This window comes from Arachis hypogaea, chromosome 3 (genome assembly GCF_003086295.3).
Source record: "Arachis hypogaea cultivar Tifrunner chromosome 3, arahy.Tifrunner.gnm2.J5K5, whole genome shotgun sequence".
Classification (NCBI taxonomy): Eukaryota; Viridiplantae; Streptophyta; class Magnoliopsida; order Fabales; family Fabaceae; genus Arachis; species Arachis hypogaea.
The window spans coordinates 12980267-13052355 of record NC_092038.1 but is presented as its reverse complement, the minus strand read 5'-3'; the positions used below and the strand labels follow the sequence as shown (position 1 = coordinate 13052355).

At 35.6% G+C, this 72089-nt stretch overlaps 5 protein-coding genes and 1 pseudogene across 10 annotated transcripts; 1 reads left to right on the top strand and 5 right to left on the bottom strand.

Moving 5' to 3' along the window:
• The first annotated feature begins 12355 nt into the window (after nucleotides 1-12355).
• Nucleotides 12356-16609, top strand: LOC112789566 (fasciclin-like arabinogalactan protein 15). The gene is made up of 3 exons (XM_029296055.2): nucleotides 12356-13933; nucleotides 15584-15711; nucleotides 16157-16609. Exons 1-2 carry the CDS (start codon nucleotides 12598-12600, stop codon nucleotides 15655-15657), a joined length of 1410 nt encoding a protein of 469 aa, XP_029151888.1. The 5' UTR covers nucleotides 12356-12597; the 3' UTR covers nucleotides 15658-15711; nucleotides 16157-16609.
• A 1978-nt stretch (nucleotides 16610-18587) lies between these two features.
• Nucleotides 18588-20996, bottom strand: LOC140183165 (uncharacterized; annotated as a pseudogene).
• Nucleotides 20997-23913: 2917 nt separating this feature from the next.
• On the bottom strand, nucleotides 23914-31952 carry LOC112789564 (replication factor C subunit 1). The gene is made up of 22 exons (XM_025831516.2): nucleotides 31820-31952; nucleotides 31567-31662; nucleotides 30614-31090; nucleotides 30465-30532; nucleotides 30163-30238; nucleotides 30025-30086; nucleotides 29775-29926; nucleotides 29493-29623; nucleotides 29198-29386; nucleotides 29000-29121; nucleotides 28711-28918; nucleotides 27907-27960; nucleotides 27613-27782; nucleotides 26856-26946; nucleotides 25997-26178; nucleotides 25859-25898; nucleotides 25386-25510; nucleotides 25050-25122; nucleotides 24851-24943; nucleotides 24522-24768; nucleotides 24382-24438; nucleotides 23914-24291 (listed from the first exon to the last, which is right to left on the bottom strand). The coding sequence occupies exons 1-22, from the start codon at nucleotides 31820-31822 to the stop codon at nucleotides 24167-24169; spliced, it is 2841 nt and encodes a 946-aa protein (XP_025687301.1). The 5' UTR covers nucleotides 31823-31952; the 3' UTR covers nucleotides 23914-24166.
• A 3126-nt stretch (nucleotides 31953-35078) lies between these two features.
• Nucleotides 35079-39680, bottom strand: LOC112789563 (uncharacterized). 3 transcript variants are annotated; one of them, XM_029296040.2, is made up of 3 exons: nucleotides 39225-39643; nucleotides 38065-38310; nucleotides 35079-37344 (listed from the first exon to the last, which is right to left on the bottom strand). In XM_029296040.2, the coding sequence occupies exon 3, from the start codon at nucleotides 37263-37265 to the stop codon at nucleotides 35280-35282; it is 1986 nt and encodes a 661-aa protein (XP_029151873.1). In that variant the 5' UTR covers nucleotides 37266-37344; nucleotides 38065-38310; nucleotides 39225-39643; the 3' UTR covers nucleotides 35079-35279. The 3 variants fall into 3 exon arrangements, with proteins under 3 accessions (XP_029151873.1, XP_025687299.1, XP_025687300.1); XM_025831514.3 differs by lacking the exon at nucleotides 38065-38310 and having other exon boundaries at nucleotides 39225-39680; XM_025831515.3 differs by lacking the exon at nucleotides 38065-38310 and having other exon boundaries at nucleotides 39253-39676.
• Nucleotides 39681-41105: 1425 nt separating this feature from the next.
• LOC112789562 (pentatricopeptide repeat-containing protein At2g41080-like) lies at nucleotides 41106-46709 on the bottom strand. Of its 4 annotated transcripts, none has more exons than XM_072232403.1 (4): nucleotides 44164-46709; nucleotides 43319-43412; nucleotides 42573-43128; nucleotides 41106-42127 (listed from the first exon to the last, which is right to left on the bottom strand). In XM_072232403.1, the coding sequence occupies exons 1-3, from the start codon at nucleotides 46191-46193 to the stop codon at nucleotides 42769-42771; spliced, it is 2484 nt and encodes an 827-aa protein (XP_072088504.1). In that variant the 5' UTR covers nucleotides 46194-46709; the 3' UTR covers nucleotides 41106-42127; nucleotides 42573-42768. The 4 variants fall into 4 exon arrangements, with proteins under 4 accessions (XP_072088504.1, XP_072088505.1, XP_025687297.1 ...); XM_072232404.1 differs by having other exon boundaries at nucleotides 42573-43066; nucleotides 44164-46707; XM_025831512.3 differs by lacking the exon at nucleotides 42573-43128 and having other exon boundaries at nucleotides 44164-46707.
• A 1311-nt stretch (nucleotides 46710-48020) lies between these two features.
• Nucleotides 48021-51702, bottom strand: LOC112789561 (protein STRICTOSIDINE SYNTHASE-LIKE 3). The gene is made up of 4 exons (XM_025831508.3): nucleotides 51208-51702; nucleotides 50038-50319; nucleotides 49183-49350; nucleotides 48021-48580 (listed from the first exon to the last, which is right to left on the bottom strand). Exons 1-4 carry the CDS (start codon nucleotides 51534-51536, stop codon nucleotides 48178-48180), a joined length of 1182 nt encoding a protein of 393 aa, XP_025687293.1. The 5' UTR covers nucleotides 51537-51702; the 3' UTR covers nucleotides 48021-48177.
• Nucleotides 51703-72089: the final 20387 nt, after the last annotated feature.

Here is a 72089-nt window from a genome sequence, read left to right as displayed (position 1 = left end):
GGGCAACCTACCTGAACAACAGAGGAGAGACACAACTCCAACGACAAAAGGAGCACAGTGACAACTCTTCCAACGGTGGTGGAGACAGAAGGAGCAATTCCGTTTGAGGCAACGAAACACGATACAAGCAATTTGACGCAGATTTTGGAGGAGAATGAAGGTGGAGAGCGCTGGAGGAGGGTGGACGGGGGGAGGGAGAAGAGAAAGGAGAATGAGGGAGAGAGAAGAGTGTTCTCGAAAGTAAAAAAAGAGGGCCACACATTTTAAATTTAAATCAGGTTTACCGTGGAATTTATCGGAGGATAAATCCGATGATAATGCATTGCTATGACCAAAATGTAGCGTTCCATTAATTGAGCTTTATCAGCGGATATATCACTTTGGAAGACAATACTTTATATTAACTTTTTCAACACAAAAAATCTTATTAACGATTTTTCAGATGCTAATGATGAGTCAGGATATTTTTTAATGATTTTTTTATAAATCGTTTATTGTTTTATTTTGAATTTATAAATTTGTCAAAATGTAAATTTAATAGAATTTAAACTAAAACACAAAATTTGAATTTCTATTTGTTTTTTTAAATCTAAATGGAGTGTTTTATTATTAACATTTATGTTTTAAAATTAATAACGATTAACTTAAAAATAAAAAATGTCAATAATCTATATTAGTATTAAATGAATCAAGTTGATTCAATTTATTATGTATATACTATACAGTAATAAATCGACTCAAATTTATTGAATTTACACTTAAAAAAATATAAATTAAATTTATTTGATTATATTTATATAAAGTCAAACAAAACAAATATATAACTAAATTTAATTTAAAATATTTTACAATTTTTTATTTAATTTATCTACGTAAATTATTCTAATTCTTACTACGTTCCAATTGTTAACTTTCTTAAATATTAAGCTTGTAACACCCAAATTCATAATTAAGTAATATCGTAAAGATTTTACGAGTAAGCATAAGTTAAATGGACATTAAAGGCAAACCAAGCTTGATGAGGATAATTTAGAGATTTAGAGTTTGTTTGGATGTTATTATAAAAAAAATCGTTTTTTAAATAATTTTATTTAAAATTTTATTTATTTATTAATTATGTTTGAATAAAATAAAATAAAAATAATTTTTATTTTTTTATTACGTAAGAAATATATATATATATTTTTTTTAAAAAAATTATAAAAGAATGTAAATTATAATTTTTAAAAAAAATATTTTTTATTTTTTATTATTTTAATTTTTATTATTAAAAATTAGTTAAATATACTAAAAATTAAAAAATATATTTTTTATTAAAAAAATTTTGAACAAGCACTTAATCGAAAACTTAAATTTTAAGTCATTGATCAAATAAGAGATAGAAAGTTGAGCAACTATTTCTCTTGGCCAAAAGAAAATTAATATATTCTAAAAAATATATGTTCAAATTATAAATTACAAGAGTGTTTATAAAAATATATGAAAATTATAATTTAACATATTTATCGTATATTATTAAAACAAAAAATTAAAAACCTATATGAATAATAATGTTATCTGCTGTAAATAGCAGTTTGGATAGTTCTAGAAGGTTCAAACTTCAAATCTCACAGATTTTGATTAATCCAAATTAATATATATATAGTTAAATATAAAATATCCATTTATAACGAATTTCAAGCTATGTGAGTCATAGAGACTTAGAAAAAACCGCGTGCACCTCTCATTTCTCGTTTCATTCTTTCTCATCTGGAGCGCCATCCATAACCGCTCACTTATCCCCTTTCATCCCCAATTTATAATCATTCAAACTTCAAACCCAAGAATCCTAAAATCTCTCTCATTTTTCAGAATATTCATGATTCCTCACAATCACACTCGCTTCTTTCCGTGAATTGTGATCATAGAGAGAGAAAGAAAGAGACACAATCTCTTTCTTTCTTTCTCTTCTTCTCTCTCAAAATCTTCAAATCTTTAAAATGTCTCGCCAGGTCATCGTCGTCAGTAACCCGCCGTCGCGGCGGCGGCGCGCGTGTGAAGTTGCCGGCGGAAGCGCGGCGGAGTGCGCCGCCGTTGTGTGCTGCTGCCCTTGCGCCGTGATAAACCTCGCAGTTCTCGCCATTTACAGGGTTCCAGCGGGGTTGGTGCGCAAAGCACTGCACAAGAAGAAACGACACCGTATGCTGAGAGATTCCAAAAACGACGTCGTTTTGCTGCGGCACCAGCGGTCTAGCGGCCTCGCCTCGTCGTTTGACTCGCTACCGGTTTCAGTCGAACCCAGGCCGGTTGAGGAAAAAGAAGTGTGGCCTATGGAGAAGGAGATGTGGGCCCGGTTCGCAGAAACTGGGTTTTGGAGGAGCGAGTCCCAGCGCCAACCATGATTAATTTTCCGAACCGAATCAATTGGAGAATATGGGAAATGGTGCAACGGTGATGGATGGAAAATGTGTACATACATGTGCAGAGGGTTTTTTTTTTTTTTTTCACCATCGGTACATATTTTAGAATTTCAGTTAATCTTTGTTTCTTAAAAAGAAGATTGCACATATTTTATGCATTTTTGTTTGTTTGTTTTTTTTATTGTGAAAATTTTAGAGTAATTCTTTCTTTTATCTTACCTTTTTTCTTATATACATAATACTATCTCAAAAAATATTTTATATTATTAATGTATTAAAATTAAATTTAATTTCCATATTTTGTTAAAAAATTTTATATTAATAAAAATAATTAATTTTAAACTCACTCTTTAATTTTTTTTTTAAATTAATGCATCCAAATTAAATTTAAAAGTTTTTTAGTAGGGTGAAAGAAATTGTTTGTTGAAGAAATTATTGATGATAAAAATGATGGTTTGGGCATGATTGTAGTGATATGAAAAGTTTGGATTTACTACTATCTTTAGGGAGATTGTGAAAATGAAGATTATGATGACGTAATCATGATATTATGGGAGTTTGAAATTGCGTTGTTGGAAAATTCGGGAAGGCTGCGTTTGATTGTAGCTGTGTGGTTTGAAAATAAATGACAAAATGATATGAGACAGTGATGGGTGTTATATTCAATTATTCGCGAGTGATCTTATAGTACTGTGCACCTTCACTTTTAGATTCGCATTAAATTTTGGAATGCACACATGCTTAGGAGACAAACATTTTTCTTCTACTTTCTCCTTTTTATTTATTTTTCAAGCCTCCAGTGATTATCCGAAAGAAAAATGAATTCTGTTACGTTCAGAATCTTCATGATTGTTGTTCTGTTCTGTTCGTATGCTACAGAATATGGATGTTGTGAAGAAAAAGAAATGAAAAATAACAGAAAATAAAGAAGTTTGCATTTGGAATCACTCTAATGTTTTTCCCCCTTGCTTTTTCCCTTTTATGGACATGAATGCTTCATTTCAATAGACAAAGATTTTGAAACAACACAACAAATATTACAAATATGCTAATGAACTGCTACATTAGGGAGGGTCTGTAAGTGCAAACCCCATATCCTAACTTTTGTTGTTATACCCAATTTGGGATCCATTGTGGCCTTTAGCTTTAGAAATTCTATTTCGCACCGGAAGAATCACTAATTATGCAACACCCTAACAAACTTGAGAAATGAGAATTCACTATAACTGGTTTCCTACCGTATTTGGCGGGTTAAATCACATGCCTCTTAATATGCTGCTCTCGGGTTCAAATCTTGGTGAGTGCACCAAGCATTGAATATGAAACTTTAAATGTTGTATGGGTGAGTGTGTAGCATGAGTGTGTTGTGATATTTAAGATTGGGGGTTGTCTAATCTACTTGATAAAAATAAATAAATAAATAAAAAGCGGACAAGTGAGTTGATAGATAACCTAAGTTGGTTATAATCCTTGTTTTTTTTTTTTGTCATGCTATGGGCCAGGAAGCCCGACCCACACCCAAACACTAACCCACCCTAACCCAACTACTAACTTGATATTACAGAACCTGACTCTCCCAGTCTCCCTCCATAGAACCTTAACCTAACCCTTGCTTATTATTTACCTACAAGTCTTTCTGTTTTAACAAACCTACAAGTCTGCACCCCAACTGAACATACCTACAACTTGTTAGTGTCTTATTGGACTTTCCATGAACTTGGGCCTAATATTGTATATCAAAATATTTGCATTTTCTCAATGCTATTGAAAGCCCAAGGTAACAATGTATTTTGTCCTTAACACAGATGCTTGAATGTTTTTGGTCTACAAGAGAGCCGAGGGCTCAAGAAAAAACCAGAGTAACTAAGAGGGAAGCCTAATTAGGGTTCAAGTTGGCCAAGCTAGGAGGTCTTGCAACACATGTGACTCTATATATTTTGACCACAAAAAAAGAATAGATTTGTATGTCCCTTAAAAAAAAACATGTGACTCTAATACAGTGCGATCCCATAATAATTGGTGCAAGGAAACTGGAAACATGAACTTATAGTTTTACTCGTTTTTCATTTTTGGGTGACAAAACTTTGATGTGTTAATGACCCTAACTCCTAAGAACTTCCTGACCTAAGAAGAAGAACCCAAAACCTTCCCTTAGTTAAATTACCTTGACAAAAAGAAAAAGAGAAGAAAAGTCACTCTAAAATTAATAATGTCACTTTCATTTGATACGATTTTGTTATGGAAAGATAATAGACTGACTAATTTGAGACATCTTAGTATTATTCAGATTTCAGAGATCAAAATGATACATTGAATTTAAGAAAATATTAGATGATGACTGTAGACTGTAGAGGGTCACTTTATTACAAAATATTGTAGCTTTGGACGGTAGCTCCATTTTCTTAACAAAAAAAAAAAATGATACATTGAATTTTTTCAAGAATTAAATTAATTTGTATGTTATATTTTAAAGACCAATTAATGTATTAACCCTTATATCCTTATTAATTCGACCTTATGTAATTGATGGTCCTCTTTTTTTTATCCGGCTCTAGAACAAAATTAAATTCTTAATTAATTTATTACTTAATGGTAATTATTTAGTACTAAAATTTTAGAGTGAATGTGTATCAAATAGCTAGAACTATAAACGGAAGTGTAAGAGAAAGAATGGTTTTGAAAGTTTTAGTTACTCTAAAGTAACTAACAAGTTCAAAATTGATATGGAAAAGAAAATAGGAGGCTAGGAATTTAATTTTATTGTTTCATTCTTTATCAAAATTGAGTATACTTAATTTATCATAATAATATTAATTATTTTAAGTAAATAGCGTGATATATTGATATTACATTGAAGCAAAAGAGTTGTACTTTCAGTTGCCAAAATAGCATTTTGATAATACATCTATAAAGACACTTCTATTAGATACAGTCATAAAAAGACATTTTTATCAGACACATCACAAAGACACTTCTATTAAACACAGTCATAAATAAGAATTGACAGAAGTTGCCAGAAATACTGTTGGTAACATAGCAAAATTGTATAAATGTTGTTCTCCCACTCTTTTATTTTACATTCGTGCCAAATGAGAATTAATATCTCAATATTCTATCAGTTTGGCTTTCTCATATAAAGGATTCTTTTCCACTTTTCTTTATGTGGAGGACTCAGTCATAAACATGTGATTGTTTTGAATATGAAATAGACTAAGAGCTGTTTATAAGTTAAAGTGGTTTACAAATAAGACTAACAATTATATCCCTGAAATTCTCCTTTTTTATGTTTTCTTTTTCCCTCTTAATGCTTGCTTCAAGAAAAATAAACAAATAAAAATTCAATTTGAAAATATATATGTAAATCATTCTCATATGAGCTAATAATAATGGTTTCCCTTTTTCCTTTTTTGAATAGTGCTCAATGCATTATAGTTATATTTTTCTTTAAAAAAAAAAGAATCATATAATAATTTATCATATATTATATAAACTCGATTTTGGTAGTTAAGCATGGGATATAGCAAAAGTATTATTATATAGAAAAAGAAAATTGTATATCCACGAGACAAAAATACACCTAAACAAGCAAAGCCAATTATATTATAAAACCAGTGAGACGTCCATTTTCCATGTAATAAAGAAAAGAAGAACATGTTTAATTTACGTAAATTATTATTAGTATGGACGAAACAACAAAAGCAAGCACACTCGTTTTGACGAGATGATTTATTCCATAGCAAGTTCCAAGTCCATAAAGTCCACAACACCCTTTATTATACACCAAGATCTTAAGATTTGAACTTGCTTTCCTAAGGGTGTTTTGGTAAATTCGAATTTCTCCCAAAACATACATATTCCATGCCAACTACTCAAAGATATGCTAAAGTCATGAATAATAAATATCAGACATTAAAATAGTTTGTCACTAAATGATTAGTGTAAGGGCCACCGACAATTTTCCAGAGGATGCAACTAGCTAGGAAGTAGGAATACAAAGCAAATGAAGTGAAAAAAAATTGACCCAAAAAAATGAAAATGTACCTTAGACTGTGTTTCTTAAGGACATCTCCACCACCTAACAATTGAGGGATACACAAGACCAAACTCATTTAATATCATCACCAAAATCATTTGTTAATTTCATAATAATGGATATTCCATATCTGCTTCGTTCTATACTCATTGTAGAAAAACCTAATCACCTCCACTTTTGTCCTACATCATATATGTTTGCATTTCAGGCTAAGTTAATTAGTCCTAAAACTTTTTTCCCCACTTAATAAAATTACTTTAAAATTAATGCATTCAAACATAAAAAATAATATTCGAGCAATATATTATATGAAAAGAAATTAATTATATTTTTAAGTAATTATTATTTTTTATTTAAAAAAATATTTTTATTCTTTGTTACTAATCTAACTCTGCCTACATGACACGCTTAAATCCACATAAAAGATGAGAGTTGTGTTAAGTTTTCCACAACCAACATAAATGGAACGTAAGTTCGGCTTGAGAAGTGAAAATCTTAATATAGAGGTAAAAATTGGAGAAAACATCTTACGAAAAGTTAAAAGTTTTAAGTATTTTGGGTGCATCATAGTTCATACAGAATAATGGAAAGATTGATCATGATGTAAATCATAGTATCCAAGCAGGTTGGTCAAAATGGCGGAGTGTATCTGGTTTTATATGAGACAAAAAAATGCCTTTAAAATTTAAAGGTAAATTCTATCGTACTGCTATTAGACTGGCTATGCTTTATGATATGGAGTGTTGGGAGGCTAAAGGGGAGCACGAGCATAAACTGAGTGTGGCAGAGATAAAAATGTTTAGATGGATGAGTAGTCATACGCGATTGGGTAAAATAAGGAATGAAGATATAATGAAGAGAGTTGGAGTAGCACCCATTGTGAAAAAGATGGTAGAATCGCGTCTCAGATGGTTTGTACATGTGAAAAGAAGATCGACAGAACACCCAGTCAGAAGGGTGGATGAGATGGAAGATGGACAAGGGGTGAAAGACAGAGGAAGATCTAAGAAGACCATCCATGAGGTGGTCAAACGAGATCTATATGCAAACAGTTTCTCTGTAAACATGATACATGACAGAGCTCAATAGCGTCGTCTGATTCATGTAGCCGATCCCACCTAGTAGAACAAGGCTTTGTTGTTGTTCTTTATGACATATTGTATTGCTAATCTAAATACATCTGAATATTATATATTATTTTTCACAGAAGAATAATAATAATTAATATTTTTTTTATTAAATAAAAAAATACTTTGAAATTCTATGTTGATACCTTGATGGTTTATTTGATGTACAAGTAGCTAAAGAGACTAACTACGTACGTGGTTAGAAAATAAACAAAAGATTGTGATAAATCGAAAATAACACATACATTGTTATTAATTAGTTAGAATAATTAAACGAAATGACAGTATAAGTAACTTTCATGTTGTTGAGAACTTGACAAGGAAATTAAAACCATGCAAGTTATGCAATGAGTGTTAACATTATTGTATACATTATGGTAATTGATTAACCAAGAATATAATCCAAGACTTTTACTTTCACCATCAATCAAAATATGAATACCTCTACTTGATCGAAGCTTTCACATTTATGAGAAGATAATAGTGAAGATTGAGTAAAGAAAGCTCAAAGAGACAGACATATTAACAGCCCCCTCCGGTTGGGGATATGTCTCTCTCCGCACAAAGAGCACTACTTCACTTGTGTTTGCTAAGTCACCATTAAATGAAACAAAAAAGTATGGTTCCCTGTTTAATTACGATAATATTAAGGAGACAAAAAAAAAAAATCGATCCAAACAATTAAAATTTATCTTATTTATGATTTATTGATTGTAGAATTTATTAAATAAAATCAAAATTAATAAATTTCAACAATTTTTTGTTAATAATTTTTTTTATCAAACATTTCCCTTTAGCTACCTTTCAAAGCTTTTCTACCAAATATATAGATTTCCTTCTAAATCTACTCATTGAGGAGTTCTCTCCTGGCATAAAATATTATCCTTCCATGTGTAAAAGGTGCTGAGCAACAATAACTTTCCTTTAGTCGTCTTATTTGTGGGATCAATTATTTTGTGCCGATTTAATTTCCTTCTTTTTCATGGAATATTAAACGTACATATAACATCTTTTGATTTATATTGTTAATTTCCAATGTCAAGTTTATAAGCGTGATCATTATCAATATTACAAAATACACAATAGTATTAATAAGTATTATGGAGCTCAATATCGCAGAAGGTTAGTATGTACTTATACGAATAGAACAATTGTTGCGTGTTAATGTCGACAAATCAGTATAATTGATGAAAAAAATGATGACTAAGATGGCCAGTAATGCATGTGAAAAAGTTAAGAAAATAGATTTCTTCATTTGCAAAACTCAGAAAGTAAATAACTAAATACATAGCACAAATACATATATTTCACTCCGTTTGAATATTCATCTTTATCCAATTAAACTTAACATAAATTTATAGAAAAGTATTTAAACATTCTAAACATATTAGTGTTCTAATAATTTTAATAATGAATCTTAATTATAATATATAAAATTTAAATTAATAACTAAAATTACTAAAATATCAATATTTTTAGAACACTAAAAATTAACTTAGAAAAAAATTTAATGTATCTAAATTACTAATATTTTAATAATTTTAATTATTAATTTCAATTAATATATATTATATATGTTTTTTATCTTAAAATTATTAAAACATCCGAGGTCCAGATACACTTCAAATTCTCCCTAACTTATGTATACTTAACAAAACCCTGCCGCTCTTGAAGTCAAATAAGCAAGTTTTCTAGAAGTTATTTCCATTTTATTTCTTAATTATTTATTCTTAATGTTGTTTGGGGTGGTTTCTGTACTTACACACTCTGTATGACAAGAACAGCTCAGCTTATACCCCATCAAAATAAGAACCCAAGGTCAAGTGGGAACCACCACTCGTAATTCATAAGTCTATATGGTATCTTATTTTTATTTGCTTCGGTGTCTATTCTATGGTATGGACCTCATATCCGATCTATATTAAATGCACATATTAATGTAAAAAGATTCATATGTAGCAATATGCTAATAAGTAATAACACACTATTAAAGAAGAGTTAGCAGAATTCCAGAGCCATGAAATATATAACAATATAGTTCATTTTATTTTATTTTATAAAAATGAATAAGTATGTTGTCACATTATGATCTATCAAATTAAATAAATTTCGAGAAGAAAATTGTATTTTGATAACCCTGTTTAGAATATTAATCTTGTAGTTCACAACCAATCCTCATTTTTTAACATTCTGTTATGAAGATCAACTAGTTGGAAATAAAGGAAGTTTACCCTAAAGAATGAGTGTCAAATGGCTTTAATAAAAGTGACCTTTAACGTGCACAGAAACTGGAAACAAAATGCACAAGAATCACAAGACACAGTCAACAAACTGAAAAAAAAAATATATTATATATCGAGGGAGAAAGACAAAATATTGAGAGAGAGAGAGAGAGAGAGAGAGAGAGAGAGAGAGAGAGAGAGAGAGAGAGGGGCCCCAATGCCATCGGAAATGTTATTTCAATATATTTAACAGATATTTAATATGAATTTAATTTTAATATATTATTAAGATAAAATACTTTTATATATATTTAATTAAATAATAATATAGCAGCATAAATAATTATTTTTATATTAGTTACATAAATAATAATAAAAAAATAAAATATAATGATTATATAAATTTTATAATATTAGTGTATTAAAATTAAATTTATTTAATATATTGAATTTTTTTAGAAAACTATAAAAATAGTTAAATAAAAAAAATTTAGCTAACTGATGTTTTGAAAATAAATGTTAAGATTATAAATTAAAAAAATTATTAAAAATATAACAAATTTAAGTTTTTAATATATTTATTTTGTATTTATTAAAAAAATATTTAAAAATTTTATCGATAGTAGTTTTATCATGTGTCCTACTAATATACGTTAACTAAATTCAAAAAAAATATTTAGTATCATTGGAAAAGATATTTATATTGAATAAACTATAAAAATATACCCAAAAGTTCATATTGCGGATAAAAAATAATCTCAAAAAATGTTAATGATAAATAAATTTTAAAAAGACTTTAAAAATGTGACAAAAAAATTAGATATTAAATATATGTGCTAAAAACATTTTAAATATCTTATTTTAATATAATTTTTTGTAAATATTATTAAAAAAATAAGACTTTTCATTCTTAAAATCTAGTAAATTTGATGTCTGGTCATTTTTAAAAAAAAGTTTTTGTGAATGACCAAATTCTTTTGAAAAATAAAATGAAAAAGCTAGAGATTGAATTTTGTTTTGAATTTTTTTTTGTATTTTTTAAATATTTATTCAAATGTCACTATAAAAATTTGAATCAATAAAAATGCTATTTGTTTAATACAAAAAAAATTTTCATTTAAAAAAATACAATATTTATTAAGTATTGAGTAATTACTGAAATCAATTTCCAAAAATTTTAAAAGTAGACATTTTAGTCCCAAAAAAATTAATACACGGATCAGTTTTTAAGATTTTATTCTGGCAGAATAATTATCTAAATCAGTCTCTAAAGATTTTAAAAGCAAACATGCCTTCAAAGAAAATTAATACACAGGTCAATCTCCAATGTTTTTATCTATCAAACATAACAGTCTTTCCGTCTATTTTACTTTTACTATATGTCAACTTTTATTATTAGCTTAATTTTGTGCATACGAACGATGAACACTCTTTTCTTTAGAAACAAGCAAAGTTAATAATAATATTTTAAAATCTAAATTAAAATATTTTTTTAATACAAATATATTTTTTAAAATAGAACATCTTTTGATTATATTAAATCCAAAAATATCAAATAATTTTAATCTTAAATTTTTATTAGAATAATTTTTAATAATTTTATTATTATTATTATTATTATTATTATTATTATTAATATTAAGTGAATAATTTTAATAGGATATCTTTTGATTATATTTTTTATATTTTTTATGCAAAATTTATATTATAAATAATATATAAGAATCTAATGAATAAATTTATTATTATTTTTGTTTAACAAATATAAAAAATTATAGTATATTATTATTGTGTAATTAATAATAATAATAATAATAATAATAATAATAATAATAATAATAATAATAATAATAATAATAGGAGATTTAAAAACTTTGAGAAATGATTTGGGCAATTACTTTTTTGAAAAATGAATTGGATGGAATAAAATTTTAAAAATATTTTTATGTATTAATTTTTTTAGATTAAAATGTTTATTTTTAAAATTTTTAAAAACTGATTTAAATAATTATTTTTAATTATTTTATTATATTTTTAATAATTCAAAAATTATTTTATTTTGTCATTATTTAGATCTTTTGAATATCAAATTAACCGTTAATTTTTATATAATTATATTTTTTTTGGGGTCTATATTCATTCATTTAATATAATATATTATAGTAACTCATGATTCATCCGTTTTATCTAAATGATGATAAATGAGGGTAAAGTGGAACAATATCCCAATGACGAATTAGTAGAAAACAATGGCATTATTAGGTAATGAAAGTTGGTTTATTTATACCTCCATTTTACTCACAACCTGTAAGTAGCAGCTGAAGCCAGGTAGCAGTTGGGTACTGGACCCCACCTTTCCACTTCTTTCTTTCTTCACACGAGCCCTCCCTCCCGGTTCAATCATGACCCGCCACGTGGCAAATTCTCAACAGTGCAACCGACACCTCCATTGATTTACCCACTTCTCCTACAATACAAGTAAAACCTATCAACAAGACAACAACATCATCATTAGTTGACTAATCAAGTTACTTAATCACCTTCTAAATTCAACACCAAATTAATCACCACCTTAATGCCTTAATCTCCTTTTCGCACTCACTCTCATTAACACTAACAGCAACCCCATAACATACATGTAACATACATTTTTATAGCACTCACCCACCAAACCAAAAACCAAAACTAGAAAACATAAGACCCCAAAAACCAACATTTCACAGAAAAGCAACCAAGCAATGTACCTGGTACACACAACAAAGCATTATTAGCACAAAACTCACAAGATTTTTTCTTGCATTCCTCTGATTTTCGCCATGGATTGTTACATCCATGGCACCTTCTTCATCATCCTCATTTTCTTCTTCTCCAATACCCCAACTACATTTTCATCACCATCGCCATCATCATCTTCTTCTTCGTCACCAACGGCTCAGATCAATTCAAACTCCATCTTGGTGGCACTACTGGACTCACATTACACAGAGCTGGCAGAATTGATTGAAAAAGCCATGCTTTTGCCGACACTCGAAGAAACCGTGGCAAACCACAACATCACCATTTTTGCCCCAAAGAACGAAGCTTTGGAGCGAAACCTTGACCCCGAATTCAAGCGCTTCCTCTTGGAACCCAGAAACCTCAAATCTCTTCAGACACTCATCATGTCACACATCGTCCCAACCCGAATCAATTCCGAACGCAAAACCGGGTCGACCCGACACAAAACTCTCGCCGCCGACAACCATCACATCCAAATCAGCGCCAATTCCACCGTTGAATTCACCGTCGACGGCGCACGGGTCACCCACCCGGAAACTATAACCCGACCCGACGGAGTGATCCACGGAATCGACTCGCTCCTGATTCCACGCTCAGTCCAATCAGACTTCAGCAACCGCCGGAGCCTGCGCTCGATCGGCGCCGTGAAACCAGAAGGAGCACCGGAGGTCGATCCCCGAACTCACCGCCTGAAAAAACCAGCACCACCGTCAAAACCAGGTTCCCCACCGGCACTCCCGATCTACGACGCAATGGCACCAGGTCCGGCAATTGCTCCGGCGCCTGCACCAGGACCCGGAGGAAAACACCACCACTTCGACGGCGAAGCACAGGTGAAAGATTTCATTCAAACCCTAATCCAGTACGGCGGCTACAACGAAATGGCAGACATATTGGTAAACCTAACTTCTCTGGCAACCGAAATGGGTCGTTTAGTCTCAGAAGGTTACGTTCTAACGGTTTTGGCGCCAAACGACGAAGCGATGGCGAAATTGACTACGGAACAGTTGAGTGAACCAGGTGGACCGGAGCAGATTATGTATTACCATTTGATCCCTGAGTACCAAACGGAGGAATCGATGTACAATGCCGTTAGAAGGTTCGGGAAGGTTCGCTACGATACGCTTAGGGTTCCGCATAAGGTTGTGGCGGAGGAAGGTGATGGTTCTGTCAGGTTTGGCCGTGGCGATGACGCTGCATTTTTGTTTGATCCTGATATCTATACGGACGGGAGGATCTCCGTTCAGGGGATTGATGCCGTGATGTTTCCGCCGGAGACGGCGGAGGAGAAGGCTGAGAAGGAGAATCAGGTTTTTAGGCGGGTCGCGAAAACGGATCAGCCCGGGAAGGTAACGGTCAAGAAGCAGAGGAGAGGTCAGTTTTCTTTTCCTTTTTTCTTTCAATTATTTTAGTTTGTTATGGTTCACTTCAATGGGTGATAATAACATTTTAGGACTTAATTTCTAGGTGATAGTGTAGATTAAATTAAGCTTAGTAACTATTTATGATTATAAGTTCTTTGCTTATCAAATTTCTATATATTTTATATTGTTTGTTGCATATAATTGTTTTTTTTTTTTAACATTGTTAGTGTACAGAAATTATTCTCTAATTTTGTCATGGCAATTTTATAGGACTAATAAAAGGTTGTGAGATTGCTGCTTCATTGTATATAACTATTCACCAGTCACCACTATATATATTATACAGAACTGTATAGTATATTATTTGGTAATTTGGTTGGTTAACAATGTAAAATTAAATGGAAATTAATCTCTTCATATATACTTTTGAATTGTGTTTGTGTTTGTGATTCATGTGATAGTGAAAACTTTATAGTAAACTAGGGAAAACGTAGACGGTGAAATCGTGGTTGTGATTATGATTTGCTAAGACTGAGGCAAGAGTAATTAATATTGCTGCCTCAATTATCATTGTCAAAAGTAATTTAAAACCAATCTTGATCTGAATGTTACTCTTATTTGATGCTAATATGTAACTTTTGGTTAAAATGCATATATTTTAGTTAGTGGGGTAACTCATTCTTTTCATTGGGAAATTAAGGGGTTAGTTAATTGCTGCTAATCATTAAAAATTATTTAATGATTTATAAGGTAAAATATCAACTTTATGTAAAATTTTGTGTGGAATAAATTTTTTTTGCTTGGATGGGTGCTTTTTTAAAGTCAAGATGGAAAGAGATGGTAAAAAGGTGATAATGATGTGCTTGGTTTGATTGGGTGGGTTTTCCTTTTATTCTTTATTTATTTATTTTTCCTCATCTTTGAGTTTTCTTTAAGTGGGGATTTTATTGTGTGGATGGCCGCCTTCTTGTTTTGGTTAAGTTTATTGGCTTACATTGATTGTCTTTAAGCTATTGATTAGGATGGAATTTTAGTGAGGGTTTGAAATTGTAAGCACAAAAGTTAGAAGGTGTTTAATATGACCTTGGCTTCTTATTGCAAAAAAATATAAATAAATAAATAACAATCATGCTATATGTACAATAAAAATCAGTCACCCGAAATAGAACACATATTAAAATACAAAATAACTATATGATAACTGATTTGCGATTTGGTGACTGATTTTTTGTATACACATAGCACTTCTGAAACAAGAGAAGCATTCTAAGAGTAATTTTTTAAGTAATCCATTAAAGTAGCCTTTGTCTTTATTATATTGTGAGGGCTTTAGATGTTAAAGTTGAAGCAATATGTTATTTTGCTGATTTTGATTTGAGCCTGCTAGATTATATCACTAGAAACTATAGAAAATTGATGTGGAAGATAGTTTTCTTAAGTTGTAAGAAAGTAGTTCAAACTTTCAAAATTAAAGGTCCCAAGCTTTTTTCAAAGACACAAAGAAAATATGTGATTTTTCATAGGAAGCCCTTTCAACCAAATGTCAAATTTTAATTGGCATGCCCTCTATATTGAAAATCTGCATCATAGCAACAAGCAAGGATCATTATACATAGTTTCTCTTTGAGCTCATGTTTAAAGAATTTTATGGAATTGGCAGGAAAATTGATGGAAACAGCATGCTGGATGCTTGGAACCTTTGGACAGCACTCTAGATTTGCCTCGTGCCAATAAACATACCTTTGATATGGATACTAGCAACACTCCTTATAACATAATAAAAAAAAAGTGAGACTATATATATAGCTTCGTATCTCATGTTCCCTAATAATTCATTAATGTGATCTTATTTTTGAGTAAATGATTACTAAATAAAAAGAATATTTTCTTTGCTCATGACAAACTTCATCCATGGTCACAAATATGTCTAATGAAATGAATGATTGAATAAAATTCTCAAAGCATAAAGTTCATTTTGCAGTTGAGACAAATTTATTATGACAAATTTCACCTATGATGTAAAGCCAGCCTAATGAGCTTATGTAAAATAAAATAAAATAAAAACATCAACCTAGGGCCTTTGAGACTTTCATGACAATTATTTGTTTATTAAGAAAAAAAATTATGAAAATATTTTTTTCCTAAATTGGCATTGAATTGACCTTGTATGTTTTCATGATTCGTTTAGCATTGTTTATTTACACACTGATCGCATGCACATGCCATGATACAGATGCACAGGTTTGGTGGAAAAATTCCAAAGAAGAAAAAAGTCAACGGAATATGAAGGCCATGTTTCTTGATGGAATAGTAGCAGCTGTTATTATGGGTTTGAATTTTCCCACGTTTTTGTTTACCCTTTTATTTTATTTTATTTTTTTAATTTTACCCCCACTTGATTTTTCTCCTTGTGAATTTGCGTCATAGACAAGAGAACAAACAGCTTCTCAAGTCTCGTAGCAATACAACTATATAGAGTGCATATATGTTATATTTGTATTATTTTATTAAATATTATATATGTGACTTTAGATTCAGCTATGGATGCTGCTACAGATTGTGTTGGTGGGATGAGAAGGTTGTGTAATTAGAAGGCAGGGAACTTGTGTCAATTCAATAAATAATCTTACGCAAGTAATGAAAAATGGAAACACAGTAATGATAATAAAATGATTCTTTACTGTAATATTTTCAATTTTAAATATTATCGCCAGTAGCTTGATAGAATCGAAGATATGTGTATCTATTTTTGTATGCAATAGTGTTCTCTTGGGAGTTAGTATTTTGATGAAGAAAGTTCTTTTGATTAGAGAATTTTTACTTTTTATTATGTTTTGATATATTTGGGTGAAGTGTTTTAGCAAAATCAGACTCGCAAAAATAAGTTTTTATATTTAGCAGTAACAATTTGACATCTAGAAAAATGCCTTTTTATAATTTTAAGAATATTCCAGAATAAAATGTACTTATTTAATATCACACCTATGTATAATGTATAAATTGATTACTAGAAAAAATACATAAACTAATTTAATTTCAAGTACAACACTTTTGACATCAATATTTTTTCTTTTTGAAAAGATTATTTCAAAAACAATATTTAGAAAGAAAGAGATATCCAAAATCATTTAAAAAAAATTCAAAATCTAACAAAACGAATTCAAAACTATTGAAAAAAGAACATTCCAAAAGTTAAGAGGAAGAAAAATCTAAAACATAAAAAAATCCAAAATATATAAAAACAACACATCTCAAACCTAAGAAAAAATAAATCTAGAACTAATAAAAAAATCATCCAAAACCTACAAGAAAAAGAACACCTTGTGTGACGTAATTGTGATAGTTGCTCTCTCGTATGCCGTCGACTGTGGAGGACGGACTACTTTTGCCGATGGATGACAAGTGCGCAATGGGTGGTAATGGGCGGCGTGGCGCTGCGATGCCATTTGGCGTGGCACGGCAGTTGCGTGACGTACAGTGATAAAGAAAAGACAGACCGTGGCGACATCGGGTTCCTGGAGGGATAGGTGGCGCGGAGGAAAAGAAGAAGAGACACAGAGGTAGAGGAGAGAAGAGAGATGGGAGAACACATATTTTTTAAAAGTAAAATTAGTTTTTAAAATTTAAAGATTAGAATTTTTTGAAAAATTGGATATTTGGTTGCATATGGAGTTAGTTCCCTAAACTTTCTCTATCATTTAATCACAAATATACAACAAATATTTAGATAAAAACAAAGATAAAATAAGTTTATTTCAATAGTTGTTATTTATAAATTATAATATATAGATACATAAAAGTTTTGCCAATCAAAATTGCGAGAACTAAACTAACCAGTAAATCAATTGAGTGACTAATTTAGTTTATTATTAGAAATTCACAAATTCAAATATCAAAATTTATCATTAAAAAAAAAAATCATATCACACATAATAATAAATAATAACGTTAATGAGACACATTTATATGTGCAGATTGGGAATACACAGCCTATATAATGCAATGTGCACTCAAGAAGTATTTTGGTGTGTATAAAACCATCAACATGTACAACTTATACACTCCAATGTGTTTCACTAACACCAACAGCTCCACCAGGAGGGATATCCCTATTCCCTAATGTTGCCAAGGACGTTGCCCCTCATACTTTCTCTAAATTTGTTACATCTTAGTTAGGTGCATAGTATTAAATCAGATAACTCCTAACATTTTAGATCATCTCTACTAAAGAATTCATTCCAGTTTCTGTTTATGGCCCACCTATCATAAAAAGTAATTCCACATCAGCTTTTGCGTCATAAACAGTAAATAGAAACTCAAAGTATCTTTCTCTTCTCCATTAGGAAAAACTAACTTTAGTCCCTGTTGTGGTCCCACTTACTTAATTAATTAATTAAAATACTTGAAATTAATGTAATTAATTTTTTTAATAATGTAATTTAAATATTTAAATTTAAAAATAATTCACTATTAAAAGATATTAATATTAAATAAATTCATATATAACAATAATACACAATATATAATTCGGGGTTACACTAATTTGTAAAATTACTTAATACAAAGAAAAACATAATTAAACTCTATAGTTGACGATAAGTATCGTGAAATTGCTATATGTGTTCAATCAAGTCCTCTTTCAATTGTCTATGATGCTGCCTATTTCAAAGTTGGGCATTTCTTTGGAGAAATTGATGGTATGGTGCAAAATCTTCTTCTCCCAACTGAGGTTGTAATAAGCCATTTTCAACATCATCATACTCTAAGTCTTGAGCAAAATTTCCTGCATAAGTGTCTCTTTCATCCTCAACAATCATATTATGCAATATAATACAAGCTCTCATTATGTTGGCAAGTTTCTTCTTTTCCCAAAAACGAGCTGGACCACGTATAATTGCAAAGCGTGCTTGCAATACTCCGAATGCTCGTTTCACATCTTTTTTTTGCCCTTCTTGGTATTGTGCAAATAACTTGCGTTACTCCCCTTGTGGCTTTGAGATTGATTTGACAAATGTGGCCCATTCAGGATAAATATCATTTGCTAAATAGTATCCCATTGTATAATTATTACCATTAATAGTATAATTTACCTCTGGAGCACGGTCGTTTAGAATATCATCAAATACTGGAGAACGATCTAATACGTTGATATCGTTATTTGAACCAAAAACTCCAAAAAACGCATGCCAAATCCAAAGGTTTGAAGATGCTACAACCTCAAGTACTATGGTTGCAACCCCATGATAACCACTCATGTACATACCTTTCCACGCCTTTGGATAATTTCTCCATTGCCAATACATGCAGTCAATGCTACCCAACATGCCAGGAAAGCCACGACCCTCCGCCATTTGTAGCAGGCGTTGTACGTCATTTGGTTTGGGTTTTCGCAAGTATTCATCCTCGAACACCGAAATGACACCTTCAACAAATTTTTTCAAGCATTCAATTGTAGTGCTCTCGCCTATGCGCACATAATCATCAACAGCATCAGCTCCTATGCCATATGCTAACATCCGTATCGCAGCGGTACATTTCTGGAGTGGCGACAAGCCTATTCTTCCAGTTGCATCAACTCTCTGTTGGAAATACGGATAGACGTTTGAGAGAGCATCTGCTATCCGAAGGAACACATGTCTTCTCATTCGAAATCTCCGTCGAAAAATGTCAGCATTATACACCGGTTCATCTGCAAAGTAATCTTGAAAAAGGCGATCATGTCCTGCTTCTCGATCTCTGTTGATCCATCTACGAGTAATTGGGATAGAACTTCTATCGATATCTTCTTCTTCTGAATCTTGGAGTAAACACTCATCGATCCAATTATCTATGATTGTGTTATCTTGCCGTCTTCTTTTGCCATACAAAGCCTCGTTAAACATATTATCAAAATTTCTAGCCATATTTAAAAATGTAATTTTTTGTTTTCTTTCGAGGTGAGAAACAAGAGTTGAAATGGAGTTGCAGAGTCATTGATAGTTGATATTTATAAGTGTGTCTGCAATAATAAGAGCTAGTTTTACAACGGCTAGTTTTGCAACGGCTAGTTTTGCAGCGGCTAGTTTTACAACGGCTAGTTTTGCAACGGCTAGTTAACGGCTTGTTTTGCAACGGTCACTTTCATGAACAATAAGGGCACAATAATATTGACTAATTTAAAAACTTACATCAGAAATAAATAAAACAAACTACATCATAAACCAATAATACGCAATAAAAATAAGAACATACTACATAACTCTACGAATACAAAGAACCATTAAGTAAACCACTTGGCGATTATTTTCTCACATACAATCTCATGAAGAGCTCGTCGTTTTTCACTCATTGTAGACGTATCAGCATTAAGTATTTGCATATCCATCTCCCTTTCCATTTCCTTGGCCATCCTTTCCATTTCCCTTTCTTTTGCTTTTATCTCCATTTCTTTAATATACCAGAGTTTGTAATTATTTTTCTTTCATTGCTACTTGAGCTTGTAATTCTTGTTCTTTCATTACCGCTTGAATTTGTAACTCCTTCTCTTTGATTGCCATAATCATTGCTCTATGTTCCTTCTCCTCTTCTCTTTCTTTTTTCCTATCCATTAGTTCCTTTTCTCTAACATTCTTAATATCTTCCATGAGAGATAATTTTTTTACAACTGATGATTTTCTTTCGCTAAAATCTTCAGACATCTGTGCTTTTTCCTTACCTTTTCGCTTGCTCTTCTTTGATCCTTGTGGGCGAACGGGAGAGTCCACATCGGGTTCGTCAGCCAACGGTATTTCTGGGTTTAATGAGGATGAGTATGCTCCAGTTGCACTGCCCTTTGTTCTCTTTGAGCCGCCACTCTGTGTAGGTAGTTGGCTTCTCCATTTTTGCTCCAATCGAAGCATGTTCCAATGCCTCTCAAAAGTGACTTTTTGACCATAATTTGTGGAATAAAGTTTATAAGACAACTCCTTTATGTCATCAGCGTTCAAACCACTCCTTATGTTTCGACTAGCTTGATCGTAGCAACCAGCAAATTGTGCAACAACCTTGTTGATCTTATACCATCGTTTCTTACATGTAACTACCCCTCTTGTCATGTCGGAACAAAATTCTACATATTAGCTATGAATTCGACTCCAAAATGTTTTCTCTTTTTGATCGGTACCAACTACAGGGTCAGTTGGAACATTTAACCATGCACCGATCAACATCTCATCCTCTTCCCAAAGCCAGTGTTGAATACTATCTTGCCTCCGATCTTCGATATCATCATCGTTGAGGTCGATAGCATCTAATCCACGAGGGCTGGCAAAATCAGAATATTACGAATTTGGACTAGATTGTATAGGAGTCTGAGAGGATGGGTTAGAAGAGCCACCAACACCAGATGAGTTATGTCTTGATGCACTGAATTGAGTTGGAAACGGCAAGAAAGTTGGAGTAACATTTCCGATAAAGGGATTAAATATGGATGAAAATGGAAAATGGGGTGTTTGTGAATTTTGATTTTGCGGTTGGAATATAGGAAATTGATTATTATAAGGAGCTTGAAAATTGAAATTAGAAAGATTTTGTGGATTTGGATTTTGAAATGTATTTGATAGTGTGAAGTTTTGATTTGGAACTTGAGAGTTTGAGGTTTTAGATTGTTGGGTATTTGGAATTTGAGGAAAGTTTTGTAAGTAATTGAAGAAATAGTTGAGTTGGTTTGGATCCATTTTTTCGAACAAAAAATAATAGTAGTAGAACTTTGATTTTGTAAACTTGGAAGAAGATGAGGAAGAGTAGTAGAGAGTGTGAGAATAGAAGTGTATCTAAGTTGTATATATAGAATAACAAAATATTAATTTATTAATAAAAACAGTAACATAGTAACGACTAGTTTCAACGACTAATTTTACAACGGCTAGTTTTGCAACGGCTAATTTAATATAATAATATAATTATTAATTAAATAAAAATTTAATCATTTAATTAATTAATTATTATAACTATTAATAAATTATATATGATTTAATTATTTAATATAATTTAATTATATTAAATAATTAAATCATATATAATTTATTAATAATTATGTAAAGTATACTATATATATAACGTTAATATGTGTTATGTATATGAAGTATACTATATATATAACGGTCAGCTCAATATATATATATATAAAGTATTAATTTTATTAATAAAATATTATTTCTTTGAGAGAGAGAGAGTCCCTCCGAGCAGGGCTTCTATTGCTCTGAACTTTGTGAAGGAACTCGCTTTTAATTTACTCCAATGGTAGATTCTCACCTTTTACTGACACACAGTAAATGAGGTTCAAAATTTCTCTACCGTTAGAGTTGCTCTTAGCTATCCTATATATTATTCCATTAGTATAAAAAAAAGTTAAGTACAATTTTGGCCCTATAGGCAGAAAATTTTTTTCAACTCTAACCTTTTTTTGCATACAAAATCGTCCTAAGGTTCAGTTAAATTTTAAAACCATCATTCAGACTAAAATATCATTCTCTTTCTTCACTAACATACTCAGTTTTTATTCTTCTTTCTCTTCTCCGTCGCAGCAACATATCTTCTTTTTTTTCTTCGTCGTCACAGAATCAGGAACAACAACAATGAAGCAGAAACAAAGAAAGAAAAGAACAACAACAATTCATTTCAACTAACAGCAACAATAGAATCAGAATCAGAAGAAAAAGAAGAAACAAAAGTAGAAAAAACAAAATTAGCATCAGAAGAAACAAAAGCAGAACAACAATGAAATAAAAATAAAATCAGAATCAATAACAATAGAATTAATCAGAATTAATATAATTAATAAAATTAACAAATCAACAATGTAATTAACTAAATAAACAGAAGCAAAATCAACAATGTAATTAACAAAATCAACAAATTAGAAGTAGCATTGGAACCCTAGGGAAGAACAGCGGCGACTGGCGAGGACCAGCGATGACTGGCAAGGAACAGCGGCATCGGCATTTTTCCCAAATTCCATCAACGCCTCTCTCAATGTAACGGCGCGGACGCGAAGCAACGGCGAGGAGCAGAGCAGCAACGACATGCGAGGAGGAGGAGGAGCACGGCGACGCGACGAACTAGCATAGAGGAGGAGCAGAACGGCAATGCAGCGAACGTTCTCCCTCACCGATCTGCTGACATCAACATCCGTCCTCTCCATCACAGGCGGCGTCGTCACCTTCCCTTTCCCCTTCTTCCCTCCCCCCCCCCATTCTTTCTGCGGCGTCGTCACCTTCCCTTTCCCCTTCTTCCCTCCCCCCCCCATTCTTTCTGCTTTCCGTCATTCTCTTTCTATTTTTTTCCTTTTTTATTTTTATTGTATAATTTTTTACTTAGGAGTATTTTGGTCATAAAATATAAAATTTAAGTAAAAAAGACTATTTTAAAGCAAAATTAAACCTTAAGGACGATTTTGTATAAAAAAAAATTGAGCGAAAAATATTTTCGATTTATACCTTAGAGATTAAATTTGTACTTAACTCTATAAAAAATGTTACTTATACTTCTCTATTTCACACTAAATATACAACTTTCATTTTTAGAAATAAAGTGACTAAAAAGGTCACAATCATCTTTTTAATACTAAGAGGTTGATACAAATAATGTTTCTTTCATCATTCTCTAACACTTCAATATTACTCACTCAATTGGTTACGTTAATGTATATTTATGTTTTACTAGTAAATCATCCCTAAAGTAGTTTCTAAAATTGATAGCGTACACTAAAATAATTTTTGAGATCTAATTGTATCAACTTTTGAGATCTAATTATATCAATTATATTCTTGAAATTGACAGAAATGCATCACATTAGTCTATAACAGTGTGATGAATCACTTGATGAAAAAAGACCGAGGAACTAACATGATTTACTTCTACCAATTTTAAGAATGTAATTAGTACAATTAAGATCTTGAAAACTATTTTAGTGCATGCAACCAATCAGCTTAACTCCCCATTGGCCGTTGCAATACATATCCAACCATAGTATCGGGTAATAAACAAGAGACAATTAAATTCAAGAATTCTTCACAATGTGCCATGCAATGTTCTTAAGAAGACATCGTCTGCATTTTTTTAAACAAAAAAGGCCACCCATGTTTCATTCAATCGTCCTAGGAAAATTTACAACTCAAACAGTTTATAAGATCAAACATCAAACACAAGAAGATCATCGACTCATGGACATGGTTCATATACAGATGTTGCTAGTGTCGCCAGAAGAAAAACCTATCTATGTTCTTCACCTCTTTCTTTTCGGAGCAGCCCTTGAAGTTTGGCCACCCTTCTGTGCACCACCTTTGCCACCAGATGCCTTCTTGGAACTCGAATTCGCCACACCCTTCAGCTCTAACTGTACTTGCATGCCTACATGCACAAATATATTATTTATCAGAAATTAAATTATGGTAATGTGTTTAACCATACACTAATTGAAAAATACATATGTTGACCTACCCTTTGAGTTCAAACTTTGAAGTTCTGACTTCAGCTTCTCGCCGGGGTTGCTGCCTTCTAAAAATGAGCAAAAGCAATCAATTAAGATAAGCAGAATAGTTACAAAAACTATACAACAAATCAAAGCACATAGAACTTACCCAACTCCTCTGTGTCGGAATTGTTCTCCTCTTCACTCTCATCCAACGTGTTACCTTCGCCCTGCTCTGCTACTTCTTCAGCTGGTTCTAAAATAGCAGCAATGCGCTTCTTAGGGGCCTTCTTTATTCCAGGAAGATTCACCAGATCCGCAGCTCGAACCATCCTTGATTTGCTTTGCTCTTTGTATGCTTTTGTCAAGGCTGACTTAACGGCAGGCTGTACGCCTTCCAATGGATTAGGGTGACCCTGATACAAAACAAAATAAATAAGTTAAAACCCAGATTTAGCAGCCTGTGGTATTGACACAGCTCAAATATACTTGACGCACCTTGAATTTTGACAACTCTACAATAGTATCGAAGTCTTCCTGACTGATAGAATATGTATTCATAAATTCCACGACTTTCTCAACAGCTTCAGCCTGATAATTTACAACAGATTAGATGTGATTCAGTCCTTCAACTAAAATTCAGCACATAGACTAAATCTTTCACGTTTAAAGATACAAGAACAGATGTGCTTCCAACCTTGGGCAGAGATCGTAGCGGTTCTGTTAATTGTTTAAGGAGAAGGGTAAGGTATTCCAATCGGATAATATCCCTGCAATGTTTAACGAAACATTATTATAACAAGTCTATGGGACACACTCCATAAGTCTGCTTGACATTACTTTGTATGGAAGTGCCTAATATTAATGCTAAGTTCAGTGAATGATTGAAATTCACAGCCAAACAAATCCCCGTAGTCTAACTGCAGATACTCGAGAATTGAAAGAAGCATTCATTTCAACAGAAGAAAACCTCCAAGAGTTATGTGCATAAGGGATAAACTTAACACAAAATAAATACTGAATCGATATCTACCTTCCTGAACTAGATTCACGTGAAGCAAGTATGTGGACATGCAGATCTTCCATAAGCCTAAGGTTTTTGCCTGTCGTTGAGTTCTTTCCAAGCCACCCGCCGAACCTGTTAAAATTATGCTCTCCCTGCATATATTGGCATGTTTTGCAAGGATTGGGGGAAAAATAGATGAGTTTAATGAAAGAGACCAGCATACATAACTAATACTATTAGATATGTAAATCACCAATAACTTTCCACCGAGAAGCTGGTAACAAAATCAAAACACAGGAAACAAGAAACTCTTGCAACTCATGTTGATCATAAGAGGCACAAGAATAAAAATAATATTTGGACAATTGATTAAGAATTGAGAATAAATGCCATTTCCCCAAACATTGAGCCCAATTATTGTGGGGTGATAAAAAAGCACAAAAAGAATAAGGAGATGCAAGACAAATTGCAATAGCTTGAACAAGACAAACTACTTTCACCTGTTCAAGTATTTCTCTCTGCCCATGCAACAATGAAGCACTGAAACAAAGACATGGATAAAGAATGAATAATTTGATGGAGAACATCTGATTTAAGAAAATCTTGTTATTTTCCAGATCAGACACAAGGCTACATACGGAATAATACACGAGGCCACAGAACTAGTTTGAGAGAGCTGCCACTGTCGATATCTTCGAATCTGTACATTCACTAGATCCCCATCAGCAATTGACTCAGCAGCACGGGCAATCAGGTTCATGCGTTTTACCCCCTGGTCATCCTTACCAGCTAAGCTTGGTCTATAATTAATATAATTTTCCTGCCATGTATAACACCAAAAGAGTTATACAATAAATATTTTTATCTTTGGATCTGCAGTAACATAAATGCTTGTTTGAGACTTTGGGAAAGTGCTGTTTAAGAAGCTAGATATTATTTTTAACGTCTCAATAAGCATGGAAATTACTTCTTGAGAAAAAACAACCTAAAAGTAGGACAAAAATAAAAATGTGCTTTTGACTCCTAAAATGTAATTCAAAAGAATTAATATTTTATTTAAAAATGCAGTTACCCAACTGGGCCCTAAATCTCCATCTAGTTTGCAAGATCGCATAGAAGTGGATATGGCTATTCACCAGGAAAGCATCAACTACAGATTACTAAATAAAACAAAAGAAAGGAAGACAATTTTGAATTCCCAGATTGTTACACAAAAGTGCACATTCATCAATATATGATGAAATCAACAAACATGCAGCCCAAATAAAATTATGGTTTTCCTTGAAACAACATCACGGATGAGATTATTCAAAGTTTAAGCAGGTTTTGGGTATATGTTCAACAATAGGGTCATTTTAATACACAGTAGGTACACAATGTGGTATAAATTTTTAATTTCAACTGATCATAAGTTTAATAAACAATTCTATGATTTTAACTAAGCAGTTGTATTTTAAAAAGAACAAAAATAAAGTGAAAGAAAATGGATTAAAGAACCTGGATAAGAAGTGGAACAAGATCCGGATCACTCATGCTAAGACTAATCCTGTCATCCATTCTCATCTTCGTAGCATTAAAACCAAAAAGCCTACAAGATACGAAGATCGGATGTCATCAAATATCCTGATGTAATTTACCACAAAACCTTCGAGACAATTAATGCTTTAGATAAAATGAGAATACTGATCAAATGAGATGACAATGAATCCAGAAATCTAAAACTTATTTAAATCTATAAATGTCATTTGCACTTAGAAACACAAAGCAAACAAGTGAAATAACTCAACAATATTAAAGAACAATCTACAATGAAATAAGAATACAATTTTTTGGGTACTCTAAAACACTGGCTAGTTGAAACATACCATTCCAAGGGTGGGATTCTATATAATGCAAACTGTTGACTGGAATTAAAAAACAGCCAACAGAACCCTATTTTCTCTGTAGAGACGGCATCAAATTACTACTTGGAAGTCCATACTTCCTCCAATTGAGTCCTATACACTTTATTCCTTTGCAAGGTAAGCACGAAATAGATCTAGCCATGAATTTTAAAAATTTGATATTGACCAATGGAGCCATTAAACAAGCACAATAGTTGGAAAGAGAGTAAAACAGAATGTCAAGCAAGCAAGTACAGATTGAGAATTAAAATGCAACTCACAATGATTAAAGCCAAGAAAAGTAATGAGATTTGAAGTATTCAACATAGAACATTGTTTAAGTGTGGCATGGAATAGTCTAGATATCATACTTATCAACAGCTGTGAATGGTGATATGTCTTCATCCTTTGAGCTGGTAAGAAAGCGCTGCCTGATATCGTCGTAATTTATAGACGACATAGAGAGACTCATATATTGTAACTGATTCAGTGCCATACGCATATCTCCATTAACTCTTACTGCTAGTTCCTCCAGAGCAATCTTAAATGATCATGGTGAGGATTAAGTCGGTCAATATTAAGACCAAAGTTATAGTTTTTGTAAGAAACAGGAACCACTAAGGTCCACCCCTTTTAAATACAGCAGGAAAAGCTATAGAACTCACATCATTAACTTGAAGCTTTTCTGCCTTTGCAACATCCATCAACCTCTTGGCCATCTGCCATAAATTAAAAAGTTAAGCTCAAAATTCTCAGGTTTCAGCAAAACTGTTTTAACATTCAGAGCAAAACACTAGATTTCAAAGACTAAAAGGTAATAGCAAGATAGACTCTCGTAAAGCACATATAGACCCAGTGACAGAAAGTCAATTAACCCTCATGGTGGAAAACATTTATTAGAGCAGGCAATAAAAAAATGCATGAGGATCTAAAACAATTCTTTTGTTTTAGATTATACACAATGTGTCCCATCTGATCTTTGAAAAGGGTGAGAAAGGTAAAAGCAAGATAATCTGTGGCAAATCATCCTGTCAAAAAACTAAAACCAACTAACTAGAATATCCAAAATGCTAATCTCCTAGTTTCACTTCACTTCTATAAATGCTAATCTCCCTTTTCTTATAAAGTCCTTAACCATATACTTCTCATAACATCTCCCTGTCCTTTATCCAACTAGCCACATACGGTTTATATGAAGGCAGGCCATGATATTACATTGAAAGTCTAAAACCTAAACTAAATGGGTGACGAACTGTGTACTTTCTTGTATAGTTGATTTAGTACCTTTAATAACCAGGTTCACTTAAAAATAATAATCTGCAATATATATATATACAAGGACTGGAGATGGTGGAGATGGTGGACAAGGCAAAGCTCAGAAAATAAACCAATTTGGTGTGCTTCAATACAAATAACTTAAATTCATATCTGAGCTCAATAATTTTTTGGTAAGTGACAAGCATAAATACCTGTTGCTTTGTAGGTTTCCGGAAGTTAAGAAGCAAACAGTAGTTCACAAGACTTTTCAGTTTCTGGCTGTAACGGTCATTGCAAATGCAGATAATAGGAATTTTTGATATCTTGATGCTAGCAATAAGATCAGCAACACCACCCCTATCACCAGCTGACATCCCATCAACCTCATCCATAATGAGCACAGTTCTAGCAAGCTTTGACCTGAAATTTATGAAATTTGAAGACTTAACAACGTGATCTTATGAACTTGAAAATTAAATATTATAGTAAAGCAAGACTAACCGATCCATATTTGCACCAAGGGCCTCATTGGTTACAAGTTCTTTGATTGAATTTGCATTGCTTCCACTAATCCCTTTTTCAATTTTGCTATCAGCTTTTCCACGGCTGTCACTAGCATTTACCTTCAGTACATATGTAAATCCAGATTAGAGAAGGAAGATGATGAAATAGCATTACCATATATGTAAAAAGTGCCACCTCTATGGCCTGGAAACCAAGCTCCTGACAGACAAGCTTTGCTGAAGTAGTTTTCCCTATACCAGGGGTTCCACTTAACAGCACAGCTTTTTTGGAATTGGGTTCGTTCTGCTTTTTTCCCTTTTTTTTACTGCCAGTGCCAAGAAATTGCTCGTTCCAAGTTTTCAACCAATTTCTGAGCTGTGAAACCTGAACACAAATACATATAAGAAATTATAAAACAGTTATCCAAATTCAGATATATAAGAGCACAACTTATGCACAACAATAAGGCAATCAAGAATGTTGTTTATACAAGTGACTGATTCCCTATCACATCCTTTGGATCTTTAGGTCGATATTTCTCTGTCCACATCAAAGGAGAGTGAACAGTAGATGCTGTCTTTGCCTTAGCTTGGGTAGAAGGCAGCCGTGAAGATAGAGAGGCTGCATTTATTGATCAGGAGTTCAAATTAGAACTAGAAATCAAATGACACCTTTTGATTGGAACAACTTTAAGCACTGCCGCTTAAAAAAAAAAAAAAAAAAACTGAAACCCTGGCAGCCATAAATAGAAGCACATCTTGTGATGGCTTACGCTTAGGTTCTGCTTTTGCGGGACTTTTTGACTGTGATGCATTAGTAGCAGGCTTATTATTGACAGACTTTTTGGGCTCTTGTGAAGGAGCTTTTGCCGGTTTTGATGCCCGAATCATATCAAACAATCCATCCTCCGTGAGAAATTTAGTTCTACAGAAATAAAGAGACTGGGAAATATAAGTGACAGTAAAATGAGGAAATCTTATGTTTAAAATATGTTATAAAGGTATAAATATATGAATGCTAACCCAAGCTCTTTGGCTTTTTCAGACTTTCGTCCACCAATATCTTCATCACATAGTAGATAATTCTGCAAACAGAGAATGTTCATCAGATTATGGTTATGCAAATTCAATCAATTACCATTAACAAAAGCATTATATAACCGTTTTCTTGCTGACTGATCCCGTGACACGACCACCATGGCGCTTAATCAAATCTTCTGCTTCTTCTCGTTCCAAACTGTCAGTATGCAAACAGTAAAATACAAAGGACAATTACACTAAAATTTGGAATGTAGTAATAAGTTTACAACTTGTACATTGTAAATAGAAATAAACCTAAACAATAACCATAAAGAAAACGGACAAGTGGAGGGAACAATAGATGAAGAAGCAATAAACTTTAGATTGATTTCTGTCTCAAGTAAGAAAAATGGGAAATCTAGGTAAAATTTAGAAAGAAATACCTATCCAGCGTTCCGCTGATCACAAAAGTTAGGCCAGCTAAACAGTCAGGAGCATCTTCAGGGACTTCCTGCCATGCAAAAGAAGTTTCAGTGAAATAGATAGACAATATTTTCAATAGGTAAGATCCAGATTCATTATAACTATGAACCTTTTCTCCTTTATGTGGAGGATCTTTTCTTTCTCCAAAATTCATGAACCCACCCCTACCACCACCACCTCTACCCCTCCCACCAGATGGTTGTGCCGATGCTCCTCTACCACCACGACCTCTTCCGGCAGATTTAACTGATGCCACAGCTTCTTTCTCGTCATCTTCATCATTTTCTTCTAACTCTACAGATTTCTGCGGGATCCCCCTACCAGATCCACTCTTCAGTTTCTTTGTTGGAGTGGCATGAGCTGAACTTTTTTTAGTTTTTGGCAAAGCATAGTCATCTTCGTCATCTTCTTCAGCTTCATGAATCTTCTTCGAAGTACGGGCCTCTGGTAGTTCTCCACTGTCCTTTATATTCTTTCGTTTAGCAGGGAGCTCCAGTGTTTCTTTTTCATCTTTTGCCTTTTGTTTGTCTGTAGAAAAATATTTGCTAGTTTTCCTCCTCCCCGAACTTTCTTGACCTCCAGACGCCTGCACAAGGGAAAAACATCTTCCTTTCACTCAACACATTTTCATATATATTCAAGAACCAAAGTATCGCTAAACTCTTAACCAAACCAATAATGCAAATCATTTAACCACACCCATTTGATTATGACCAACCTCCCCCGCCACGGGGAAAAACCATCAAGTTAATGGGAAGCAAAGCCCCAACAAAAGTAATTTTCCTGAATCAACACATGCCTCCAGAAAATAATAATCATAATAATAGAGGAATCACAACCTCGCATCCTTCAGCATTTATTTGCTTCTTTTTTCTTTTATTTTTTATTTTTTTTGGCCATTCTACACCCCTAGTTCTATTAAAATCATTGAAACTAATCCTACACACTCTAAATTGACCTGTACACTTCATTTTGTTATATGTAAAAAAAAAAGAGCCTTTAACGCGAATTACCAAACAAAACAAATTAATAGTAACAAATAAAAGTCGAAACAAGACTAACCGGTTTGTCATTCTGGGGTTTATCGGTGGCGGGCTTGGAGGAGGCATTGGCATTGCCCTTGTCGTGCGATTTCATGAACCACTTCCTTATATCAGTCTGAAAATTTCAACAGAATAAAAAAAAATCCCGAAACGGAAATATTAGATAAGGGACTTTCAAAGTGTGAAAATGAAGAGGAGAAGCAAATGGAGAGATGAAAGAGTTGATGAAAGGCGAAGAAGAGGAAGAAGAAGAAGGAAGAACCCTAAGTTACCATGTTTTAGCGGAGAGCGCGGGAGAACAAGGTCAAGTGCGTTAGTGTTACCAGTACCAGCTATTCAGCTGCGTGGCCTTCGTAAATTAAAGCGGAATATTTTGGGCTTCTTTGGGAAGGAATAAAGTATCGCAAAAAAAATATATATATATATATATATATATACACAAAAATTATTTTAGCATTAATATTGAATTATTTTCAAAAGCAAATTTTACTAATTTATGTATATAAATTCTGATAAATATAAATATAAATTATATTAATTTATGTATATAAATATAGGTATACATTAGTATTGGCCAACTATTGACAAAAAATAATAATATTTACTAACTGTATAATATTGCTGATAAATAAATAAATAAGAAATACAATTGCTCTTTTAAAATTGCATTTAAATAGATTTTAATTTTGAGTTTTATCTTAACAAATAATTTATTTTAATATTATTTTGAATCTAATTTTAATACGTTAAAAATATAAAATATTTTATACAATTATTTAATCACATTTGATATTTTGGATGATTATTTTTGTTAATATAATAAGATGTACATGTAAAACTATTTTATACTAATATTACAGCAAAATTAATTTTTTTATTTTATTAAGTAAAACTAAATGTATTCTTCATTTAACTCAAATAACCATCCATCATTCTACCATCTCTTATTTTAGTTACTTAACATGTTTATAAGAAAGCATAGTTGCTAAAGTGAAAATAACAAAGGTTTTGTCTGCTCAACAACAACACGGTTGGGGATTCAAAAAATAATGGTTAATTTCACCAAATTAACTTATATGCATTATGGCTTGTTCACTTCTATTCTATCCCTTTTTATTTTTGTTAATTCACCAAATTAACATAATCTTTTCAAAACACCTTGGAAATTACAAAGTATTTCTGCAACATGCAGTCATGGTACAAATAGGTCACACGGAAAATATTCAACATTAAACATAAAACCATCAAGATGACAAACTTATGAGATGTGTTGACAAATTTAATATTACAATGGTTATTTAACTTTCTCCAAATATAATGGTAATTTGGGTGCTTGACATAATTTACAGCATCACTATCTGCATCAGAGACACTCAAATAGGCAATGATACTATCTTACTACATTTCCGCTGTCCATTCCATCAGCCACCACAAAAACTTCAGCGCATGCTATTAAAAAGTATAAGTTTCAATTCTCTAGATCTGTTTTTCAAACTATAAGTTTAAGCTACTTAAGAGATGAAATATTCATAGATAAAGACACATTTAAGTTCTTCAATCACTGTGACAATAGGAAGAAGTTTTAGCAAGCTGAAATGAAAATTTAGATAAGTGACTTATTTGCAATAAACATTAATATATATTATTTGTTTAAACATCCTTTTCTCCAAACCGCAGTGTCTCCCTTCACCGTCTGCCGCTACTGGTCTCTAATGGGGAGGGGCTGAGGACCTTGGCTAGAGAGTTAAAGAATGTGAAAGCAAATTACATGACATAATTTTGTACCATAATCCAAAAAAAAAAAAAACAATTTAGCATGGGCGTGTTCACATTCATCAAAAGAAAACATTCACGGATACAAACAATGCATGATTAGCTCTCTCCCAAATTTCACATTCTCTCTTACTATTCTCTTGTTTCATTAAGTTCTATCACTCTAACTATATCTTCTCTCTTTCCAGGTTTACATTGAATTCGTTTTTTGGAAAGGTGAAGTTAAGAATAATGAACTGGACACAAGAAAACCTACACCGGCATATACATCATTATAACTCATTGCATTTCACTACTTGTGAGAATAACACAGATATAACTAAGCATTTCATATAATTCAAGTTTTGCCATTTCCAGAACAAGGAAAAAGTTATTTAAATATATATCCACAATATGTTTCTAACAATAAACACCTGAAGCATCAATAGGTAAAAATCAAACCTTCGCTCCATGCAAATTTGTATGAACGAAAATTACATTGACTCATTAGTAATATCTTGGATAATTGAAATAAACTTACACAACCACTTATTTCATTTATTCAATCCATTATTTAGACATCCCAACTCTGTTTTTTTTTTACATTCAAGACAATTCTTTATCAAGATATAGTTCCATTTGATAAAAGACTAATCTCAGATTAGCAACAAGAACAAAGCATACTAAATGAAATTGACATGATCATAAAAAAATGTCTTATTAATTATTATTGTCATTAACGTTTTTTCAAAGAAACAACTGAAAAGGATTTGTAAGGCATGGAATACCAATGAAGAATGTTTGTAAAGCATTTGTAATATGAGCATCCTTACCAGTTGGTTGAAACAACCTTGGCTACCATATATAGAAGTAAAGACAAGTTAGATTTGTCCCGTCATGACAGCAAGCAAAGCTAAACCATACTTCAAGTTGTAGAAATTATTTTATCTGCATTGGTAAAGAAAGTTGACATACTTGATATTTTTTGCTTTGTTGTAGGTTCCATGAACACACTAGCATCCCACCAAACACAGCACCTTGATTTCTCAAACAATCAAACAATTAAGCAAAAACAATAATTAATAAATCCATCGTCAAGAATAGGAAAAAAGGAACTTATACACTGATGCAATCATGGGGAAAACTCTGGTATTTTACTTGCTAGCTGATGGTTTGAAAGTACATACTTCAGCACACATGAAACAACCATTTGAAGGTTCTTCATTAAACCAACATACGAAGTGAATAACTGCTGTTATACACAAAGTACAGATATATCAATATTCAAAACCAGAATGAACTATATATATAAATAAATCTACAACCATTCAGCTTCAATCTAGTACCTCCATGAACTTTACCTTCATCATATTATAGCAGTACCAAATCAAGGGGGTGAAGAAGTGATCCATTAGGGGATGCTAGAAAATAAAATATCATAAAACAAATATATGTTGCAGCAAAGTGAGGTCAAATGGGAGAGAAAAGGAGGAGAATATGTTCAACTATATCCGAACAAAGTTAACGAAAGAATAAATTTTACCATGAGTTGAAAATAATTCTCCATGTCACTTTCCATATTTCTTTCACCCATAACTTCAATCTGGAGCTTAGGATTTCCAATTAAACCACACCTAAACTACTAGATCAGCACCAAATTAATTAAAATTGATTGACAGTTGCTACAGGTGGAGCACACAAAATATTTTCAGTTATACCAGGAAAACAATCAAACTACCAGAAAAGCTCAAAAATTGACTTGAAACTGGCTCAACAATCTGCAATGAAGAAGCACTGCTCCATTTATATGCATATATAAAAAAATTATTGCACCAAAACATAATAATATATCATATCTACATGATACACCTCATTATAGAGAGATTTTCCGATTACAGTTTTTATGCATGGTCAAGGGCAAAAGAATGTTCATCACTATACAAGTTACATAGGGATTAGGGAAAGCAGATGCAAACTTCTCTAAGTATTGTCATGATTTCTTACGATTTTTTTATTCAACCTGTTCATGATTCGAGAAGCATCATTAAGTCTATCTGCTCTTTCATAAATGCTGGAAACAACAAGATGCAACTCCTTTTTGTTGATGTTGGGATTGGAATCCAACTTCTCAAACAATGACTCTACTGTTGTGAAATCCTTTCTTGCTCCATATAGACTGAGCATCTGGAAATGAACTTCATCAGGAAAAACACACCCTTCTTCATGCATCTCTCTATATAAAGCATCTGCTTTCTCAAATTCACGTAGCTTCCCAAAAGCATTCAGCACAAGAGCAATAACATTAGAATCAGGAAAGTATCCCACCTCTCTCATCTTCTCAAACACTTCAACAACATTTGCATGCCTTTTGTTCCTTGAGAAAAGATCAATCATACACCCAAACAAAGATATATCCTTCACCTCTCCAGCATCAAAAGCCTGTCGGAAAACCCATGTAGCCTCTTCAATTCTACCAGCCCTCGCAAGGATTGCGATTGCAGTCTCCCTAGGAATGTTCTCTGGATGCCTAAGCTCTTGAAGCAGACGCTTGGCATGAGCAACTAAACCTGCTTTCTCGTAAGCAACAATCATTGTTTGGTAAAGAACTTGATCAATTTCAACTCCTGAGCTCCTTAACTTCTGAAATAACATGGCTGCCCTATCCAACTTCCCTGCCTTTCCCCAGATAGATATTATCGTGGAATAAGTGATGGCATTTGGCTCAATACCTCTGCTCTGCATCTCTTGAATGAGATTCGTTGCCTTCTCATGCTCGAGAGACTTGCCATAGATCTTAATCATGGTGTTGTATGTGACAACATTCTGTTCCACACCCTTCCTCTGCATCAAACGAAATAGATGGATGGCTTCCCCAAACAGCTCAGCTTCTCCATAGACCCTCAAGAGTGTATTGTAACTGACCACATTGGGTTCGATTGCCATCTTCCTCATGCTCCAGAACAGGCGATCAGCTTCCTTGGCCATGTCAAGCTGGCCATAAACATCAATCATAATATTGCATGTCGTCAGATCAAGCGGGCACTTCTCTTCATTCATCTCCGAGAACACCGAGAGTGCCTCAACAAACTTCTGGTTCTCAACATACATCACGAGCAATGTCGAGTAACTCACAGTATCCGGGCGGACACCATTACCCTTCATCTCCTGAAGGAGGAGGCGAGCCTCACGGAACAACTTAGCCTTTCCAAACACATTAATCATGGTGTTATAAGCAACCAGGTCAGGCGTAATGTTAGCATTCTTCAACCTCATGAATATCGAAATCGCCTTGGTGTAATCACGCAATTTCCGAGAAAGCTCAATCAAGTTGCTATACAAGACAAGGTCACCAGACACATTGTCCTGCTCCATTTGCTGGAGCCAGAACAAGGCCGAATCAAACATGCCATTCTTACCAAACTGAGTAATCAGAGTTGAATAGGTGTACCTGTCTGGGGTAAGGCCTCTCTGGCGCATTTCGTCGAACAGGCCGTGTGCAACTTGCCACTGCTTGGCACGTAGAACATTGCGAATAACGACATTGTAGGCGAAGACTGAAGGAGAATAGAGAGCCGTGTCATTGATCCAATCAAGCAAGGCAAGGGAGCGTTGCCAGTCTGGCTCCCGAGAAAGGAGAGAAACCATGAAACGCATAGAGAGCTGCCTGCCATTGTAAGGAGACATGAGAGCGTAAAGCTCCTCCGCATTTTGGGTCTGTCTGATCGAAGATATCAGCTCATCCATGTCCACAATGTGGTCCAAGAACGTTTGGTCTTTGTACCGGGTTCTGTCACGTGGATGGCGTTGGACTGTTCTTGTCCATATGTGTTTGGATGTTGCTGCTGCTGACTTGGAGACTAAGGTGGTAGTGGTAGAGTTGATTGAAATGGTGGCTTTGGAAGAAGGGAAGGGAATTGAGAATACAGTAGTTGGGAGAATTGAACAACTCATAGCGGACAGAGACATCTTCTTTCTTCTTAACAGGAGATTACTACATGCTTCAATGCTTCACAAGTGTCAAGAGTCTTTACTTGAAAAGAGGTATCTGATAAAAGTAATAGAAATTTAATTGAAATTTAAAAATGTTAGTAAACACAAAATTTAGAAATAGTCAAGCATGTGCAGAGAATGCAAAAACATAAAATCAACTTGATAGCACATTAGAGAATGTGATTAAAAATTAATCACTTCTTATATTTATACAACATACAAAACAAAATATCTACACAACATACAAACAACTTGATAACACATAGGATAAATGAATATGACGAAACTAAAAGTAATCTTCTTTTCCATATAACATAACAAGCAAAACAAGATATTTACCAAGGTTGTGAGAATTGGACAGGTTCAGTGAATCACTTTCTTTAATATCTAAATTCAATGAATCAATGACAATAAAATTCGAAATTTCACTACTCATATAATAATTTGTCATCATTAAAATTTTACAATTTACATTCAAAGTTCAACAGATCAGAGTTCAAAACTAAAATAAAATTAAAATGACATTTTGTAGGTTCTTGGTCAACTATTTTGTTAAAGGAAAGTTAAACAGCAACTCAGAAAAAAGAAAATTAAAAGGCAAAGGCAAGATTGTTAAAAGAAGGTTAAACAAAACAACTAGCCATAGCAAACTTAATATTAATTAGGATAAATAAATCACATTAACAAAAACTTCTTATTCATTAGGATAAACACAAATCCATAAATCATGAAGCAAATCCAATGCAGAAATTGAGAGAGCAGAGTAAGTCTTAACCAGGGAAGGCAGCAACCACGGCAGAGAAGGTGGGCAGAGACGGGAAAAGATGCAAGCAGAGATGTGGTCGGAGAGGAGACAAGAGAGGTGAGTAGAGACGCTAGCGGCAGCGTGGGCGGGTACAGACGCTGGCGGGAAGAGACGCTTGCAGCAGCCAGAGGTGGCAGAGTTGCGGGAGGCGATGCAAGAGTTGGATGGAGCAGAAATATGGAGAACAGAGCAACAATACCGGTGGCGGCGGCGGCTCTGCCGGAGTTGGAAGACAGAAAAGGGGAAAGAAGGGGAGAAGAGGAAGGTAGTAGCAAGGTTTTAAAAACCGAACCGATCACCAAACCACTCTAATTACTTATTCATTGGTTTACTGGTTCAATTAGTTCAATCTTAATTTAATCAAAATAATAAATAAGAATAAAATAATAAATAAGAAAAAGTACGGAGAAACACACTTAGCAAATTAACAAAAACAAACCCTGAATAAAAAATCCAACGATCCAATAACAAATAACAAGAGCAATCCCAATCTCAATCCAGCAAATGAATAATCCAATAACCCAATAACAACAGAAAAATCACAGTAACAACCTGAGTAGAAAATCACAGTTAAAAAATTGAAAAAGAAAAATAACAAGGACATGAATCAACATAACAGAATCACAATAATAACAAGTTAACTACAATAATTAAAAAAATCAAGTAATAAAACATAAATTAACTTGCACAAAGCATAAGAATGCAAAAACAGCAGCAAAGCAAACAGACAGCACTTTATGAAAAAAAACACCAATCAAGAACCATAAGAACAAAGTCAACAAACAATAGTGAACAAACATCAACAATTAGAACCATCAAGAACCATTAGCAGTAATCAGCAACAACAATAAACACAAGAAACCTAAGAAAACTCAATACAGAGATAAGCAAGAAATTAAAGAACAAGAATACAGCAACCCAATAATCTCAACGACACCAAATACTTGAAGAAATTAACAACAGCATATGAGAATCAAAGAAAATCACCGTAAAAACCAAAAAAGAAATTAAAGACAACAGAATCAAGAACATCATCAACAACCCCAGTAATGACAACAACACTTGAAGAAGAAAAATCACAGATTAACAATCCTAAACCAATTAAAACAACAATTACAGTAAAAAAATACCTTCTAGAGCACAGAGGTGAGGGAGTACCAGGGAAGGCTGGACGCGGCAGAACTGGAGAAGAGATGGCCTGGACCGCCGCGGAACTGGAGCCGAGGAGGGTGGTGTGCCACGGTACTGGAGCAGAGGAGGGTGAAGCGCAGCGGAACTGGAGCAGAGGAGGGTGGTGTGCGCGGTACTGGAGCAGAGGAGGTGGAGCGTGGCGGAACTGGAGCAGAGAAGGGCTGGAGCGCGGTGGAACAGAGCCGGCGAAGCAGAACAGCGGATTCGCGACGGAGGAACGATGCGGCACAAGTTGCAGTGCGGACGGCGGCTTCGAGCAGTGGCGGAGACGACCGTAATGGGGACGGCGGTGGCTGGACGGAGGAAGTGATGCGATTCTGAGGGAGCGAGGGAGGACCGGAGCAGCTCTGAGAGTGGCAGTGGCCGAGTGCTTTGGGGTAATTTTTTAATTGAGCGAAACGACGCCGTTTCTTGCTAAAAGCAAAAACCAACCAGATCTCGTTCGGTTCGACCGGGAGATTTCCAACCGGTTCAACGATCCAAAAGCGATTTTTGAAACGGGCAATTATGCCTGTTAGTCGAGCCAACTAACAAGAGCCAAACGTAGGGGGGAGCTAGAGTGAGTTCAAATGATTTAGATTTTTTTTTGTCAAATATATTTTCTCTTAATATTTTTAATTTTTTAAATTGTTTTTAATTTTTTATTTAATTCAATTTTATGCTTAATATTTAAATAAAAATTAAAATTATTCCTTAACATTTTAATGATCAATAATTAGTTAATTTATTTTTGAAAGAATAGACAAAAATAAATATAAATTTTTTTTACGGTGAACAAATAAACATAAATTTATTCTTATATTTTAATGATCATGTGTATATATTAATATCACACTCAATTAATCATTCGACCTTTTTATCATCTCATTAACGTTTTTGTTAGTAGTGGCTAATAGGTGGAATAATATTTGCCATCGTGCCTCTATGCATTGTGTGATATGGATTTAGCAAATAAAAATAAATAAAAAATTAAATAATAAAGTAAAATCTTCAACATCTTCTTTGTGTAAATTTATATTGGGATTTATAAACCTTAAGGTACAAAAATGTTATAATCTCAACAAAGGAAGAATATATCCAATCTTGTGTGAGTATTTGTGGTGGCTCCTCTTATGCATCGAAAAATAGGAAGAAAAAAAAGTTCAACTACAACAATGGCAAGTGTTTGCATAGACTTGATGCAATGGTATTAAGTCTACAACAGAGTGGAATTCATGGAAATTGTTTTTTCGTGGTCCATTATGAGAAGTATGTGATTTCTTATTCTATTTATGATGATAAATACTATGCAACTTATGTGAAATGATTCAAATTGTTCTGAATGAATAAATGTAACAGGTTGATTTGAGATGCGATTATTTTATTTAGACCGATGAAATTGGTGATGTTAAAAAAAGTTAGAAAATTTAAGATAAGAAAAAAAGCAAATGGAAGAAAGGAGGTGAAAATAAGGTAGAGAAATTTGCTTTGGGTTCAAAGGCTAAAGATGAGGTGAAAAAGATGTTGAAAATAATTGATGAGATTAATGAAAAATTGAAGAACATTAGAAAATGAGTGTACTATGTTTGCTTAGGAATGGAAATCTATATTTTGTGGTTGTTTATTTACACTTTTCATAAGTAATTCAGTAATTGTAATGCTCTATAAACAGAAGAAATGAAAATATGTACTAGGGTTGTTTTGTAACTTTCATTTGCATGAATATGGATTATGGAATACAAATCTATGTTTAAAGTGTTAGTTCCAAAACAAGTCCAGTGCAATCAACAATTGATTGCAAATTCACAATAATCAACACTTCGATCAACATGGGCAATAAGGAACGCATAATTAGAAATTATCATTAAAAACCTGCTGAAAAAGAAATCATCAAGACAGAGACCTAAATACCAAATTACAATTTACATTACAAAATATCAAACAACAAATCTACCATTGCCATCAAAACAGAGGCCTAAATCAAAACACCAAAGTCACATATGAAATCCAAAAAACCAACCACACAAGTCTATACTTGTCATGAAAATAAAGGCCTAAACATAACACCAAAGTCACATTTTAGTACAAACAACGGTCTGAATACTATAGATGCCACTATTTCTGAGGTGCAACTCTTGATCCACCTCCATTTGCTAATTTTGATCCTCCTCTATTTTTGCACTTGATACACTTTTTGCACTCGGATCACTTCCAGTTGGGCCAATCATATTTGGTGCTAGTGGCGATGGTCTTGGGCCATTGATGAGTTGTTGAGTCAGACTTGCGGTGGACATAAATTGAAGGGTTTGCAATATTCATTGTCTTCACCGTAGTTCTGAAAACCGGATCGGATTGGTCAGTCCCATCAGTCCCACCGCAAACTGAACAGTAATACGGTTCGGTTTACCATTAAAATCGACAATTCCAAACCGTTTGCAAAACTGCTGAACCGGCTAAAAACTGGCTGATCGGACCAAATCAGGACCCGCCGGTTTTAATGAAACGACTTCGTTTTGTGTTGTTTAAAAAAAATGAGAGAAAGAGATGGGGTCTTCCTCGAGCTCTCCCTCTCATCCTCAAACGAAGTTTCTCCTCCCCCAAAAGCCAAAACATCTCATCTATATAAATGTGTAGGAGTCATCTCTTGCAAAACATCTTTCCCCATATAAGCCTACAAGGCTATACAACCTATAACCTTGCAGAAATTGTTACCTCTACCACCACTTGTCACCTACTGCACTACAACAAGTCAACAACACATTTCTATATGCCAGAGCCATGGCCCTAACTTTTACTACCAGCAGAAACTGATCCAATATCAACGTTGTCCATTTTATGGATGAATATCCCATGAGGCCCTTCTCTGTCAATATCAAAGATGCTAATAAATATTTTAGTCAAAAGCCAAATACTTTCATGCTCAGCTTCCATAATAGTTAATGAAGACATCATTTTTAGGTTTATAAATAAAAAAAAAAAGTTATTAACTCATTTCAATGTGGCACAACCGCAGCTAGCAGAGACTTCTACTCGCCCAATTGTAGCCAGATTACATTATTTAAATGCCACAGTAATTTAGAATGAAAATGCATGAGGTTTGAATTTGAAAATGGATAAAAATGTAAGACAGCAGAGTCACCATAACCAAATTTTAATTACTATGTTCCTTTAATCATGCGGGCCAGCAAAAGCTATATCTCATGAGTAAAAGATAGGAAGTGGGATCTTCATTGTTATTCATTGATAACACAAGTTGAAAATTCACTTTGACAAAATTCATAAAAGATATAAAAATAAGAACTACTCACGTTCTCTTTGCTGCTTTGTATGTATGGCTAGATGCTACAGCGATAAGTTGCCCTCGTGATTGTATGATAAGGACACAACACTACTTGGGCACCTCAACACTAGGCAATTCCTGATTTTGAACGGGTTTGAATTGGATGAGTGTTGAGTGAAAGAGTAGTTTTTCCAAATTGGATTTCAATCCCTTGCATTGGAATACTAAGGGTGAATAATTTGATGAGGTTGAGTGGGGTTACTTGGTGTAGAAGTAGATGGTGTACATGGTGTAAAAGGAGGAGGGGTAGGATCAGAGATGGGCACATCAGAAGAAGGATTAGAATCAGTTTGAGTAGGACTATGGGAAGAAAATTGTGATGAAGTGTGAGGTGATATGTCAACAGAAGGTGATGGAGGAATAGATGGGGTAGGATGAAGTGGTAAAACAAGGTGTGTATGAGGGAATTGTTGCTGAGGCTTAGATGGGGTGGAATTAGGAAAAAGAGCGGAGTAAGGGAACCTGGTTACATCAAATAAAATGTGTCGAGTAATAAGGATTTCGCCTTGCCGAATTAAGCACCCCTTGTGATTTGGTGCATAACCAAGAAAGACAGAAAGATGAGATTTATAGTCAAATTTGGTTGAAGAATAAGGATTAAGGCAAGAGAAACATGTGCATCCAAACACCCTCAAGAAAAAGCTATGAATTGATTACAATGCTCTAATATTAATATTAATTAGATACAAATGCAAAACATAATTAGGTAAATACCTCAACTAAAATTTTTCTATTTATAGCATCCCATATGGTAACGTAACCTTCATTATCACCTTCATTATCACCGGTGACGAAAGCACCTGTCATCCTAAAACAGAAGTTAAATTAACCAAAGTTAGTTTCCTAATCCAAAATAGCAACTTATAAACAAGAAGTCACATACATTGGACTGAATGCAATATCATTCACTAATGCTAAGTGATGCTTTTCTTGTTTTGATTTTTGATGACAGTGGAAACATCTGTGAGAGTTTGATATAGCATTGTGTTAGAACCTGAAACAAGAACCTACCAGCCATGAAATTCAAATAAACCATAAATAATATTCAGACCAACCTACTCTCTGCTTCACATACATATAAGCCTTTAGCCATGTGTAACATGCAACTCTTCCATTGGTGGTGGAATGCAATTATAGCTTTTTATAGAAAAAAACCACTTTATGTACCAATGCCTTTTTCCTTGCAAACTACCTTTGAGAGAGAGAGAGAGAGAGAGAGAGAGAGAGAGAAAGAAAGAGGCAGATTCAAACCAGTCATGGACCATTTTTCTGTCAAAATTCAAAAAATTAAAAACCTTACCCATAGAGATATATAAGGCCTCCTGACAGACCAATCCAAGTGAGAGTTTCAGCCAATGATCTTGTGGCACGTGGCATGAGATTATAGTATCATACTACCAGAATTGAAATATGAATCATGGGTCATTGGCCCAATTAGCAATGACACACAAATAGATCATGGAAGTGGGAAACTACAAATAATAATAAACAGGAGGGCATAGTATATACAAGTACTGAAGTACACTTGAAATGGTGATCAATGAAAAACTGTACATTACCAATAATCTCCACAAGAACATGTACCATCTTTGAAATGGTGAAACCTGCTAGCATCTCGCACAACAATTTCTAAATTTTTTATCTCTGATATGTACTTGATGGCAACATGGCAATCACTACAAACGCGCAAGTTCTTCATCACCCTTATTGGCATTCCCTCTGGGCAATTCATCAATGCAAAAGCAATTGCCATCTTCTCACTGTGGTGTGCCAAGTTGTATTCTTTCTCCTCATTGTCCATGTCATGCGTTACAGAGCTAGTATCCGGGACATAACCGCGCATCTTCATGTCTGAAGTTAGTTCATCCAGATACCGATTGATCTCTGCAGATTGTGGGTGGGATTTGTCATCCAAACAGAACTGGTGAACCTGATTCTTTATTTCTACCCAACTTATGCCTGGTTCTTTCTTCAACATCTTGCCTCTCATGGCCTTCCTCACCTCAGAAACATCCTGCCACTTATTAGCAGAAGCATGAATATTGGCAAGAAGAATATATGATGCTGAGTCTTGAGGATCGATCCTAAGAACTTCTTTGGCAACCCGTTTTGCCATTTCTGCATTCTTGTGGATCTTACATGCAGATAACAGTGTTTTCCATATAATGGCATCTGGTTCCATAGGCATGGAACGTATCATAGCTTCTGCGTCTTCCAAACAGCCAGACCTACCTAGTAGGTCAACGACACAATTATAGTGTTCTAGTCTAGCCTTGAGTCCATACTTTTGTACCATCAACTCGAAGAAATCAAGTCCTTTGTCCTTCAATCCACAATGACTACATGCATATAACAAGCTCAAAAATGTAACTTCATTTCCTGGCAAATTTTCTTGTTCCATCCCATTAAAGAGCTTTATAGCTTCTTCCCCTTGACCATGAAACCCATAAGCAGAAATCATTGAGCTCCACAATACAATATCTCGCTGTTTGCCTTCCGAAAAAGCTTTCATAGAGTCTTGCAAGGATCCACATCTAGAGTACATACTAACTAATGAGCTAACTACGTCAACTATAGAACTAGCTCCTGCTTTGATTGATTCGGCATGTATTTGCTTCCCTTGACCAAGTGTGGCTAACTCCGAACATGAACTGATCACAGTCACAAAAGTAATCTTATCCGGTCTAAAACCTGCCTTTTTCATCAAACAGTATTGATCCAAAACTCCCTCAAAACACCCATTTTGAGCTTTTCCAGACATAAGTGTATTCCAAGCAACCACATTACAATTTGGCATCAATCTGATCAATCTCTCTCCATCACTTAAGCTTCCAGCTTTAATGTACATGTGAGCTAAAGAGCATGTGACAACCAAATTAAACTCAAACCCACTTTTCATAACATAAGCATGAACCTGTTGGCCTGCAAACAAAGCTGTCAAGTGTGCACATCCCCTAAGCACACTGCCCAGTGAGTACTCATCCGGCATGAAACCCAACTCATTCATCTGTGAAAACAAGAACAAAGACTCCTCATTCATTTCAAACTTGGCCAACCCAGTGACCATTGCATTCCAAGTAGCAACGTTCCTCTCAGGCATTTCATCAAACATTTTCTTGGCACTCTCAAAACTACCCATTTCAAGATGGGCCTTGATCATGATGTTACACGACATGGTGTTCCTAGTAGGCATTCTATCAAACAGTAAGACTGCAGCTCGAAACTCCCCAAATTTCGAATACAGGTTGAGGAGATGGTTGGAGACGAACTTGTCCGAGGAACAGCCAGAAGTAATAATCAAAGAATGAAGCTGCTTCCCCAAAGAAACAGACTTTGTGCGAATGCATGCTTGTATGAGATTTGAGAACAAACGGGGTTCAGACCATATATAAGAAACAAAGTTGTGAAACGCTTCTCTGATACGCCCATTGGAACACAAGGTTGCAAATTGTTCTTTGGCATATGAAAAGTTTCCATCTTCCAAGTGGGTTTTGAAGGTAACGGTGGACAAGTGAAAGACAGGATTTTGAAAAACGGTAGACACAGAAACAAAGGAGAAGCACGTACGAGGAACACGAAACCTGCCCATGCATGCTACGGGGGTTGTTTGGGTGGGGACCTCAAACTGGGTTTCAGCCACACAACACTGCTGAATTATCCACCGCTGGCGTGTCGGAGGCGAGCACCAAATCAGCAGCGGCAACTACGAGTATAGAGAGTTGCTGGCGAATGCAGCACCGGTCCATAAGGGTGGCTTGTCGTTTCATTCTCCTTTCTTGTTTCTGTTTCAGCCTGCAGCAGTTTACTTTCCTTCATTTTCTAATTTGGGCCTTTATTTGTAAGAGCTTTTCTTTTTAGGAAAGAAAATAATTATGAGCAATTAGGAGGTAGCAACATTTGTGATTGACTGATTGGTACCCATCAACTAGCCATCAATGATGATTTGATGGTGTAAAATTGGTGTGAGATTTTATCCAATGGCTTACATTTCTCTGCTAGTTACATACTGGCCAAAATGCAATAAAATTACTGGCCCCTAGACTTTTTCAATAATTATTTACTTAAGGTAGATGAATTTTGTAAGCTGATAGCAAATAATTACAACGCTCTGGTCATTGATCAAATCAATCCAAGTTTTGGAATTTGGAGAGAGTATCATAGCTTTTATTCATGACATAATGAACTTATTTGACCTAAATTATAATTATGTTTTGGAGAGTTTAGACTTACATAAGAATATAAGATTATAACTCTTCAACTGATGTAATAATTTTAATTTAGAAGATATTTTAAAGTTTATGTTAAAATGATCTTTGAAAAATTAGATAAGTATCAATTTAATTTTCAAACGATTATATTCATCAAATTGGTCCTCTAAAAAATATAATTGTAAATTAAATTAGTCGTTTTATTAGTTAGATGATGGATTTGTTTAAGTAAATTTTTTTTAAAATATCTTTTGTAAATTATTTTTTTTAAATATTTTATAAAAAAATAAAAATAATTTTATATTTGAATACCTCATACAAAAAAAATTCTTTTATTTAGGGTAAACTATATTTTTTATCTTTCAAGTTTAACAAAAGTTTCAAAAATACTCCTAAGTTTTATTTTCTTGACGACTAATTTTTCAAAAAATTTAAGGCCGATTCAACAACAATTTCATAAGAACAACCTTCAACACAAGCAAATCAAGTATAATTTTCATGCATTATTGGTAGATTGGTCTTAAATTTTTTAAAAATTTATCCGTTGAGGGTATATTTGATACAAATCGAAAATTTTTAGGACAAAATTAAAACAAAATAAAATTTAGGAATATTTTAAAAACTTTTGCCAAACTTCAAGTATAAAAAATATACTTTATCTTTTTATTTATTAATTATGTTTGGATAGGTGAAAACTCAGCTGCAGTGATAACTGAGAGCGTGAAATCGACTGCACTTAAGTTTTCACCGTTTGGATATAATCATATAAAAATATTTTTTTGTTTATTTATTATATAAAGAACATCTTTTTTTAAAAAAAAAGATCTTACAAAAAAGTATGTAAATTATAACTTCTCAAAAAAAATTTTTAATTTTTCTAGCACTTTTACTTTTATTACTAAAAATTTACCAAACACCCTAAAAAATGAAAAAAGATCTTTTTTCATTGAAAAAATATTTTTTTTTTTATAAACTTAGTATCGCCCAAATAAACACAATAACATAACAAATTAATATTATATATCAATTATCATAAAATAATTATTATAAATATTATCTGATATGTTACAAATTTATGCAGGTGAAATTAGACCTTGAAAATTTAAGCCTTTTTGCCAAACATAATATTATCTGGTTGTTATGGAATGATCAAATTCGTTTCTGATTCAAATGGCAGTTTTATCTACTGAGATGTGCACAACTATAACTATCCATGGCAACATGGAAGCAATTTTGAATTCATTTAAGGACTTCCTCAACTGTGAATTCATTGTCCATCAATGAAAACTTGTAATTAAGCAAAACATCAAACTCAGGATTTTTTTCAACGTAGTGTATAGCTCAGACAGAGTATTGTTATCTATTTCATTTCAAGTTGTAAACTCCAATAAAAGGCATAAGAACACTTCCCATCCATAGTTTACCATCTCTCTCCTCCACTTCACTCACTGCTCTAACAACTTTTCCCTCGCTATCCTCCAATATCTGCAGAAGTTTGCCTTCGGAGCTGTACTTAACAGCCAACGCATGTTGCCGGCCACCAATTTGAAGCAGGTAGTGAATCTTTGTTGGTATAGGGAGCTTGAGTATGAGTTTCCGAATATTTGGATAGAGGGCATTAAGGTACGCATACATATACCTTCGGCAATGAAGTGCAATCCAAAAATCGCCATCTTCATTGACTCTCACATTGTCAGGGATTCCAGGCAGGATGGCTATGATCTCTGAAGTCCCAGCCTTTTTGCCTTTCAGCCAGTATTTGCGTAGCCTATATAGAACAAGAAATGGTATAAAGAAAAGAACTCTAATAATCAATATGAATTCAGATATAGGACTTCCATCATTAGGTTCTTTCAGAAAAATGGCAAAAGATTTTCTAGCTAACATTGCTTAGTTTTTCTTTCAGCACAGGTAATAACTAGTGAATGGAATTTGCATTATCACCAACTTAGAAATATCCTCTTATTTGGTTTTTGTTTTGATTTCCTGTTGTTATTTTCAATGTTGTTTGTTTTAGGATTTTATGAAGATAAAAACGAAAGCATGAAATGAGAATAAAAAATTTTGATTGTACTGTTTTCTCTGTCTTCCTTTATAGAATCTAGAAAATAGAAAATCACTGAGGATGAACCCAAAGAGACACTAATCCTACTTATGTTTGCAGTCTCTAGCATATCAGAAGGTTCACATATAGATATGTTCTCTTAGAATCTCTTGCTATGAACCACTGATTGAGTACCACGTTGTTGGGGTGGTAAACATTTAACAGTAGATACCAAGATATATAAGTTTCTTTGCGAGCAAGTAAAAGTTTCTAACACAAGGGGTCGTGCTTATTTAAAGTGTTAAAAGCTGTTATTTTAGGTTCACCTGCCAACAACACCTTCACAGACGTAAAAGAAGGAACGATCTTTGCTTAAGGAAATGCCATTTGGAAATTGAATGTTTCTCACAAGAACTGTGGTTTCCTTAGTGTCAGGGTTGTATTTCAAAACTCTGCCGCTATCGTCTCCAGCAAATACCAGTTGAATAAAGTTCCTGCACACAAAATTATTTTAGAACCAACAAAGCATGACAGATGTAACAATAATGACAATATTTCAGAATTCTATGAATTAAATATTTAAGGAAATCACTCTAAATAGGCCTAACACCTTAGTAACTGCTTCATATAGGGAGGGATGCCTAATAGGCCTAACCATTTGACAATGTGTTTACATTGGTTGTTGACGCCTTAGCATAACCTTCCTCATTTATTTGCGTTTGGGATAGGTTATTATAAGACAACGCACTTCACTCTTACTATATGATGCATGAAAAACTAAGTTCATAAAATTCTAAAGCATGGAAAACCACCAGATTTCAGTAGTGGTGCATCCATCATATTTATAACCAAGGATTTCTAACTTAGTTTGGATGCTTCTCTTGTATCCGAATATTGGATACAAAATGATAAAGGATTTACTTACTCTGAAGGTCCTATAAATCATTCAATTTTCAATCAAATTTCTACAGTTCAAAATTTGTTATCATGTCCATATATTGTACAAGAAAAAAAAATCAATCAGATTCCAAAGTTTAAACATTTCCATTTAAGTCGCTATACAAATAATTTTCTAACAGATTCCTCTGATTTAAAATAATATCTTGTGATTATATCCCTATTCAGTACAAAGTTTTTCAAAAGAAAATAGCGATTGCTAAAAGTTTTAAAGAGGATCCTACCTGCGCTGATATTTCGCACTGCTATCCGTAAAATAAACATTCCCTTCTTCGTCAACATCAACATCATTGGTAAACCTGAATGGCACCCCTTCAGCCTCAGTTGTAAGAGGTGTTGCTAAACCACCCTCAGGCCCCACCTTCAGAAGCCCAAAATATGCGTCCGCAATGTATAAATCGCCAGTTTTCTTGTTGAACCTGAGTCCCAAAGGCCTTCCGCAGATGTGCTCGGTCGTCACATAGCTAAGTGGTGATGCAGAAACTTTAGGATCACACAATTCTGACCTGTGTTTGAAATGGACATAGAAAGATCATTAACATTTAATCACATGATATTGCAAACATATACACTCTACTGATCCAAAAACTTAAATTCAGTATCCAAACAAGAACAAGCTTTAAAGATTCAAGCTCAAACTTTGAAAAGGATGACCTTGTGTACAATAATTTAAGGTTCGTCAGCAATGCTGCAAGGAAACAGCATGTTGCAGAAGTAGCAGAACTTGATCTGAAGTGAAAAACTCAGAAATTGGGAGAAAATGGTTCTACAACTAGAACTTGCTGGGTGAAAATGTATAAGGCATAGTGGGTTGATGTATGTGTAAAGATTGCTCTGCTCTAGAACTAGAACAGCTCAAAAACAAATATTTTTCAACCATGTTAGGTAAACATAAAAAATCCACCACCAAATCAGCCACTCGTATAAAATATATATTGAAATTCAAAAATAAACATTGAAAGCAGATTAAATAAGAGTTTAATTTTAAGGCATTAACAATATAAAATGTTTTGCACAGTCCTGCAATCTCATCCGTTCTTGTAAATGAACATTTATGCAAACGATATAAAAGATAGTTATTTTTGCTGACGTGGTAAAACTTCGGACAGTACCTACCTACAACTAAAACTAACAAGTACAAGTATCCAATTAGTGCCCATACCCCATATGATACAACATGGAAAGTGGGTCCCATTTAAAGTTTGAAATCAAACTAAATTCTGTCATACAGTGAGAATCATGAAATAAGTAAAATAAACTAAAATCAAGATAAGAGTAATTAAATTAAGGAATGATAATTTATGCGAACTAATTGTAGATTTGCAGGACTCACCACTTGAAAAGTAGAAAACACTCTCAAAGTGGAAATTTAGGGTTTTTCAAGATTGTTATACCTGTTGGGAGAGGTATAAGCAAAGGGAAGCCAAGAGTGTCCATTCCAGAAGAGAATCCTTCCATCAGCGACACCAGTGTAAGGACCGCGACCTTGAGGGTCGAAAGCAACGCTCTCTGGTCCCTGAACCTCGTTCAAGAACTTCACCTCCGATTTCTGCAACAAATTCTCCGAGTCTTTCTCCGGCGGCACCTCGGACCACGGCGGCATTTGAATCAGTTTGGCCTCGAATTCCGGGAAGCTGGCTATGGGGCTGTGACGAAACGGATCGAGACCGCAGTACACGGCGAGCAGAAGGAACAGAATCGCAAGCCATCGAAGCAGAGTCATTGTTTGAGTTTGATTACTGAAAGTTAATGTATTCTTATGTGAAGTTATGTGTGTAGGGATGTTGAGTCATGAGTAGAGTTTCTTTATTATGCGTTTATGGTGGGTAGTTGAGTCACACATGTGGGGAATTGGTAGCTGTATCATTCAAACTTAAAAGTTCAAAGTCAACATTCATTGTTAATGTTATGCAATTGCTGATTTAGGAAAGAAGACCATTTTCAGTAGGGAACTCATTCTAATTTTTATTTATGGTCTATTTGTCATAAAAAATAACTCCACATCAGTTTTTGCGTTATATTGTGGTCCCACTTAATTAATTAATTAAAATACTTAAAATTAATATAATTGATTTTTTAATAATATTATTTAAATTTATAAATTTAAAAATAATTCACTATTAAAAGATATTAATATTAAATTGTTACAGCCTGGCCCAAAGGGAATCTGGGCCGACTCGACCCACTAACCACCCGACTTGAACGGTCGGATGTGAGGCACTCATATTCGACCCGAACACGCGTCCGGGACAGCTGGCCGCCACAGCTGTACAAGGAAACTTCGAGGAAGGTGAGTTCTACCCTCGTGGGACCCACTTCTGATATAGTATATAAGGGGAGAGTCCTACCCCTCCCCCAAGGTACGTCACACATTCCACCTGTCTATTTCTCGCCTACACACTAACTGACTAGAGCATCGGATTGTCTTTGCAGGTGACACCCTCCTCTCCACAACAAGAGCTCGGCAGCCCGGTTAGCCCGATCCGGTCACAACCGATCAGAACAAGGCGTCCCCACCATCTCAAACCTCCACCCGAATCGTCCGGTAACCAACCAACCGAACATTGGCGCCGTCTGTGGGGACCTGCCTAAATGGACGTCGTGCCGGGCACCGGAGACCAAGGCCGAACAGCCAGCGCAGAGGGGGCAGCCTCTGTCGCCTCACCGGGAGGGAGATGAAGGTCCCCCCGGCAGCGCAATGAACCGCACACAAGGACGCGAGAGACACGCCCCTTCGGAGGAACTGGCGGCGACAGCGCCAGGATAATGCAGGAGCTACGCCATAGGGTCCAGAACCTGGAACGACAACTAGCCGATTAGGAGTATAACCGACGAACAACTGACCCTAGCTACTCCCCCTCTCCTGAAAGCCGAGAGAGAGATTCCCACCGGAGTCGCTCCCGGCACGCCTCCGCCGCCAGAACGGAAGCGGAAAGCACCCGAGAAGATTCGCCTATCCCTAGAAGGCGAAACGACACAATCATCTACTCCCGAGGCAAGGAAACGCGCCTCACGGGACAATACCGTGAGGACGGGGAAGAGAGGCATGTGAAGACACGGCGACCCATGATAATGGGCGCCACCCCATTCCACCGATCCATCCTCGAAGTCCGGTTGACGAAGCGCTTCGACAAACCAACGGACATGAAGTATGATGGAACCCAAGACCCTCTGGAACACCTCACGGCCTTCGAGGCCAGAATGAATCTGGAGGGAGTAGGAGACGAGGTGAGGTGCCGGGCCTTCCCGGTCACCCTGGCAGGGCCCGCGATCCGGTGGTTTAACGGCCTCCCGCAGGGATCCATCTACGAGTTTTCGGACATTAGTCGTGCCTTCTTAGCCCAATTCACAACACGAATAGCAAAGGCTAAGCACCCGATCAACCTACTTGGGATAACCCAAAGGCCCGGGGAGCCGACCAGAAAATACCTGGACCGGTTCAACGACGAATGCCTAGAAATTGACGGCTTAACCGACTCGGTGGCCAGCCTCTGTCTGACGAACGGCCTCCTCAACGAGGACTTCCGAAAACACCTTACCACGAAACCGGTTTGGACGATGCACGAGATCCAAACTGTAGCTAAGGAATACATAAATGATGAGGAAGTCAGCCAAGTCGTGGCTGCCAATAAATGGCACTCCTCCTACAATCCACCTAGGCAACAAGGTAACGGAGAGAGATAGAAGGAGCAAGCCAGAGATGAAGGGCCGAGCAAGGCACCTAGACCGTTTCCCCGGATCGGAAAATTCACCAACTACACTCCACTCACTCTTCCCATCATGGAAGTTTATCAGCAAATAGCCGAGAAAGGAATCTTGTCGAAGCCCCGACCACTCAAGGATCGTACTGGAGGAAACAAGAGCCTCTACTGTGACTACCACAAGGGCTATGGGCACCAAACACAAGACTGCTTTGACCTGAAGGATGCACTAGAACAGGCGATAAGGGAAGGTAAACTAGCAGAATTCTCCAATCTTATAAGGGAGCCGAGGAGACGACATCGCGACCAAGACGAGGAGGGCAAGACCCGGTCCGTGAAGCGGCGACAAGAGCCAGAAGACAAAGACCATGGCCTCACCGTGATAAACGTGGTAACCACCAAAAACACCGCGCCAAGGTCGAGATCGGCGCACAAGAAAGACACCAAGGTCCTGGCGGTCTCCTCCCCGCTGGTGCGAAGCTCCAAGAAGCCCCCATCCATCTCTTTCGGCCCGGAAGACCAATGGTTCGACGAGGCCCCTGAAAACCCACCCATGGTCATCACGGCCAGAGTGGGAACCGGCCTCGTCAAACGAATCCTTGTCGACACGGGGGCAGACTCGAACATTATGTTCCGCAATGTGTTCGATGCAATGGGGTTAAGGGACGCCGACCTATCGACTCACCAACACGGGGTCATCGGGTTAGGTGACCACTTCATCAAGCCAGACGGAGTGATATCTCTACCGATTTTCGTGGGACAGGCCCAAGGCCGAAGATCGGCAATGGCTGAGTTCGTGGTTCTCCGAGACTCCACAGCCTACAACATCATATTGGGAAGAAAGACGATTAACGATGTTGAGGCAATAATCAACACAAAGCTACTAGTCATGAAGTTTGTTACCGATGACGGATCTATAGGGTCCATAAGAGGAGATCTAGAAACGGCGGTCGCTTGCGACAATGCCAGCCTCTCCCTAAGGAAGAAATCTAAGGAGGCTTCGAGGGTGTTCCTGGCCGACCTAGATGCCAGAGTTGACGACAAGCCCAGACCGGAACCAGAGGGGGACCTGGAGAAGTTCAGGGTCAGTGACACGGAGGAAAAGTTCACGTTTGTCAATAGAAACCTTCCACATGAATTGAAGGAGCCTCTGGTAGAAATGATCAGGGCCAATGGGGATTTGTTCGCCTGGACACCGGCCGACATGTCGGGCATAGACCCCAAAGTTATGTCGCACCACCTAGCCGTCAAATCGGAAGCCTGCCCGGTAGCCCAAAGGAGGAGAAAGATGTCGCGAGAGAGGGCAGAGGAGGTGGCCAAACAGACGGCCAGCCTCCTAGAAGCGGGCTTCATACGGGAACTAGACTACTCGACCTGGCTTTCGAATGTAGTTCTAGTAAAAAAGCACAGCGGCAAATGGAGAATGTGCGTAGACTACTCCGACCTCAACAAGGCATGCCCTAAAGATTGTTTCCCCCTCCCCAACATAGATGCACTCGTTGACGCGGCGGCAGGTTACCGGTATCTGAGCTTCATGGATGCCTACTCCGGCTACAATCAGATTCCGATGCACCCACCTGACGAAGACAAGACAGCATTTATAACGCCAGGGGAGACCTACTGCTATAGGATGATGCCATTCAGCCTAAAAGACGCAGGGGCAACATACCAAAGGCTGATGAATAAAATATTTGGCGATCTCATAGGCAAGACAGTGGAAGTCTATGTAGACGACATCCTCGCAAAGACTACGCGACCCGACGACCTCCTGAATGACCTGGGAAATGTATTCGCATTTCTCCGACAACATGGTATGAGGCTGGCGAAAGTTCCTAGGATTCATGATAACCCAAAGGGGGGTAGAAGCCAACCCTGAGAAATGCCAAGCGATACTCCAGATGAAGAGTTCGGGTTGTGTAAAGGACGTCCAGAGATTGGCAGGTCGACTAACCTCGTTGTCCTGTTTCCTCGAAGCTTCGGCAACAAAAGCCCTACCTTTCTTTAACCTCATGAGGAAAGGGATAGCATTTGAATGGACGCCTGCGTGCGAGGAAGCTTTCAGACACTTCAAGGAAATCCTAGCAACACCCCCTATACTCGGGAAGCCAAAGGCCGGAGAGCCGTTATACTTATACCTCGCCATAACAGGAGAAGCCCTGGCCACGGTTTTGATACGAAAAAAAGGAAGGGTTCAACAACCAGTCTATTTCGTGAGCAGAGCCCTACAAGGGGTGGACTAAGATACAGCAAACTGGAAAAGCTAGCTCTGGCACTCTTGACCTCTTCTCGAAGGTTAAAACAATACTTTCAAGGTCACCAAATTGTCGTAAGGACGGACCAAGGAATCTGACAAGTACTCCAAAAATCCGATTTGGCAGGAAGGATGATGACTTGGTCCATTGAACTCTCCCAATATGACATACGATACGAACCCTGGCAAGCAATCAAGGCGCAAGCAATGGCAGACTTCCTGGTAGAAGTGACGGGAGATCCAACCGAGGAGACGGGCACACGGTGGAGGCTCCACATGGATGGGGCCTCCAATCAGACGTCGGGGGGCACCGGGATCATCCTAGAGAGCCCAGCCGGGGTCGTATACGAGCAGTCGATCAAGTTCGAGTTCCCCGTCTCGAACAACCAAGCAGAGTACGAAGTCCTCATAGGGGGCTTAGCCCTAGCAAAGGAAGTTGGAGTGACGAGGTTGGAAATATGCAGCAATTCACAAGTTGTCACCTCCCAAGTAAACGGGAGCTACCAAGCCAGAGACTCGCTACTACAAAAGTACTTGGAAAAAGTCAAGGATTTGAGCCAGAAATTTGAGGAGGTTACGATCCACCACGTTCCAAGAGAGAGGAACACACGGGCAGATCTTCTATCAAAACTGGCCAGCACAAAACCGGGAGAAGGCAACCGATCTCTCATCCAAGGTATGATGAGGGAGCTGGCAGTCACTCTGCACCTGTCAAGGCTAAGCCCCTCATGGTTAGATCCCATCACCAGCTTCTTAGAAAACGGCAAACTCCCCGACGACGAAAAAGATGCTAAGAAACTGAGAAGGGAAGCAGCCAAGTACGCGATCATCCAAGGACAGTTGTTCAGAAAAGGATTCAACCAACCCCTATTGAAATGCCTACACCCCGGCCAAACGGACTACGTTCTCAGGAAAGTCCATGAAGGGTGTTGCGGCCATCACATAGGGGGCAAAGCTCTAGCAAGAAAATTAATCCGAGCTGGATACTATTGGCCATCAATGATGGCAGACTCTAAAGAATTCATTAGAAAGTGCGTCAAGTGTCAAGAGAACGCCAATTTTCACAGAGCACCAGCTTCTGAGCTAAGCTTGTTAACGTCTTCCCGACAATTCTCACAATGGGGAGTCGATCTCTTGGGGCCCTTCCCGGTTGGTCCAGGACAAGTCAAGTACCTCATAGTCGCCATTGACTACTACACCAAATGGATAGAGGCCGAGCCGTTGGCCAGCATATCCTCATCCAATTGCAGGAAGTTCATGAGGAGGCAGGTGATAACACGGTTCGGTATCCCAGAGGTCGTCATCTCGGACAACGGGACACAATTTACCGACAAGAAGTTTACAGAGTTTCTCACCGGCCTGGGCATAAGACAGAAGTTCTCCTCAGTAGAACACCCCCAAACAAACGGACAGGTCAAGTCCGCAAACAAGATCATCCTGTTAGGACTTAAGAAACGATTGGACAATAAAAAAGGTGCTTGGGCCGACGAGCTCACCTCGGTCCTTTGGTCCTACCGTACAACCGAGCAGTCGTCCACCGGAGAGACCCCCTTCCGACTAACATACGGGCTAGATGCGGTCATACCCGTGGAAATTGGGGAACCAAGCCCACGACTACTTTTGAAGGGAGTGGGGGAAGCTGTGGAGAAGGACCTAATAGATGAAGCTAGAGAGATAGCCCACTTGACGGAAACAGCGCTAAAGCAAAGAATGGCCCTGTACTACAACACCAAAGTACTCAAAAGAGAGTTTGAACCAAACGACCTCGTCCTAAGGCGCAACGATATCGGTCTACCAACCCCGGGAGAGGGAAAACTGGCGGCGAACTGGGAAGGTCCCTACAGAGTCAAAGAGGTGATTGGAAAAGGCGCCTTCAAGTTGGAAAGGCTCGATGGCAAAGAAATCCCAAGAACGTGGAATGCGAGCAACTTGAGAAGGTTTTACTCCTAGCACGCGCGCGGTGATTTAGTGACCAAACGAGCTAAGTAGTCAATTCATGGGATTGTACTTTCTAATATGGCTTACAAACCTTTTGTGTAATTACCGACTAAAATATACCTGTCAAAAGTTTTGTTTCTTTTGTTTACTTTTCTTGGACAACCCATTGCGCAAATGAATCCCTCGCAACGCGCGCCGAACAACACAATAATACGCGGCCCCGGGATTGATCACCCCGGGAGACCTCCAGCTACCACGATGGCAAATGGCTACATTAAAAAGCCACGACCTGGCCTAGCCAGAATACCATCAGTTCAGTAGAACGAGTGCGAACAACAAACCAATAACGGTGAATATAGCGAGAACACAACCAGACAAACGGGAAAGTATTAACTACAGTAAACCGGGCAGACGGCCCAAAAAACCATTGTTCACAAGAGCTAAGCAAAACTACTCACAGATTTCATAAAATTATACAAGACATAAGAAGTTATTTCCTGGGCATGTCGACAATCTTGCCATCCTTGATCATCTTGAAGACACCAATAGCCGACGTGTCGAACTCAGGGGCAACAATTTTGACCTGAGCCTTAAGGGCCTCCTCAGTCGCCAATATTGCACCTTTCCCCTGCTTAACGACTTCCTTGTACTTTGTTTTCCACCCCGCGAGCTCAGTCTCGATAGCCTCCTTCGCCAAAACAGCCTCGTCGCATTCTTTCTCTAGCGCAGTCACCCGCCCCTGAGCCACGCCGACTTGACCCTCCAAAGTCATTTCCCGCTCGACAAGTCATGAAACGGTGGCATCAGACTCCTCCAGTTTTTTCTTGACAGCGGAGGCCTTATCCTCGGCAGCCTGGAGCTTCTCATTAGATTGGGCAAGTTGCTCCCGAAGAGTTTCAACTTCACGTTTAAAAGCATTATTAGCTTTCCCAGCAGATTCCAACCTCTTACGGAGATATTCCATCCCGGACAGCTCAAACTCGGCCTTCCGAGCTATCACTGCGCCGCGCAGGAGGGTACGATACATCCACCTCGCTTGCCCAGCCAGAGATGACTCGTGGAAGTGATCTTCAGTACCAGGAATTAACTGAGCGTCTATGAAATTCCCAGCATCAAAATTTTTCTCCATCACGGTGAGGACCCCCTCAAGACTACTGGACGTTTTCCTCCTTTTGAGAGTGGGCACCTCTTCCACGTCGTCGTCGGTCACCGGATTAGACGTCGAACCCCCAGTACCGACCACTTCGGGAAGAGGAGAAACACGCACCTCTTTGTCCCCTTGGGCTAAAGCACCCTGAACCGAAGTGCCAACCTCGTCAGCCACAACTCCCACCTCGGAAGAAGCCTTACTCTTATCCTCTGGGGGGCAGTCGACTTCTCGTTGGCCGCTTCGTCATCACTCGCACATAGAAAAGTCTGGAACAAGTCATGGAGTCCCGTCACCTCGGCAGACATCCCCACTGTTGCAGGAAAAGGAGATTGTTAGTCGCAATGGAATACTAAAAAAAAAGAGGGACAAGGGGCAAGAAACAAAAAGGAAAGTTCAAGTTAAAACTACTCACAAATATAGTTCCGACCGACTTCCTGATCACCCATGAGGAGGTGAGGATTCACATGATACCTCCCGAAGACTGCCCATAACACGTCAGCAATCTTCTTGTCCACAGTGGACATACCCTTATAGGTTACCTTAATAAAGGCATTAGACCCTGCCCCGAAGCTCCAATACGTTGTGATGAGGCGTTGCCCTTTTAACGACAGCCAAAAAGGATGATGACCTTTGACGGGGTACACCTTGAAATTCTTATGTTTGAACCCGTGGTAGGAGTCCTCAAACAAACCAAAAATCCTCCGACCTTAGACAGATCGGAAAGACATGAATCCCTTCCTTGCTTTCCTTTCCTTCGAAGGGTTTGTAAGGCTGAAAAAGAAAAGGAAGACATCCACGGACACCGACAGCTCGAGATATTCACAAACCATCTCGAAACAACGGATTGAAGCCCAACTGTTCGGATGCAGCTGCGACGGCGCCATGAAAATCTGGCCAAGGAGCGCCATTTAGAAGGCAGAGAAAGGAATACGAACCCCCACTTGCTTAAACATGGATTTATAAAACCAAATCCAGTCAGCAACTCGAGGAGCACTGAAGTTGATCTCGTACAATCGCTCATGGGGAGCCAGGACAAAGACGTCATAGTTAGACTCCTCGTCGGTTCCGCCGCACAAGTGCCCATTTTGACGGAACTCGGTGAGCTCCTCCTCGCCCATTTGGTTGGGGGAGTCCTTCAGATCGGAAATCACCCAGGTAGGGGTGGCAAGCGGGGAAGCCCGCCCCGCCCCGCCCCGCCTAGTGAGGCGGTCCTAGAATCCTAGCCCGCCCCGCCTAACTGCGGGCTGGCGGGCTAAGCCCGCCAACGCTCCTCTTTTTTTTTTACTATTAACTACTAAGTAATATATATAATTTCACAACTATATTAATAAATTTATAATTTCTAATGGCATAAAAAATTATATTTTTTATATTCACAAACATTAAAGTCTTTGTAATTATAAATATCTAATAAATATAATTATAAACCAAATTTTCATTCAAAATATAAGTATAAATATTCTCTCCAAAGCAAAATAAATATAATCCAAAACATAATTATAAATATTGTCTCCAAAATAACATAAACATAATTCAAAACACTCAATTTTTATCTTCACACTCTTGTAAGTTAGGTTCGGGGAAGTTAGGTTTTGGGAAAAAAATTGCAAAAATACCCCCTCACTAATAAAAACCTTAGCCCGGCGGGAAAGCCCGCCCCGCCCCGCCAAAGCCTGCCAAAACCCGCGGTTTAAGCGGTGCGGGTTAGGCGTGCTTTTGCTATTTGGCGGTCCCGATTTTCCAGCCCAACCCGCCTTTTTTGGCGGGTTACGCGGGCCGGCCCGGCGGGTTTAGGCCCGTTTGCCATCCCTACACCCAGGCGTAGGGGTCGTACGCCGCGGGAGAAGGGGAAGCTCGGGAGGCGATGCGAGCCATACCTACATGGGGGTACCACCCAGTTAGTCTAAGAGGTCAGGTGCTCGGAGTGAAGCAGAAACTAAACTCAACCTATTCTGCAGCTAAAACTAAACACGGCTAAAAGGTAAAACCCAAACAAAATCCACCCTAGAATGGTAACCTCCCTCTAACGCACCTACTTGAGGCCAAGGATCGACCATCATGCAAAATTAAACAAACAGCATGCATGAAAAGGAAGCAACAGCAGAAGCAAAAGAACAACAAAAAGAGGGTAAAAAGGATGCATAATTACCTGTATTGATTACAAAAATCTGAAAGGAAGAACAAGAGCAACACCCTGAACTGCTGAGGGAGAAGAAGATGGAGATAGCTAAATTGGAAACGAAAAGATAAACGCCAAATGAACACCAAAGGCATCACAAAACTGTTTTAAAACTACCACCAAAAGGAGCGCAAAAGCCGAGGGGTATATTGGTCTTTGCACGAAGGGTTTTAAACCCATTATGAGCATTTAATGCTCGGCATGAGGAACGAGGCGATGAATGATCGCCCCAGCAAAAAACAGGCACGCGCGCAAGAGGCACATCCCCTCCACGGACGGCCGACCTGGCAACAACGCATGAGATCAGATATAACACACCACCAACAGCTCACGCGACTATTGCTGACGCGTTGGGGGCACTGTTACGGCCTGGCCCAATGGGAACATGGGCCGACCCGACCCACTAACCACCCGACCTGAACGTTCGGATGTGAGGCACTCATATCCGACCCGAACACGCGTCCGGGACAGCTGGCCGCCACAGTTGTACAGGGAAACTTTGAGGAAGGTGGGTTCTACCCTCGTGGGACCCACTTCTGACATAGTATATAAAGGGAGGGTCATACTCCTCCCCAAGGTACGTCACACATTCCACCTGTCTATTCCTCGCCTGCACACTAACTGACTAGAGCGTCGAAGTGTCTTTGCAGGTGACACCCCCTCTCTACAACAAGAGCTCGGCAGCCCGGTTAGCCCGATCCGGTCACAACCGATCAGAACAAGGCGTCCCCACCATCTTAAACCTCCACCCGAATCGTCCGGTAACCAACCAACCGAACATAAATAAATTCATATATAACAATAATACACAATATATAATTCAAAATTACATTAATTTATAAAATTACTTAATATAAAAAAAACATAATTAAGTTTTACAAACATTGTAAAATTACCATATGTATTTAATTAAACTTTAATTAATTATTAAAATTATTAATAAATTAATTATAATTTAATTATTTAAATAATTAATATAAATTATTAATTAAATAAAAATATAATTATTTATTATAATTATTATTAATTTAATTATTATTTAATTATTTAATATAATTATTTAATTATTTGAGATTTTATATAATTATTTATTTTTATAATAATTTGCCAAATGATAAATTATTATTGGTTAATTTGAGTCCCTACTTAAAAGAACTCTCTCACCTTGAGACCCGTGCAGGGACTCGCTTCTTCTTCTCTCCAATGCTCCCCATCCCTCTTTTGTCAGAAACATGGCCTCACCATCAGCCTATTGGAGTTGCTCTTAAAGAGTAGATAAATTAACGGGATTTTTTAATAAATAAATAAATATTTTTATTTATCAAAATATACAATTTATAATATTTTTATGAAAATATAACGTATCTCCTATTTCGTTTGCATGATAAACGAGGTAAGAGTGGACGAAATATATATATATATATATATATATATATATATATATATATATATGTATTTGTTTAGCAGTGCAACAGAGAGTACGTTATTGCGTATTTTAAAAAGGTCTCCTTGTTGGCGACTGCAGACGACGGTGAAAAGAGGGGATGTGAGGAGTTCACGAAGGGATTGATGCCATGGTGAACAACACTAATAAGGTGGATTTGAAAGTAGCACAAAGCCAGCTGCTGATGGCGAAGGTGATAATGTCCGCGTTAAGTTTGATGGCGTGGAGGGCAGGGAGGAGCGTGAAGCCCCTGATGCACCTGACGAGCAAAATCAAGCCGAGAAGGAGATTGCTGAAGGTGCGGAGAATTACTCGAACAGTACAACGGAGGGAAATATTGGACGGGAGTGGTAAGCAGCATGTTGGCATATGTCTAATGAGGGATGATGCAGTGCTGATTTAGATTTAGAGGATGAGAATACAGTGCTGGAGAAATTGGGTTGGAGGATGAAGGGGCTGTAAGAAACTTGAAAGATTTGGGAGACTCAGAGTAGGATGCAGACGGTGAAACTAATCAAGATGAGAACGGAGGAAGTTAGGATAAAGATACGGCTGAAAACAGGGCTGCTTGGGATTTGGCAATCGGATAAAGAGCTGTTGACTATTCTCCAAACTCAGAATGAAGTATTGATACAAAAAAGAAGGCAAGCAAAATAGAAAGAGAAAGCAAGAAGGAGCCACTCCGAAAATCAGAATAAGATGTGTACTAAAATTTTTAAATGATTTTAGTTTATGAAGTATGAAGGGTTTAGGGGGTGGTGGAAAGTAGGAAATGGTAAAACCTTTAAACGTAAAAATAATGTGAATATGTTAGGATTGATAGAGACAGAGAAGGAGGTGATTACTAAGTTTGGTGTAGTGCAATTTTGGGGTAATGATGCAGTGGGTTAGGAATTTGTGGGATCGGAAGGTGCTTCTGGAGGTTTATTATAATGTGAGATGATATGATGTTTAGGTTGAGTAATTGTTACAAAGGAGAGAGATAGTTGTATATAGAAGGAAAATTGACAAATAATAATTTTCATTGTGTGGTTCGCTTGGTGTATAGTGCACATACAAGGGAGAAGAAGCTTGTTGTGTGGAAAGAGTTGAGTTTTTTATCGAGAATATGTCAAGTTCCTCTTTGCTACATAGGTGACTTCAATGAGGTTGTGCAGTTGGAAGAAAGGAAAGGCGCTAGTGTGTTAGCAGCAACAGCAGAAGACTTTAAAACATGGATACATGAAATGGAACTGGTGGATATAGAACTGAATGACCATAAGTTTACATGGTTCATGAGTCAATCGTGCAGTCAAATTGATAGAATGTTGGTGAGTTTAGTTTTATCGTTATTATTTGGAACAATTGGTTGAAAAAGAATGACAGAATTTTCAGGAATCAAGAAACAGGTATTGCGGAAGTAGTCAACAGGTCGATTAGGAGTTATAAAGGGTAGAATGATATTTGATCTTTTAGGTTGTTGATGGCATTGTCGAAGATGATTAAGAATTAGTTTATTTTATCTGTCTAGTACTTTTCTTTTAATATTCCACCTCATTGTGTTAAACTTTTTGTTTCAAAAAAAAAATGTATTTCGTTCACAGCGCCGTTTGAGTCCTTATTACATCTATTTCTTTAACTTTTCTCTCAATTCTATCCTTTTCTAATCACGTTATCGAATTACAAGGTGTTTATGGCGCGTGTCGATGCATATGATGCAGATATCAACCGATCGAAGGCAACATGGCACATTGATGTGGTATCCAACTTTAAAGTTGGTATTATTTTTCTTATGTTTATGTTAAAGCATATATGTGTAGATACTCTTATAGAATTAGTATACAGTATATGTTAGGCGAATGAATATATTATTAGCAATAATTTAAATGATAGATATGATTTTAGATATTAGTAAAATAAAATTGTTACTAAATATTTATTTAGGTTTATTTTCTTTAAACTAAGTTATTAAGCATATGTTTATTAATTTAGTTATTAATTAATTAACTAAATATTTTTAGTTAACTTAATTAAGTAACAAGATATTTATGTTTTTAGTTATTATTTATTTAAGTAAATAATTTTATTTAAATTTGTTACTTAAATTAAGTTATTAAGTTGATGGTTTACTTATTAATTATTTAAGTAAATATTTTTAGTTAATGTAAGTTATGAAGAAGATGATTTATTAATGTTGTTATTAATTATAAAGGAGATAGTTTATTAATGTTGTTATTAATTATTTAAATAAATATTTTTATATAAATTAAATTATATAGAAGTTTATTAATTTAGTTATTAATTATTTAAGTAAATATTTTTATTTAAATTAATTTATAAGGTAAATATTTGTAGTTATTTGTTAAATTAGTTTACTTATAATTTAAATTAATTTGTGATGTAAATGTTTAGTGGAAAGATTTTTTACATTAACATTTTTATAGCTTTATAGGTTTATATATTTCTCATTCGAGTTTTTTTATTGTTTATCAAAAGTCTCACCTACTTCTTTTTAAATGAGTCAATCACATACTCCAATCACTGGACGCTATTGTCCCCTACTTAAGGGAGGCTGGCTTTGGCGATGCGGTGCCACTTAGAAATTTCATGTTTAACAACTCTTTGATTACGGTATTCGTGGAGCGTTAGCGTTCTGAGACGGTAAAACCCACACTTTCCTCTTGTCATGGGGTGAGTGCGCGATCACCATGCAGGGTGTCGCATACCACCTCGGGTTACGTGCACATGGAGAGCTCGTGGATGGGTGCTTCCGTAATTTTTACACATAGTATGTGATCGAGACTTGGGCGCTGGTGGAGCGGCTACTTAGTGGGATGAGAATGAGTTGGGTTGGTTCGGATTTATGGTAAAATTAGAACTGAACCAATTGAATTGTAATTTGTTCGGTTTGGTTTAGATTTACATTTTTTTGTATATGTATCCGAACCAAACCAAACCGATTAGGAACGGATTGGTTTGGTTCGGATAATTGGATACCCGATGAAACAGAAATTTATAAAAAAAATGAAATTTTTATCTTAAAAATTCTGTAAGTACAATAAACATATAAAATCAATAGAAATAATCCAAATATGTTAAACACCAAATACATTAAAAACTAAACACATTACTAAAGAGAGCTTTTGGTTTGGTTACATTACTAAAGAGAGCCTTTGGTTTGGTTCGGGTCGGACTCGATTATCCGTTATGGTTCGGTTCGGGTTCAAACAGTAATCGGGTACCTGCTACCCGTACTCACCTCTAGGTGCCAGGCCTACTGCAGTCCAGTAGCAGGATGTGCAAAGGAATGAGTCTTTTTCCCTCAACAGGGTGCAGCCTTGACCGCCTAGGATCTGTCAGAAATAATCAACAGATTGTCTTGTGGGGTCACATGTCATCTCAAATTGGTAAGGAAGAAAGACCAAGACTCGGTGAACTCAAATTCAACAATTATAAAAGCAACAGGAAAAATATTGTTGTTACCGTCTTGTGCCACTGCAATAAGCAAAACACCACCATATTTGCAATACAAGTGCGTGCCATCAACTGAGACGAAAGGCTTACAATGCTTGAATGCCTCCACACAGACAGGAAAGGCCCAAAAATATCTTATGAAACATGCAAAAGTCGCGCACCATAAGGTGTCCGTCCATCATAGTACGGTATGACCTTGAACTCACATATTGTTCTGGAACAAATAACTCTGCAGTGCTTGCAGCAACCTAAGCACCTTATTGTATGACTCATCTCAATCTCTGTATATCTGTGTAATTGTCTTTTGTTTCACCATCCAAATCTTTCTATACGAGAGTTTGAAGTGATAGTTTTTCCTAACTGTACCTTATAGTACAGGGATGCTGACGGATAGGTTGGATTGTATCAATGGCAGGTTGACACGGCAAATAAGGCTGCCGTCCAACTGTCGATGGTCCTGAAACATGGTTGGCGCTAAACACGTGTGCGCTCCTCCAACCCTATGCACCTCCCTAACGAAATAACACATACATGGTTGACATTTACACAAAATATAACAGTGATAAATGATATTAATTAAACCATAATTAAACCAGGCCTCACCAATATCCAAAATTCTGTCGGAGGACAACACGAATGCTCCATGAACATCCAGCTGCATATTGCCGGCAATGAACATGGTATTTTAATTAGTCCGACTCCACTGCTCGGTACTCAGTACTTCTGCGAATGCTATAATTCTTCACCCGTGTTGGAAAACAGAATTTTTTCATGCATCGCGTCCACATCCAATGTCTAATAGTGACTGGGTACAACTGATAAGGCCGGAATTGGGTGCGGGACAAGAAGAAGATACCGAACTGATGCCTCCACTGGCGTCTTGGGTACAATCTGCTCCTTGTCATCATCTTCAGAAGAACCACTATCGTTGCTTTCCGCAACATACTCCTCGTCGGATTCCTCACCATCTATGTCCATGTCTTCCACTGGAGTCGCAACGTGTATCAGTGGTGGTGCGAGAGGTAGATCGTCCTGCACAGAATTCGAATGGTCAGATCTACCGCTACCAACATCATTGACCTCTGTATAAAGTTCTATAACTTGTTCCACCATGATTCTCCCATAGATGTCAAACATGATGCGCACATGCTCGTCGCTATGGAGCCAAAATAGACGAAACCGGAAAACTTCATTTTCCATCGGTATTAGCTACCTATACCCCACCCTTCCGAAATGAAATGTTTGTGAAGAATACAAAGCGTTGCACATCCTTTTATAATTACTAAAAATTTATCATAATGTATCTCGTTATACATTATACGGTAAACGTCATAATTTTTCACGTATTTTATTTACAGTGTAAATAAAATAAAATTATATGTATCTCATTTACACTGTAAATAAAATAAAACGTCTAGTATTTCGTGCCTTATCTCACTGTAAATGAGATACATACATTCTTATTTCTTTCGCATTATAAATGAAATAAGAAATACAGTGTATATTTATAAATTATATATTTTAATAAATAAAATATTTATTTTAAAAAAATCCTAAATTAACGAGTATCCACACAAAAGTAGTTTAGTTGGAAAAAGCTAAATATTAGAGTAAACAAATAAAGAAAAGGACACTTCGATTTTTATCTTTATTATTTTAACACCTGTTAAAATTTCATACACATTACAAATAAAATTTTCAAAAATCAAATTTCATTATTACTAACGTACTTTCTAACAAAAAAAAAATTCTCATTGTTTCAAAATAATAAAAATAGTAAAAGTATTTTTTAAGAAATCGCGTTATCTATAACGTTATCTTTTGTGAAAATAGAGAGAAGTCATATTGAATCTGTATATTATATTTTGAATCTATATATTTATAGGAATATATCTTAAATTGTAATTTGAGACTAAATATAAAATTTATTATTTTAATATTTAAATTCAAGATAATAAGACCAATTTCATTTTATCTATTAATATCAATATAAATTTTAATTTTAAATTATTTCACTTCTCATAAGTATTAAAAGTTATACTTTGTACAATTTATTGGATTTGCTCTAAATGTTAAATACATCTCAAAAAATTAATTTTTTTTATGGACAAAAATATTATACTCTTAGTAAGAATTTGATATTTATTTATTTTTTGTGTGTATTCTTATTCATTTAAAAAAATCTTTAAAATGTATTTTAATATTTACGAATATTAGTATGTTTTGGTCCATCTTAATTATATTTTTTTATGTATACTTTTGTTTATTTATTATAAATTAAAGAAATTTTGTATAAATTGGTCTATCTTTGCATGTTTTTAATTCATAAAATAATTATATATTTAATTAAATTAACACATAATTAAAATTTGAATAAAAGTAATTTTTAAAAATATATATTAAATATATTTGACATTATACATATATTTTTAAATTCTATAATCTTATAAAATTAATGTCATAAATTAATTATTTAATATTTAATTAATTAAAATATAATATTTTATAATTAAATAAAAGATATATAAAAATTTATTTTTATATATTCAATATGTATATAATTAAATTTATTATACAATAATATATAAAAAATGATGATACTACACCGTCTACAGTATAAGTATTTTTGTAATTAAGTCTAATTAAATTCGCACAAGTCAAATAAAAAAAATTGTGTATGCGTCACTGTTTTTTATTTTTTCATATTTCTTTGACACAAAAATTTTTGTTAAAAAATAAAAAAATTTATCGATATAATGACATGAATACAATCAATGAATGAATTTATTGATAACAAGTGTGGATCGGTATAAATAAGGATAGATAGAGTTCATGACTAGTAAATCTAGTAAGTGTAGGTATGAACATGATGTATACTGAAGTGAGAAAAATGAAAAGAGAGGTATAATGCACTCTCACGAGCTTAAGGAGTGTACGGATTACAAAATCGGCGGTTTTTAACGACAAGACAGTCGATGTGGTGATGGAAGAATTGAGGAAAGATGGAGAAGATAATGGCAGGTTGGTAATTCTTGAAATTATTTTAAATGAGTGGATTAATTATCATTCAAAATAAAATCATGTAAAAATGGTAACATATCAACCAATTTATGAAGGAATTAAAGGGAGAACAAATTGTGTGGGATGTGATCATATTAATTATGAAGCTGATTCTAAACATACAATAACATGGATTTATGAAGATAACTTTAATGGATTAAAAATGAGGGGCAAAAGGAATAAGAAAAAGAAGGTTCTTTATAGGCTTGGTGCTAGGCCCAATAATTTAAAGATGTCCAAAAAAGATAGAGAAGGATCTTTGAATCTGGCTTCCTCAATCAACCAGTTTGGCAATGTTGGGTTGGGTCTAGAATCTGAGTCAAACTTGATGGAAATAGAGCACGATTTTCACGATAGGGATAGGCACGCTAGAGAAAGGTATACGACAAGTGTGCAGGAAGCTCATCTGCAAAACTTGCACTGGAAACTGGTGCAGAGAAGATCGAGGGAGACCGAATGGGTGCTGAAGGAGGAAAGCTAAAGACTGGCCACGGCAAAGGAGATTCAACGTGGCAAGAAAAATGCAACCCTGACGCCACCTATGTTAGATCGTGAGATCAAGGAAGAGTTGGTGGCAGAGAACCAAGCCACTACTCTCCCGGCGGTGACATTAAATGGAAGGACTTATAGGTTGGGTATGTATGTTGATGATGATGGACTGATGGTGCAGAAGACGTTGATGAAAGAACACGTGATAGGGATGACATTGTGAATAATAGTGGCATGGATTTCGGCACAAAGGGAACAACATTGACAAAGAGATAGGGGGAGCTATCGGAACACGATGAAGAAGTAGTTGGGAAGAGGGTGGTTGATGATGGTGGATCGGACAATAATGAAGGAAGTAAAGGAAACAAAAATAATATTTTGGAGGAGCAGATGCTTGAAAATAGAAAAACTTGGGACTTCGCATTGAAATCAGTTGCAATTTTATACAATGAAGATGATGATATTATGACTATTCTCCAAGTACAAAAGGAAGAAATTGCTCAGAAAAGAAGATTGGCAAAACAGAAAGAAAAAATAAGATGCTGCAGGCCTAAAAATAAAAAAAGTGTGTAATAATTTATTAAAATAATTTGTTCTTAGAATGTTATGGGTTAATGGGTGATGGAAAATTGAGCATGGTTAAAAACCTCAAGAAAAAATTTAAGTTGAATACATTGGGCTTGTTTGAGATTAAGTGGCGGGTAGTGACGAAGTTTGCTGTAATAAGAATTCGAGAGAGTGATGCTGCGAGATGAGAATATATTGGGTCGGAGGGTGCCTCAAGTGGTTTACGGTTAATTTGGGATGAAATAATTTTTAAAATGAGTCGTTGTCATAAAGGGGAGTTTTGGTTATGTGTCAAGGGATCTTACTACTATGCAATGAGGTTGATGGTTGGTATCGATGTTATGATGATGCACAACGATGATGGGAATGAATGATAATCACTAACAGAAAAGGCACCAAAAGAAGAGAAAAGAACAATATTACCCAAAATTTTGCAGCAAACAATCCGTATTGACGACGACTTGGAGAGAACCGCACTAAAGACCATACCCACGAACCAAATAAAATTTTACTGGAGCAAGTCGAGGACCGACCTTGTTCTGATACCAAACTGACGCCATGATGTCGCTTGAGTTACCAATCTTGGCGAGGTTAACAACTCCACTATGGTAATATCTTCTTACAATTGGATTGAGAGAATTTTAGTAAGATTGGAGTGGTTGAAGATGTTTCCACAAATACAAAATTAGGAGTAGGAGTACACTATAAGAAGGAGGAGAAAAAATGGTTGATAAATTTTTTTGTAATTTTTTTTCTTTTTTAACTTTTCTATTTGCTTAGTCACCAAAAACTTTTCTATTTGTTTGTTGTTCTTGTTCCACTTATTGTATTGAACTCTCTTGTTTAAAAAAATGCACTCTCATATAATTTCTCTTGCATAAAAGAGTGAGAAGCATATTAACCTTACGAGAAAAAAGAACGAAGAAGAAGCCAAAGAGAAGAGATTCAGTCGAAAAAAAGACTCATTATTCACGTGCCTTCCTCCTAGTGCTTCTTTGGCTATTTCGATATAGGAATTCCAATAATCTGTTATGGTTTTTTTAGTGTAAATTATATTGTCTTATTTTTGCCACTTCACTTTCCATTTTTGCAGGGCTCTCACTTATTGATTTTTTACTTTTTTCTCGTATTATATAACACAGAAATTTGTGTATATGATACATAATTTTTTTCTGGTAAAAAATAAAAAACAGAAGAATCTATTTTTTGGGTAGACTTTTCTTCTTTTTAAGTTTGGCTTAATATTTTTGAGTCAGAGTATGAACAGTACATTAAACTTTTGTTGTGGATATATTTTTGTTTGTTGGCTAAATCAAAGTTTTGGACATGTGATCCTTAAAAAATTTATGTATTGTGTAGCAATTTTTTTGTGTTGGGTATATTTTATTGGTTAGATGTCAATGTTCTGAACATGTGATTTTTAAAAAATTTTATGTTGTGCACCAAAAATTTTTATGTTATATATTTCAATTGGTTAGATGTTAATATTCTAGGCATGTAATTTTTTAAAAATTTTTATATTATGTACTAACAGTTTCATGTTGTAGTTGTACAACAAAATTTTTATAATATGAATCAAAATGTTTGAACTCTGTTTTTTTGAATATATATAAAAGAAAGAAGAAGATAAAAAAAAACATGATATAATATGAAAGAATATACAAAAAAAAGAAAAAAAAAAGAAAAGGACGCAACGATATTATTAAAGAAATGTAAAAAAAAAGGAAAAAAAAGAAAAAGAAGAGGAGACGACTGACAAAGAGAAATGCTACAATTTTAAAGAAATTTATGTAAAAAAACAAATTTATTTAAATTTAGTTCAAAAATTACTTAATCGTCCAATTTTATTAATAAACAAAATAATTTAACTTCTTATTTCTGAAAGATACCGAAATAAGTGTTTCATTGTTATATTTAAATTGAAGTCTAAGCTAAGATTTAGGGTTAAATTCAATTTTGGTCCCTAATGTAGGGGTCAAAAATTTGTTTCGTCCCTAAGTTTTTTTTTTTAAACAAAATCGTCCCCGAAGTTGACAATTGTATT

What these genes read in the sequence shown, in the direction of transcription:
- LOC112789566 (XM_029296055.2), top strand. Translation starts at nt 12,598, where the DNA reads ATGGATTGTTACATCCATGGCACCTTCTTCATCATCCTCATTTTCTTC. An exon ending in GGTCAAGAAGCAGAGGAGAG is followed by an intron (nt 13,934 to 15,583) that starts GTCAGTTTTCTT and finishes TGGAATTGGCAG; the next exon opens with GAAAATTGATGGAAACAGCA.
- LOC112789564 (XM_025831516.2), bottom strand. An exon ending in GAAAAAGCCAAAGAGCTTGG is followed by an intron (nt 29,927 to 30,024) that starts GTTAGCATTCAT and finishes TTATTTCTGTAG; the next exon opens with AACTAAATTTCTCACGGAGG. An exon ending in TTGGTTTCCAGGCCATAGAG is followed by an intron (nt 29,122 to 29,197) that starts GTGGCACTTTTT and finishes TATGTACTGAAG; the next exon opens with GTAAATGCTAGTGACAGCCG.
- LOC112789563 (XM_025831514.3), bottom strand. Translation starts at nt 37,265, where the DNA reads ATGTCTCTGTCCGCTATGAGTTGTTCAATTCTCCCAACTACTGTATTC.
- LOC112789562 (XM_072232403.1), bottom strand. Translation starts at nt 46,193, where the DNA reads ATGGGCAGGTTTCGTGTTCCTCGTACGTGCTTCTCCTTTGTTTCTGTG. An exon ending in TGTTCTTGTGGAGATTATTG is followed by an intron (nt 43,413 to 44,163) that starts GTAATGTACAGT and finishes CTTCTGTTTTAG; the next exon opens with GATGACAGGTGCTTTCGTCA. An exon ending in ATAGAAAAATTTTAGTTGAG is followed by an intron (nt 43,129 to 43,318) that starts GTATTTACCTAA and finishes CCAAATCACAAG; the next exon opens with GGGTGCTTAATTCGGCAAGG.
- LOC112789561 (XM_025831508.3), bottom strand. Translation starts at nt 51,536, where the DNA reads ATGACTCTGCTTCGATGGCTTGCGATTCTGTTCCTTCTGCTCGCCGTG. An exon ending in GCTTATACCTCTCCCAACAG is followed by an intron (nt 50,320 to 51,207) that starts GTATAACAATCT and finishes TTTCAAACACAG; the next exon opens with GTCAGAATTGTGTGATCCTA. An exon ending in AGTGCGAAATATCAGCGCAG is followed by an intron (nt 49,351 to 50,037) that starts GTAGGATCCTCT and finishes TTTTGTGTGCAG; the next exon opens with GAACTTTATTCAACTGGTAT.